This window comes from Rana temporaria, chromosome 5, assembly GCF_905171775.1.
Source record: "Rana temporaria chromosome 5, aRanTem1.1, whole genome shotgun sequence".
Lineage (NCBI taxonomy): Eukaryota > Metazoa > Chordata > Amphibia > Anura > Ranidae > Rana > Rana temporaria.
The window spans coordinates 393,875,208-393,938,725 of NC_053493.1; the positions used below are offsets into that span (position 1 = coordinate 393,875,208).

The 63,518-nt window shown below is 46.7% G+C and overlaps 1 protein-coding gene across 1 annotated transcript; it reads left to right on the top strand.

The window, feature by feature from the left end:
- The first annotated feature begins 43,581 nt into the window (after positions 1-43,581).
- On the top strand, positions 43,582-59,542 carry TRIB1 (tribbles pseudokinase 1). Its single transcript, XM_040354956.1, has 3 exons — positions 43,582-44,001; positions 51,485-51,777; positions 56,502-59,542. The coding sequence occupies exons 1-3, from the start codon at positions 43,711-43,713 to the stop codon at positions 56,968-56,970; spliced, it is 1,053 nt and encodes a 350-aa protein (XP_040210890.1). The 5' UTR covers positions 43,582-43,710; the 3' UTR covers positions 56,971-59,542.
- The last annotated feature ends 3,976 nt before the right edge of the window (positions 59,543-63,518 follow it).

Consider the following 63,518-nt stretch of genomic DNA (forward strand, 5'->3'; position numbering starts at 1 on the left):
TAATGAGCTAGTATTACCGCACATCCAGCAGGCATCCGAGCAGCTGACCCGGCGTATAAGACGATCCCTGCTTTTTGGCCAGTTTTTTTAAAGTGTAAAAGGTAGTCTTATACGCCAGCAAATACAGTAATGGGCGCATGTCGCAAAGACCAGAAAACATACATCACATGGGCCCAGGGCAAACATTTTTTTGGGCCCCCCTCCAGCTTTTTTTGGGCCTGGCTGGTTCACATGTATGTTTTGGCGGTCCTCATTTGTGCAGGTACAGCAGCCCATTGATTTGAATAGGCTGCCATGCCTTTGTTTCCTGCAGAAAAAAGGTGCATTCAGCATTTTAAAAATACAGTTGTCTTGAAATCCATTCTGCTTTTGCACCATGCTACTTACCTGCAGTTCCTGCACACACAAACGCACTGTGTTTTTAAAACCGTGACCTAAACGTCTAAAAATGCAGCAAGTTTGACAGTGCGGGAACTGCAGATAAGTCACAGCAGACAGCAGAATGGACAGACAGTGCTGCATTTCAGTGCTTGATGGGCATAGGTGTGCCGTGTGCGCAGCCTATTACATGAGGCATGTGCTTTTCTTTGAAGGAAACGCAGGCATGGCGGCCCATTCAAATGAATGGGCTGCTGTGCCTGCGCAAATGTGGGCTGCCAAAACACATACATGTGAACCAGCCAGGCCCAAAATAAGCCCATCAAGCAGTTAAATACAGACAGTAATGCCATGTGCTCTGAGGCCTTACTCAGCCTGGACTGCAGGTCTGGTCTGTGATTTAAAGAGTTCCTCTATTTTACACATGGCATGGCATGGGGTCCCATGGTGCTAAAGCAGAATGGACAGACGGTGCTGTGACCCCCATGCCATGCCATGTGTAAAATAGAGGAACTTTTTAAAACACTGACCAGACCTGCAGTGAATCATCAAATATTATAAAGACTTTGGGCACACTCTACAGAAAACTTCTATTTACAATATAGATTAGCAAACAGTGACATACCTTGAGGAGCAGGACATGAAGAAGTCAGCCTCGGGAAGAGCAAACTGGGGATGTTATAAAATCACATTCTAATTCACTTTTATATACAAGCAGCACCCAGTGGCAGGAAGGGAGAAGTGCATGTCTAAAGGGAAGCCAGGAGTGCTGTACATTTTAAAACACTGGGAAGGGAAGCAGTACTGTCACTGGCTGCGTGCCGCTGATGATTTTCAGCCTGATTTGTGGGCAGCACAGGGGCTTAACGGGTGGCAGGGCCGCCATCAGGAATTATGGGGCCACTTACACAGCTTCAGGCATGGGCCCCCTGGAGCAGAGAACCGGGATGGGGGGGGTGCTGCCGCCTGAAATTGCTAAATTGAGAAGCGGGGGGGGGAGGCTGCCGTGAATTTAGAAGCGGGGGGGCCCTTTACAAAAAAAGAAATAAAGAAAGAAATAAAGAAAAATATATATAAAAAAAGGTGTAGCCATCCGGGGCCCTGGGGACCTCTGGGCCCTTTAATAAAAAGAAATAAATATATATAAAAAATATATTTTAAAAAGGGGGTTGCCATCTGGGGACCTCTGGGCCCTTTAATAATTTGTTTTTAAAAAAAAAAAATTACAAAAAAAAGGGGGTTGCCATCCGGGACCTCTGGGCCCTTTATTAAAAAATAAAAAAATATATATAAAAAATAAACATTTATATATAAAAAAAGGGGGGGTTGCCATCCAGGGCCCTGGGGACCTATGGGCCCTTTAATAAAAGAAAATAAAAAAAAATATATAAACAAAAATAAAAAAATAAACATTTATAAAAAAAATAAAGGATGTTTGCCACATGGGGCCCTGTGGACCTCTGAGCCCTTTAATAAAAAAAATATATATATATATATATATATACATATAAGAAAAAAAAGAAATAAAATAATATATAAAAAAAATGTTTTTTATATAAAAAAAAGGGGGGGTTGCCATCTGGGGACCTCTGGGTCCTTTAATAATAATAATAACATTTATATTATAATATATATATATATATATATATATATATATATATAAATAAAAGAAAAAGAAATATATAAAAAAATATTTTTTTTTATAAAAAAGGGGGGTTGTCATCCGGGGCCCTGGGGAACTACGGGCCCCTGGGGGCCCCTAAAAAAATTATAAAAAAATATATAATTTTTTTTTAAATAAATAAAAAAAGGGGGGGTTGCCATCTGGGGCCCTGGGGACCCCTAAAAAAATTGTCCCTTTAATAAAAAATAGAAATATATATATAAAAAAAAAACAAAAAACATTTATTTAAAAAAAAAAAAAAAAAAAAGGGGGGGTTGCCATCTGGGGCCCTGTGGGGCCTCCGGACCCCTAAAAAAAAATGGGCATGGGCCAGGATACAATATATTGATGACAATAGGAGAGCTTGAAAATGCTGATTTTGATGACACATGTAAAAATGCATGAAACCACACGCCCAAAGGTCTTAATATAGACAATAGCGGTTGCATTAATGCGTTTGTTTGAATGGGTCATTGGTGAATTGGACCAAAAAAGTCCCTACTAGGGTGACCACATTTCCAATAGAACCTTTGGGCTGGGAGAGCATAGCAGAGTGAAGAATTCTGAAATGAGGGGCGGTAAAGATAAAAAATATATATATATATATATAATTAGGTAAAAGTAGACCACGCAGCCCATACCTTACTGGTAACCCAGGGGTATTTTAACCCTTTTCGGGTCACACAGGATGTATAGAAGAACGTCTCAGCATGAGGTGTCACCAGGATGTGTGTGAAATAGGCACGCTAGAAGCAGGAAGGAGGGAAGGAACAGACTGCGTAGAGCTGTATAGATATGACTGGCTCACTATAGAATAACATACACACCACTTCTTGTGGTCCCCATTCACCGCCCACTCGCAGTGTGAATTTCCAGTCGTAGGCCCGAGCTTCTTCTGTATATGAGACATGCACAGGGGTGGCTCTCTGCCAGGCACTGCTTTCTATGTAGTTCCAATATGCCAAAGGAGAATTGTCTGCTTTATCCACAACACATTCTCACTTTTATCCCCCTAAAATGAAGAATCTGATTAACCGCTTCAGCCCCGGAAGAATTTACCCCCTTCCTGACCAGAGCACTTTTTACAATTTGGCACTGCGTTGTTTTAATTGACAATTGCGCGGTTGTGCGACGTTGTACCCAAACAAAATTTGCCTCCTTTTTTCCTCACAAATAAAGCTTTCTTTTGGTGGTATTTGATCACCTCTGCGTTTTTTTTTTTTTTTGCGCTATAAACAAAAGAACAAAAGAATGGGCTAGATTCAGAAAGAGTTTACGTCGGCGTATGTATTGATATGCCGCGTAAATTCAAAGCTGCGCCGGCGTATCTTCTTTCTGTATTCAGAAAGCAAGATACGCCGAAATTAGGCTAAGATCCGACTGGCGTAAGTCTCTTACGCCGTCGTATCTTAGTTGCATATTTACACTGGCGGCTAGGTGGCGCTTCCGTCGATTTATGCAAGGAATATGCTAATTAGGTAGATACGCCGATTCAGAAACATACGTCCGCCCGGCGCATTTTTTTACGTCGTTTACGTTAGGCTTTTTCCGGCGTAAAGTTACCCCTGCTATATGAGGCGTATCCTATGTTAAGTATGGACGTCGGGCCAGCGTCTAAATTTTACGTCGATTACGTCGTTTGCGTAAGTCGTTCGCGAATAGGGCTGTACGTAAGTTACGTTAACGTCTAAAGCATTGACGATTTGCCGCGTAATTTCGAGCATGTGCACTGGGATTCTTTTACGGACGGCGCATGCGCCGTTCGTAAAAAACGTCAAATACATGGGGGTCACAATTAATTTGAAAAAAACACGCCCACATCATCCACATTTGAATTAGGCGGGCTTACGCCGGACCACATACGCTACGCCGCCGTAACTTAGGGCGCAGGTTCTTTATGAATACGGAACTTGCGCCCTAAGTTACGGCGGCGTAACGTATCTGAGATACGTTACGCCCGCAGAAAATTACGCTGGGCTATCTGAATCTAGCCCATTATCTTTTACTTTTTGCTATAATAAATATCCCAATTTTTTTAAAAAAAGGAATTTTTTTCCTCAGTTTAGGTCGATACGTATTCTACATGTTTATGGTAAAGAAAAATCGCAATGAGCGTATATTGATTGGTTTGCGCAAAAGTTATAGCGTCTACAAAATAGAAGATAGATTTATGGCATTTTTATTATTATTTTTTTACTAGTAATGGCGATCTGTGATTTTTATCGTGACTGCAATATTATGGCGGACACATCGGACACTTTTGACACATTTTTGGGGGCCATTGACAATTTTACAGCGATCAGTGCTATAAGGCTCCGTTCACACTAATGCTTTTTTTGATGCATTTTGCAGGAATGCAGGAACATTTTTTAACATGATTTCCTATGGAACATGTTCACATCGATGCTTTTTTGTGCCTCTGCGCTTTTGGAAAGGGTCAGGGACTTTTTTTCCTGCAAAAAGCAGTGTTTTGCATGCAATAGAATTCAATGCACCGCGATTTGCGCTTTTTTTTAACCTGTTTATAGCTGGTTGTTAAAGGAAATGTAAAAAAATAAAAATTACTGGCTAAAAAAAAGCGCAAAACACAAATCGCGGTAAAAACGCACGTCAAAAAACGCAGCAAGCACCGCAAAAAGCATTGCAAAAACGCTCAAAAGCAACATGCATAGGTTTGAATCGAGCCTAAAAATGCATTGATTACTATAAAAATGCCACTGGCAGGGAAGGGGTTAACACTAGGGGGCTGGGAAGGGGTTAAGTACGTTCCCTGGGTGTGTTCTAACTGAAGGGGGGTGAGACTGACATGGGGAAATGACTGATCGCTGTTCATACATTGTATGAACAGACGATCAGGCATTTCTCCCCCTGACAGGACACACACAGCTCCCGGTTCTTGCTCTGTAACGAGCGATCGCGGGTGCCCGGCGATTCACAACCGTACGCGCGCCCTGCGTACGCAGTTTACGTCGTTTGTGTACGTCGGGTTTTGCGTAAGGCTTCCTCTGCTATTAGCAGGCGCAGCCAATGCTACGTATACCCGTCGTTCCCGCGTCGCAAAATTTGAAAATTACGTTGTTTACGTAAGTGAATGGCGCTGGACGCCATTCACGTTCACTTTGAAGCAAATGACGTCCTTGCGACGTCATTTACCGCAATGCACGTTGGGAAAGTTTCCCGACGGAGCATGCGCACTACGTTCGGCGCGGGAACGCGCCTAATTTAAATGATCCACGCCCCCTACGGGATCATTTAAATTGCACGCTCTTACGCCGGGCATTTTTCAGCAGCGCCCACGAAATTTACGGAGCTACTGCTCCGTGAATCAAGCGTAGCGCAGGAAATTTACGGAGGCGCAGCGGCAAAACGGTGCGCTGCGCCTCCGTAATAAATGGGCAAATGTACCTGAATCTACCCCACTGTCTGCAAAAAGTTAGTGCACTTTGCACACATTATTGTTCTTTGCGCAGCTTCAATGGGCCTGAGGTGGGCTTTTTTTAACCCTCAACTGACCCCATTTTATTTCTCTTGCTGATTTCAGTGTTGGAAAAAAGCAGTTTGCAGATTCATAGTGAGAGTGAGCCGTATTTGAAGAGTTTAATATGTGTGTTGTGAACAGGAAAGGCTCGGCGTTCCCCAGTGCAGACATGTAGGAGGATTGTGAATGTGATTCTAGGGGAAGCGGGGGATGGAGGAGGTAGAAAGTGAGTCGGAAACATTTATTTAAGAATGAACAGGATGACTGTACTCTGTGCCTCTATATATATATATTATATCTGTGCCTCTATATATATATATTATATGTGCATTCAGGACTCCTTCCCACCACTTCTGTTTAACCACTTAAGCCCCGGACCAATATGCTGGCTAAAGACCCAAGGGGTTTTTACAATTCGGCACTGCGTCGCTTTAACTGACAATTGCGCGGTCGTGCGACGTGGCTCCCAAACAAAATTGGCGTCCTTTTTTCCCCACAAATAGAGCTTTCTTCTGGTGGTATTTGATCACCTCTGCGGTTTTTATTTTTGCGCTATAAACAAAAATAGAGCGACAATTTTGAAAAAAATGCAATATTTTTTACTTTTTGCTGTAATAAATATCCCCAAAAACATATATAAAAAATTTTTTTTCCTCAGTTTAGGCCGATACGTATTCTTCTACCTATTTTTGATAAAAAAAATCGCAATAATCGTTTATTGGTTGGTTTGCGCAAAATTTATAGCGTTTACAAAATAGGGGATAGTTTTTTTCATTTTTATTTTTTTTATTTTTTTTACTACTAATGGCGGCGATCAGCGATTTTTTTCGTGACTGCGACATTATGGCGGACACTTCGGACAATTTTGACACATTTTTGGGACCACTGTCATTTTCACAGCAAAAAATGCATTTAAATTGCATTGTTTATTGTGAAAATGACAGTTGCAGTTTGGGAGTTAAACACAGGGGGCGCTGTAACATTTAGGGATCACTGTGTATGTGTTTACTAGTGTAGGGGGGTGTGGCTGTAGGAATGACGTCATCGATCGAGTCTCCCCTATAAAGGGGATCACCCGATCGATGCGCCGCCACAGTGAAGAACGGGGAAGCCGGCTCTCCCCGTTCTTCAGCTCCGGGGAGCGATCGCGACGGAGCGGCTATAAACAAATAGCCGCGCCGTCATCCCGGATCGCTCCCCGAGCGGACCCGACCTCCGCATGTACCGGGGGGGGGTCCCGATCGGACCCCCCACCCACGTCTAGCAGAGGACGTACAGGTACATGATTGTGCCTGTCCGTGCCATTCTGCCGACGTAAATGTACATGAGGAGGTCGGGAAGTGGTTAATTGATTTAGATAGGTAGATAAATACATAGCTGTGCGCAGCCTATTGCATTAAGATGTGCACCCCTAAGGCTGCATTCACACCTGAGCGTTTTGTCGCCTGAAGCGCGACGCTCAAATACGCTAGAGGGGGAAAAAAATACACTATTCCCTATGGAGATGGTTCACATCTCCACGCCAAGACGCCTGACGCCGAACGCCTGAAGCTCAAACAAGTTCCAGACCATTTTTTGTCGCGTAACGGGCGGTTTGGTCGTTTTTGAGCGTTTCCATTTCCCATAGAAAGTAATGGAAATGCTTGATTCAAGCGACTAGCGCGACAACGAGCGTTTGCTACGGGCGTTTCGTCGCTTTAATCGATAGAACTTTTCACCCAGGCAGAAGATTAAAAAAATCTACCAACATAGCAACAAGTGATGAAAAGACGATCATTTTTCCTATTGGCTAAAATAAAAAACGTCGAAGGACGCTGTATGCAAACGCGCAAATAAGCATGAATACGCGCGGAAAAAAACGACCGATGCTCAGGTGTGAATGCAGCCTAAGTTCAAACACACGTGTGTGCATATATCTATATACACAGTATCTTACAAAAGTGAGTACACCCCTCACATTTTTGTAAATATTTTATTCTACCTTTTCATGTGACAACACTGAAGAAATTACACTTTGCTACAATGTAATGTAGTGAGTGTACAGATTGTATAACAGTGTACATTTTCTGTCCCCTCAAAATAACTCAACACACAGCCATTAATGTCTAAACCGCTGGCAACAAAAGTGAGTACACCCCTAAGTGAAAATGTCCAAATTGGGCCCAATTAGCCATTTTCCCTCCCCGGTGAGGGACTCGTTAGTGTCACTGCAGCAATCTATGCCTGGAAGTGGGAGCAAATACCTGTATTATACAGATATCTGCTCCCCCCTACCCCCTGAAAGGTGCCAAATGTGACACCGAAGGGGTGGAGGAAAGGCTGCTAAGGACATTTAACTCCATCTAGGTGTGGTCTGGTTTGTTGAGAAGTGAAGATATTAAAGGGGTTTTAAAGTCTCAAGGGTTTTCACCTTAACCACTTAAGACCCGGACCAAAATGCAGGTAAAGGACCCGGCCAGTTTTTGCGATTCGGCACTGCGTCGCTTTAACTGACAATTGCGCGGTCGTGAAACGTGGCTCCCAAACAAAATTGGCGTCCTTTTTTCCCCACAAATAGAGCTTTCTTTTGGTGGTATTTGATCACCTCTGCGGATTTTTTTTTTTTGCGCTATAAACAAAAATAAAGTGACAATTTTGAAAAAAAACCCAATATTTTTTACTTTTTGCTATAATAAATATCCTCAAAAAATATATAAAATGTTTTTATTTTTTTCTCAGTTTAGGCCGATACGTATTCTTCTACCTATTTTTGGTAAAAAAAATCGCAATAAGCGTTTATCGATTGGTTTGAGCAAAATGTATATACAAAATAGGAGATAGTTTTATTGCATTTTTATTAATATTTTTTTTTTTTTACTACTAATGGCGGCGATCAGCGATTTTTTTCGTGACCGCGACATTATGGCGGACACATCGGACAATTTTGACACATTTCTGGGACCATTGTCATTTTCACAGCAAAAAATGCTATAAAAATGCACTGATTACTGTGAAAATTACAATTGGAGTTTAGGAGTTAACCACTAGGGGACGCTGAAGGGGTTAAGTGTGACCTCATATGTGTTTCTAACTGTAGGGGGGTGGGGCTGGACGTGTGACGTCATTGATCGATGTTTCCCTATACCAGGGAACACACGATCAATGACAGCGACACAGTGGAGAACGGGGAAGGTGTGTTTACACACAGCTCTTCTCGTTCTTCAGCTCCGGAGGACCGCGGGTACGAAGCTTCGGACCGGGTCACGTGCACGTGCCGGCGCGACCCCACGGCTGGGCTTAAAGGGCAACATCCAGGTACGTGGATGTGCCCAGCTGTGACACTCTGCTGACGTATATCGGCGTGAAGGGGTCCTTAAGTGGTTAAAGGGGTTGTAAAGGTACAATTTTCCTAAATAGCTTCCTTTAACTTAGTGCAGTCCTCCTTCACTTACCTCATCCTTCCATTTTGCTTTTAAATGTCCTTATTTCTTCTGAGAAATCCTCACTTCCTGTTCTTCTGTCTGTAACTCCACTCCTGGTGTGGAGTGTCGTGCTCGCCCCCTCCCTTGGACTACAGGAGAGTCAGGACGCTCACTAACACACAGCTCCTTTCTCTATCTGCAACGTAGAGAGCGTCCTGACTTTCCTGTAGTCCAAGGGAGGGGGCGAGCACGACACTCCACACCAGGGAGAAAGCCTCGCATTACTGTGTAGAGTTACAGACAGAAGAACAGGAAGTGAGGATTTCTCAGAAGAAATAAGGACATTTAAAAGCAAAATGGAAGGATGAGGTAAGTGAAAAAAAAATGTTTTCCTTTACAACCCCTTTAATGCATTCTAGGCAAAAAACCTTCTGTGCTGCAGCTGCCCCCCGGAGCCCCTCTTTTTCTTATCTAAATCTGTTTGTTCCAGCGATGAGCACAAGCCCAGCGGCTCCAGCCTCTGTCCTCATTGGATAGATTTATAGCAGCAGGAGCCATTTGCTTTGGCTGCTGTCAATCAAATCCAGTAACACAAGAGTGGGGGGGCTGGGCCGAGTTCTGCGGTCTGTGTCAATGGATGCAGCAGCAGGACTCGTGAGCGTGCCCACACCAGTGCCCCCCATGGTAAACGGCTCTCCGTGGGGGCCTCCGATGAAGAGGAGGGGCTAGGAGCGCCGCTGGGGCACCCCAGAAGAAGAGGATAGGGGCTGCTCTGTGAAATACTCTTGCGCAGAGCAGGTAAGTATAACATGTTGGTTATTTAAAAAAACATAAAAAACGAACCTTTACAATCACTTGGGGTGGGGATCGGAATTATCCTAGTTACAGTAAATATCAATTCCACGGGCTAATATCACCTACTAAAGTATGCTGTGATTGTGGCTGTCACTGACAATGATGTTCTGTAGCACCGTGCACAGCTCTAGGGCATCTCCTAAACCTGTTATTGGCAGAATTTGTGTCATTTCCATGTCGGCCATTGACGCTGCATGAAAAAGATTCTATTGTACTTTTTTCTCATATTTTCTTTTTTCTTTTTACATAACAAATATATACAAATAAATAAAATGACCAAAATAAATAAATAAACAGAACCGGAAATTCCTTTTTTTCCCTTTTCCCCTCCGGTCCTTTCTCTCTTCCTCTCTCCTTTCCCCCTTGCTGTGAGTGACAGGTTATTTACATATCTCATGCACTAGCCTTATTTATTTTATTTTTCAATTCCCACCCCCCACTCCTTTTCTGAAGTCATGAGGTTACTTTTCAGGATTTTGACTGGATGTTAGTGATCATAGCAGAATTTAGTGTAAGGAATACACAGGAGAAAATGCATGTTGACAAGGGGAGTGTAGAGGTGGGCAGGGAGTTCACTGACATCACGACTCCACCCACAGAGCTCCAGACAACAGACCCGCCCACAGAATCTGCAGTTTTTCAGTTCTCATAACAGACAGAGGGGAGACATTTGACAGGTAAGGATACATGCAGGAGGCATCTATATCCTTATAGATCAGCACTATGGCAGTAGTTTAGAAAGGATGAGAGTGGCTTTACATCCACTTTAACTACTTGCCGACCAGCCGCCGTAGAACTCGGCTCCCCTGCGCAAGAGCCCGTAGCTCTACGTCGCCTTGCAAAGCGGCCACTAGGGGCGCACACAAGCACCCCAACACCCCCCCCCCGCTCATCCCTGATCCCGACGTGCGTGCCCGGCAGGTGCGATCGCGGCGTTACAGAGCGAGGACCGGGAGCTGTATAAACACACAGCTCCCGGTCCTGTCAGGGAAGAAATGCCTGACCATCTGTTCATACAATGTATGAACAGCGATCAGTGATTTCCCCTAGTGAGGCCACCCCCCCTACAGTTAGAACACACCCAGGGAACATACTTAACCCCTTCCTCGCCCCCTAGTGTTAACCCCTTCCCTGCCAGTGGCATTTTTATAGTAATCAATGCATTTTTATAGCACTGATCGCTATAAAAATGCCAATGGTCCCAAAAATGTGTCAAAAGTGTCCGATGTGTCCGCCATAATGTCGCAGTACCGAAAAAAAATCGCTGATCGCCGCCATTACTAGTAAAAAAAAAATATTAATAAAAATGCCATAAAACTAACCCCTATTTTGTAGACGCTATAACTTTTGCGCAAACCAATCAATAAACGCTTATTGCGATTTTTTTTTACGAAAAATAGGTAGAAGAATACGTATCGGCCTAAACTGAGGAAAACATTTTTTTTTATATATTTTTGGGGGATATTTATTATAGCAAAAAGGAAAAAATATTATTTTTTTTCAAAATTGTCGCTCTATTTTTGTTTATAGCGCAAAAACTAAAAAACGCAGAGGTGATCAAATACCACCAAAAGAAAGCTCTATTTGTGGGGAAAAAAGGACGCCAATTTTGTTTGGGAGCCACGTCGCATGACCGCACAATTGTCAGTTAAAGCGACGCAGTGCCGAATCGCAAAAAGTGCTATGGTCTTTGACCAGCAATATGGTCCGGGGGTTAAGTGGTTAAAGTAATCCTTCCACCAGGATTCACCAAACTTCCAGCAAGTCAAATGTTGATGAATTTGCAAAAGAAAAGATGAATGGCCTCTGATATTTTCATAGTTGCTATTGATGAGAACTGTGACTATGGAATAGAATTGCTTTTTCATATTCCTTTGCCTTTGCGTCACGTAACAAGACAGCTCATCACTAGCTCTGGTCTAACGTGTCATTATCACAGGGCATGTGTCACCTGTATTGTATATTTACTCTACAATTCACTGAATGGTGCTTGGAAAGGTTTTTGTTCATTATCTATTCTACACCCAACTCATGACAACAGCGTGACTCACTGCGCACTCCAGGGTCTCCTCTCTGCGCTCACACCCTGGCCCCGGGCTCCAGGCTCACCCTGTCAATGCAGGCAGGCCATAAAAGGCAGGTGATCGCTTCTGAATTGACTAACAGTGACGGGAGATATTCTGACATTTCACAAATGAGGCAGCTGTCACTGTGGTGCAGTACTGTGAGTCCAACTGAGGATCACACTCAGCTAATTTTTCTGTCAATTTACACGATTGAACAGTCAATGCATCAAAAAATAAAAATAAAAAAAACGAAAGCTTCTCTTTTAAGCCCAACCCTGATGCCGCGTACACACGATCATTTTTCAGCATGAAAAAAAAACGACGTTTTTCGACAAGTAGAAAAAAATACTTTTTTCCAACTTCATCATTAAAACGACCTTGCCCACACACCGTCGTTTTTAAAAAATGCTCTAGCAAAGCGCGGTGTCGTACAACACGTACAACGGCACTATAAAGGGGAAGTTCCATTCGGATGACGCCACCCTTGGGGCTTCTTTTAGCTGATTCCGTGTTAGTAAAAGACGATTCGCGCTTTTCTGTCTGTTACGGCGTGATGAATGTGCTTACTCCATTATGAACGGTAGTTTTACCAGAACGAGTGCTCCCGTCTCATAACTTGCTTCTGAGCATGCGCGGGCTTTTAACGTAGTTTTAGCCCACACACGATAATTTTTTACAACCTGAAAAACGACATTGTTTAAAACGTCGTTAAAAAATGCAGCATGTTCGAATTTTTTTTTTGTTGTTTTTCAGAACCTGAAAAATTATGTGAAGCCCACACACGATCATTTTAAATGATGTTTTTTAAAAACAATGTTTTTTTCATGCCGAAAAATTATCGTGTGTACGCGGCATGAGAGATCTAAAAATCATTGCAGCCATACTGTTATGATGCGTACACACGAGATTGTAGGACAGGACAGGTTGTATTGGAGGCAAGGGAAGGACAGGTTGGATCGGAGGCAAAGGGAGGGCAGGACAGGTTGGATTGGAGGCAAGGGAAGGACAGGTTGGATTGGAGGCAAGGGAATGACAGGGCAGGTTGGATTGAAGGCAAGGGAAGGACAGGTTGGATCGGAGGCAAAGGGGGGACAGGGCAGGTTGGATTGGAGGCAAGGGAAGGACAGGGCAGGTTGGATTGGAGGCAAGGGAAGGACAGGGCAGGTTGGATTGGAGGCAAGGGAAGGACAGGTTGGATCGGAGGTAAAGGGGGGACAGGACAGGTTTTAATTGGAGGCAAGGAAAGGACAGGTTGGATCGGAGGCAAAGGGGGGACAGGACAGGTTTTATTGGAGGCAAGGGAAGGACAGGTTGGATCGGAGGCAAAGGGGGGACAGGACAGGTTGGATTGGAGGCAAGGGAAGGACAGGTTGGATCGGAGGTAAAGGGGGGACAGGACAGGTTTTAATTGGAGGCAAGGAAAGGACAGGTTGGATCGGAGGCAAAGGGGGGACAGGACAGGTTGTATTGGAGGCAAGGGAAGGACAGGTTGGATCGGAGGCAAGGGAATGACAGGGCAGGTTGGATTGGAGGCAAGGGATGGACAGTTTGGATCGGAGGCAAAGGGGGAACAGGACAGGTTGGATCGGAGGCAAGGGAAGGACAGGACAGGTTGGATTGGAGGCGGGGGGGGGGGGGGGCAGGACAGGTTGAATTGGAGGCAAGGGGGGGACAGGTAGGATCGGAGGCAAGGGGGGGCAGGACAGGTTGCACTGGAGGCAAGGGAAGGACAGGTTGGATCGGAGGCAAGGGGAGGACAAGACTGGTTGGATCAAAGGCAAGACGGGGACAGGACTGGTTGGATTGGAGGCAAGGGGAGGACAAGACTGATTGGATCAAAGGCAAGACGGGGACAGGACTGGTTGGATCTGAGGCGAAGGGAAGGACAGGACAGGTTGGATCGGAAGCAAGGGGGGGGACAGGACAGGTTGGATCAGAGGCAAGAGAAGGACAGGACAGGTTGGATCGGAAGCAAGGGGGGGACAGGACAGGTTGGATTGGAGGCAAGGGAAGGACAGGTTGGATCGGAATCAAAGGGGGGACAGGACAGGTTGTATTGGAGGCAACGGAAGGACAGGTTGGATCGGAGGCAAGGGAATGACAGGGCAGGTTGGATTGGAGGCAAGGGAAGGACAGGTTGGATCGGAGGGAAAGGGGGGACAGGACAGGTTGGATCGGAGGCAAGGGAAGGACAGGGCAGGTTGGATTGGAGGCAAGGGAAGGACAGGTTGGATCGGAGGCAAAGGGGGGACAGGACAGGTTGGATTGGAGGCAAGGGAAGGACAGGTTGGTTCGGAGGCAAAGGGGGGACAGGACAGGTTTTAATTGGAGGCAAGGGAAGGACAGGTTGGATCGGAGGCAAAGGGGGGACAGGACAGGTTGTATTGGAGGCAAGGGAAGGACAGGTTGGATCGGAGGCAAGGGAATGACAGGGCAGGTTGGATTGGAGGCAAGGGATGGACAGGTTGGATCGGAGGCAAAGGGGGGACAGGACAGGTTGGATCGGAGGCAGGGGGGGGACAGGACAGGTTGGATTGGAGGCAAGGGAAGGACAGGACAGGTTGGATTGGAGGCAGGGGGGGGACAGGACAGGTTGGATTGGAGGCAAGGGGGGGACAGGTAGGATCAGAGGCAAGGGGAGGGGGCAGGACAGGTTGCACTGGAGGCAAGGGAAGGACAGGTTGGATCGGAGGCAAGGGGAGGACAAGACTGGTTGGATCAAAGGCAAGACGGGGACAGGACTGGTTGGATTGGAGGCAAGGGAAGGACAAGACTGGTTGGATCAAAGGCCAGACGGGGACAGGACTGGTTGGATCTGAGGCGAAGGGAAGGACAGGACAGGTTGGATCGGAAGCAAGGGGGGGGACAGGACAGGTTGGATCAGAGGCAAGAGAAGGACAGGACAAGTTGGATCGGAAGCAAGGGGGGGACAGGACAGGTTGGATTGGAGGCAAGGGAAGGACAGGTTGGATCGGAGACAAAGGGGGGACAGGACAGGTTGTATTGGAGGCAAGGGAAGGACAGGTTGGATCGGAGGCAAGGGAATGACAGGGCAGGTTGGATTGGAGGCAAGGGAAGGACAGGTTGGATCGGAGGCAAAGGGGGGACAGGACAGGTTGGATCGGAGGCAAGGGAAGGACAGGGCAGGTTTGATTGGAGGCAAGGGAAGGACAGGGCAGGTTGGATTGGAGGCAAGGGAAGGACAGGTTGGTTTGTAGGCAAAGGGGGGACAGGACAGGTTGGATCGGAGGCAAATGGGGGACAGGAAAGGTTTTAATTGGAGGCAAGGGAAGGACAGGTTGGATCGGAGGCAAAGGGGGGACAGGACAGGTTGTATTGGAGGCAAGGGAAGGACAGGTTGGATCGGAGGCAAGGGAATGACAGGGCAGGTTGGATTGGAGGCAAGGGATGGACAGGTTGGATCGGAGGCAAAGGGAGGGGGGACAGAACAGGTTGGATCGGAGGCAAGGGAAGGACAGGACAGGTTGGATTGGAGGCAGGGGGGGTACAGGACAGGTTGGATTGGAGGCAAGGGGGGGACAGGTAGGGTCAGAGGCAAGGGGGGGGCAGGACAGGTTGCACTGGAGGCAAGGGAAGGACAGGTTGGATCGGAGGCAAGGGGAGGACAAGACTGGTTGGATCTAAGGCAAGACGGGGACAGGACTGGTTGGATTGGAGGCAAGGGGAGGACAAGACTGGTTGGATCAAAGGCAAGACGGGGACAGGACTGGTTGGATCTGAGGCAAAGGGAAGGACAGGACAGGTTGGATCAGAAACAAGGGGGGGGGACAGGACAGGTTGGATCAGAGGCAGGAGAAGGACAGGTTGGATCGGAAGCAAGGGGGGGACAGGACAGGTTGGATCGGAAGCATGGGGGGACAGGACAGGTTGGATCTGAGGCAAGGGGGGACAGGAGAGGTTTGATTGGAGGCAAGGGAAGGACAGGTTGGATCTGAGACAAGGGGGGACAGGACAGGTTGGATCTGAGGCAAGAGAAGGACAGGACAGGTTGGATCTGAGGCAAGGGGGGACAGGACAGGTTGGATCTGAGGCAAGAGAAGGACAGGACAGGTTGGATCTGAGGCAAGGGGGGACAGGACAGATTGGATCGGATTAAAGGGGGACAAGACAGGTTGGATCGGAGGCAAGAGGGGTGACCGGACAGGGTATAAATACTTTTTCAAGGCACTGTATATGCACATATATTGTACATACACACAGACGTGTGTGTTTGAGCTTTGGGGTGCACACTCTAATGCAATAGGCTGTGCACACCTGTGCCAGGGATCTTGTGATACCGTGCAATGTGGTCACGCGCTATAAAATGTGCGTTATTGCAACGCAAAGGTCCAAATGGGCCTTAAATGTTTTTTTATAATCGCGCATTTTATGTTTCCCGACAAATGCAATCATTTCCAACAAGTTCCCTTTCTCTGTTCCTGGAAACATTTATAAAATTCCAGCAACCATAATAGCTTTACTGACAGTTCACTTCAGCTGTAAAGACAGTTTTATTCTTCACGTGTTTCGTGCAGCAAAGCATTTGGGATTTGTGGCGTGAAATGCCCAGCCTAGGCCGTGTTCTTGGTATGTTCAGGCACATTGCGTGCAAAGTTCTGTAAGGTTTCCTAGAAGAAAACTCTGCCTGGAGCTGAAGACTTTCAGTGAGCGGGCCTAGAGGCGAGCGTCGCTCCTCTACTCACTTAACCATCCGACTGCCAGAGACGTTGAGGCAATGGTTAAAAAAATAATAATAATACAAAAAAAAAAAAAGAAAAGTGGCCTGTGCTGCATTATCTCACTGGAGACCCCCAGGATGGAGCCAGGAAACTGATGCAATGTGTCTATGTAATGCAGAGTGAAGCCATTTAATTGTCTTTGGATAATGCTGCCGAGCCAGCAGGCCCGAATGATGTCACTGTGCTAACACAATGTGTGCGCTCACGCCATGTTCTGCTTGACAAATAGTATATTATTTGTTTTATTAGTAATGTGGCATTACAGAAACAGCTTACGCTTCAAAGGGGGAACACGTCAACCTTGAAATAAACACCACCAAGAAAAAATTTAGAACGTTCGCGTAAACAGCGCCGAGTTCTGAAAAAAAAAAATGGTGATTGACAAAAGAACCGTCACCCTAAATACCAGCCTGTGTTTTATCCATCTTACAGGCTGGTCTGCATACTGGAACCCGGGGGTTTTATTTGGTGCAGGAATTCTGGTGTCACATTTTTCAGTGCATTGTACATGAGACAATTTTTTTTCCCCTTTTTTATTTATTTTTCTTATTTGGGCATTGACACCTGTAGCACAATGCATATCTTCCAATTCACGAGATGAGAAAGAGGGACACCTTTTAGTACAACATATGCATGGAAAGTGATAGATCCCTGCCATGCACCGCCCGTCCCCCCCCCCCACCCCCCCGCTCTGGGTAAGAAGGATTACTACAGAAAAAATGATTGGCTAGGCCTAGGAGTGCTTCTTTCAGCATTATTAATAACACTCAAAATAATAACTGCAAGGTCAGGTTCACACCACAGAAACGCAGTCCGGATACATTTTGGATTGTGTGTTTTTGATGCATTCTTGTGCATTTTAGATGTTTTTTTTATGCATTCCTCTTTATTCTTTTATTTTTTTTACATCATTCTTAATTGTCCTTGTTTTTTGTGTGTAATGCATTCCGGTTGCATTCAGACGTGTTTTTTTCCTCCTTTTTATTACATTTTTTTACATTTTCCTATTTTTTTTTTTGTGTGTAATGTATTTTGGTGTGTTTTTTAAGCATTGTTGGTGCACTTTAGATGCGCTTTCTTTTTTTAAATTTTTCTTCATTTTCCTTGTTATTTTTTAAAGCATTTTTGGTGCACTTCAGATGCACTTTTTTCTTGTGCTTTTTATTATTTTTTTTTTTTTTCATTTTCCTTGTTATTTTTTAAAGCACCAAAAATGCACCAAAAATGCTTTAAAAAATAACAAGGAAAATTAAAAATAAATAATGCGCTTTTTTTTTTTTTTTTCATTTTCCTAGTTATTTTTTTAAGCATTTTTGGTGCACTTCAGATGCGCTTTTTTCTTGTGCTTTTTATTATTTATTCTTTTTCATTTTCCTTATTATTTTTTAAAGCATTTTTGGTGTACTTCAGATGCGCTTTTTTCTTCTTTTATTTTATTTTTTTTAATGTTTCTTCACTTTCCTTGTTGTTGTTTTTTTGTGTAATGCATTCTGGTGTGTTTTTTTAAGCATTTTTGATGCACTTCAGATGCGTTTTTTTTCTGCTAGTTTTTTTTCCCTTTTCTTTGGTCTTTATTTTATTTAATTTGTTTTGTTTTGTGTGTAATGTATTTTGGTGTGATTTTTTTAAGCATTTTTGGTGCACTTCAGATCCATTATTTTCTCCTTCTTTCAGTTTTTTTTATATATATATTTTTTTACATTTTTCTTCATTTTCCTTGTTATTTTTGAAAGCATTTTTGGTGCACTTCAGATGCGCTTTTTTCTTGTGCTTTTTATTATTTTATTATTTTTTTCATTTTCCTTGTTATTTTTTAAAGCATTTTTGGTGTACTTCAGATGCGCTTTTTTCTTCTGCTTTTTGTTTTTTTTTCTTGTTATTTTTTAAAGCATTTTTGGTGTATTTGAAATGTGCTTTTTTTTTTCTTTTTTTTAAATGTTTCTTCACTTTCCTTGTTGTTGTTTTTTTGTGTAATGCATTCTGGTGTGTTTTTTTTTACATTTTTGATGCACTTCAGATGCGTTTTTTTTTTGCTATTTTTTTTACATTTTTCTTGTTATTTATTTTATTTAATTTGTTTTGTGTGTAATGTATTTTGGTGTGATTTTTTTTAAGCATTTTTGGTGCACTTCAGATCCATTCTTTTCTCCTCCTTTCAGTTTTTTTTAATATATATATTTTTTTATTACATTTTTCTTTATTTTCCATCTTATTTTTTTAAAGCATTTTTAGTGCACTTCAGATGTGCTTTTTTTTTTCTTTTCTTTTCTTTTTTTTTTTAAAATGTTTCTTCTCTTTGCTTGTTGTTGTTTTTTTTTTTTTTTTTTTGTGTAATGCATTCTGGTTCTTTTTTTAAGCTTTTTTATGCACTTCAGATGCATTTTTTTTCTTTTTTTTAGTGCACTTTAGATGTGCTTTTTTTTTCTTTTTCTTCTTTTCTTACATGTTTTTAAATGTTTCTTCACTGCTTGGGGAAAAAAATAAGAGGGGAAATAACTAATTGAAACGCATTGCATCAAAAACACACCAGAACGCATCAGATGCGTCCGGACTGTGTTTCTGTGCTGTGAAATGGCCCTACAACTTTTGGTAGTAAATGTAAATGCAAAATAAAAAAGTTTGCATTCATTTTTAAACATATTTGCAACTTTCTTTCTGCTTTTGATATGCAAGTTGCAAATGAACCCGGTGATCCTGCTAGTCAATGAGCTCCGGCCCCCTCTTCCTGCTGCATTCTTTCAACATGGGAGGGCAGGTGACATCACAGGCTGACCCGCCCGTCACCCAAGCCACATCGCTTTGACAGGAGCACTTATGTGGTGACCTGCTGTCCGGCCATTGTATTCACACTAAACTTCAGTGTCTCAATGTAATATAATTCAGTCACCTCAGCGCTGCAGGTACCTGGGTGTTTTCCGGACTGCTGTAGGCAGGGAGTGTCAGAGATTGTCTATTGTCCCTGTATTCCTGCCTACAGCCCAAGAACCCGTCTGGGGTCTCCATGGAGCAAAAGAGCTCCTGTGACTGATTGTCTGGGGTCTACATGGAATGAAAGAGGGGTCTGTGACCAAATGTCTGGGGTCTCCATCGAGTGAAAGAGGGGTCTGTGACCAAATGTCTGGGGTCTCCATCGAGTGAAAAACCTCCTATGACCTGGGGCTGAATGTCTGGGGACTCCATGGAGTAAAAAACAACTCCAGGGATCGAATGTCTGGGACTTTCATAGAGCCAAAGAGATCCTGAGACCAGATGTCTGGGGTCTCCATGGAGAAAAAGAGCTCCTGCGACTGAACGTCTTGGGTATCCATAAAGCGGAAGAGCTTCTAGGATTTATGACTAAATGTCTGTGGTGTACTTGGAGAAAAGGAGGTCCATGGACCTCTGACCAAATGTCCGAAGTATCCATGGAGAAAAGGAGCTCCTTGGACCTGTGACCAAATGTCCGAAGTATCCATGGAGAAAAGGAGCTCCTTGGACCTGTGACCAAATGTCCGAAGTATCCATGGAGCAACGAAGCTCCTTGGACCTCTGACCAAATGTCCGAAGTATCCATGGAGCAAAAGAGCTCCTTAGACCTCTGACCAAATGTCCGAAGTATCCATGGAGAAAAGGAGCTCCTTGGACCTCTGACCAAATGTCCGAAGTATCCATGGAGCAAAAGAGCTCCTTAGACCTCTGACCAAATGTTCGAAGTATCCATGGAGAAAAGGAGCTCCTTGGACCTGTGACCAAATGTCCGAAGTATCCATGGAGAAAAGGAGCTCCTAGGACCTGTGACCAAATGTCCAAAGTATCCATGGAGCAAAGGAGCTCCTTGGACTGGTGACCAAATGTCCGAAGTACCCATGGAGAAAAGGAGCTACTTGGACCTGTGACCAAATGTCCAAAGTATCCATGGAGCAAAAGAGCTCCTTGGACCTGTGACCAAATGTTCGAAGTATCCATGGAGCAAAGGCGCTCCATGGACCTGTGACCAAATGTCAAAAGTATTCATGAAGCAAAGGAGCTCCTTGGACTTGTGACTAAATGTCCGAAGTATCCATGGAAAAAAGGAGCTCCTTGGACCTGTGACCAGATCCCAAGAGCTGCAAAGGAAGCTGATTCTGGAAGTCACAAATTGATGTGTCACAATAAAAACAACGGCCCAGATTCTTGTATATCGGCGTATCTATGCGGTGGCGTAACGTATCCGATTTACGTTACGCTGCCGCAACTTACACGGGCAAGTGCTGTATTCTCAAAGCACTTGCTCCGTAAGTTGCGGCGGCGTAGCGTAAATCACCCGGCGGAATTCAAATTCGGCGGGTAGGGGGCGTGTAGCATTTAAATCAAGCGCGTCCCCGCGCCGAACGAACTGCGCATGTGCCGTCCGTAAAATATCCCAGTGTGCATTGCTCCAAATGACGTCGCAAGGACGTCATTGGTTTCGACGTAAATGACGTCCAGCCCCATTCACGGACGACTTACGCAAACGACGTAACTTTTAAAAAATTTCGACGCGGGAACGACGGCCATACTTAACATTGTTGCGCCGCACTTATGCCACCATATAGCAGGGGCAACATTACGCTGGGAAAGGCCTAACGTAAACGTCGTAACTTTACTGCGTCGGCCGCGCGTACGTTCGGGAATTCACGTATCTAGCTAATTTGCATACTTGACGCGGAAATCGACGGAAGCGCCACCTAGCGGGCAAAAAAAAATTGCAGTTTAGATCCGACGGCGTAAGAGACTTACGCCTGTCGGATCTAATGAATATCTATGCGTAGATACGACGGGTCAGATTATGACTTAGGACGGCGTACATGGCGCTGCGCCATCGTAAGACCTTTGAGAATCTGGCCCAACATGCTTAAGGAACACCCACCTTTTACCATGCCCACCATTCAGTGGAACATCATTGCACACATTTACATGGTATGCTTTTTTTTTTCAGCTCACAGAAACCTATCCCTATAATGAAAGGAGCAGAGGGTGTGGTGCTGTGTTTGCCCACCCAGACCAAAGATACTAATCTAAGTCCTCCCCGGGGCATAATCAAAGCCTTATGGAGAGGCACATAAAAACAGAATGACACACCGGGAAGCCCCCTAGAGCCATCACATAGACCTAGCTGTAAGACTGGACAATGTTCATTAAAACCTGAGTATCCAGTTCAGGCGGATGGCAACCCTACTTCAGACACAAGTCTGGTCTTTCCATTATTTTAAACTGTTTAGTGTTGATAAGCGCTCAGAGGTTGCGTTTGAACTGCGTTGTGTTGTGTTGCAGCCTATTGGGATACATTCCTGCTACTTCAAAGGGACCTTGAATCTCAAAAGCACCCAAAACTTAGGAAACGCGCATGTTCAAGTGGCATTGCGCTCAAACACCACGTTTGAACACAAAGGGCCAGATTCACGTAGGAGCACGTAACTTTCTGCGGGCGTAGCGTATCCTATTTACGCTATGCCTCCGCAACTTGGACGGGCAAGTGCAGTATTCACAAAGCACTTGCTCCGTAAGTTGCGGCGGCGTAGCGTAAATTGGCCGGCGTAAGCCCGCGTAATTCAAATGTGGAAGAGGTGGGCGTGTTGCATGTAAATCAATCGTGACCCCACGTAAATGACGCGCCGATCGTACGGTGCATGCGCGCGCATGCTCAGTATCACGTCGAATTTACGCCCTAAGATACGCCAGGCCCAATGCCTGTGACGTGAACGTAGCCTACGCACAGCCCCATTCACGTACGACTTATGCAAACGACGTAAAAAGATACGCTTTCCGACGTCCATACTTTGCATTACCTACGCCTCATATAGCAGGGGTAACTTTACGCCGGACGTAAGCCTTACGTAAACGGCGTAGCAGCTGCAAGTACGTTCGTGAATCGGCGTATCTACCTAATTTACATATTCGATTCGTAAATCTACGAAAGCGCCCCTTGCGGCCAGCGTAAATATTGCACCCAAGATACGACGGCGTAGGAGACTTACGCCGCTCGTATCTTGGCCAAATCTATGCGTAACTGATTCTAAGAATCAGGCGCATAGATACGACGGCTCGGATTCGGACTTACGACGGCGTACGTGGAGATACGCCGTCGTAAGTCCATCGTGAATCTGGCCCAAAGTTCCTCTGCATTAACCATAAAACAGAAATAAAAAAAAAAATCAATTGGTTGGTAAATATTGATTTTGAAATTCTGGTTATAAAGTTCAGTGACCCTGCCATGGCTACAGTGTTCACATTCTTATTTTAGTGTTTGCAGCTAGGCTGTAGTCAGCGTGAGTTCTAAATTTGTATTGTTATTTGGGTTTTTCCTAAACCCAGGACATTGTTTGCATAAGGTATATACCAGTTATATATTAGAGCACATGAGGGACATTTTCACATTTATGGTAAGCAGCATCAGGGCCGCTGATAGGCCAGTACAACTGGCCCTGTTGTACCGGGCCCGGCCAGCAGGGGGGCCTGGGCAACCTGAACAGATAACAAATTAGTGTAAAAAATAAATAAAAAATTCAGCCATGACTGATCATAGTCCATAGTCCATTGGCGGCATTGGGTTGCACTGTCTGCAGCACAATATGGCATTGGCGGCATGGGTGGCACTGTTAGCAGGTAGCACATGCGTTATGGCATTAGCATCATGGGTGGAACTGTCTGCAGCACATTACGGCATTGGTGGCACTGTCAGCAGGTAGCACATGCGTTATGGCATTAGCGTCATGGGTGGCACTGTCTGCAGTACATTACGGCATTTGGCGGCATGGGTGGCACTGTCTGCAGGGAGCACACCTGCAGAGACAGTGCCACCCATGCCGCAATGTGCTGTAAACAGTGCCACCAATGCTGCCAATGCCATAATTGAAGGAGGGACCAGGGGCAGGACCAGGGGTGGGGCTGAAAGGGTTGATGATTTCTATCAGTGGCCCTGAGCAGCAGGAGCATAGATGCACATTTTGAGCACTGGTATTGAACATTTGGAGCAATTTTCTTCCCTTCAACCAGGAAAAAAAATTACTTGATTCCTCCATCAACACAGTCAGTGTTGATGGGGGAATCCCTCTCGTGGAGCTATTGTGTTCTCCCGGAGGGGGGACAGGGAGCCATCCCTGCCGAGAGAACACAGTGATTTTTGCTAGCAGCTATAGAATGAATCAGACAGGCTGGTTGTACTCAAGTTGATCGATTGATCTTTCTCCTCCTCTGGAGGACTCATGGATGTGCTGACCTGCTTCTGCTGTCCTCTCCTTGCTCCAGTGCCTCCAGGAAGGATTTCCTCTGTGTGTTGTAGAGGGTCCCTCTAGTAGGGTGACCACATTCCAAACTACCATTCAGGGACACCCCCCCCTTCCCAAAAATCAGATTGTGCTGTAACGAATCACAGCACAGTAGGTGGACACAAGAGGCGGGATTTATGATTTCCCCAATCACAAGGAGGGGGCGGGGATTGTGCTCTTCCAGGCATTCCTAGTCAGGGCAAGTACTGTCAGTGAGTAAAGCAGTGATGTGGCGGCCTTTTTTGGGGGCATCAGATTGGCCCAGGGGGGTAGCTGTGTCAGTTTCATTCCGGGACACTGTATTGTCCTGGAATGAATGTGCCCGGGACAGACCTGCAAAATGCGGGACTGTCCCGGACAATCCGGGACACGTGGTCACCCTACCCTCTAGAACTCGGGCCTCAGGCCCAAGGTCACCCTCCCACCCAGACTAGAGGGCACCCACAGGGGCCACCGACAGCCTTATCAGCACTCATTCTTCATCTTCCACCCAACTGCCTCTGCTGTCAGGACCCATGAGTACTTATGAGATAGCCTGCCCCTTGCCAGCCCATTTCACTGGAGATTGGCTGGGGCCCTCATGAATACTCCAAGCAGCTTCTCCTAGACTCCATCCTCTACTTCTGGAAGCTTCTCCAAGCTTCCAGAAAGCAGGGGGAGTCACCAGAGATGCTGCTTGCTGAGCCATTCAGCCTCCTTGAGTCATTCAGCCCTGACCCAGATTCAACCCAGGCTTGGCTCTCAGCCAAGCCCTATTTTCCTACTTTACAACTATCCTATTCTAGCCCACTACATACATTTTGCTAAATAGAACTGACAGAGTGCATGTCTGTGATTTGGTCACCACTGTTGGGTCCATGAGTGTTTTGGGGATCTGTGAGAAGGCTACTGGTTACTGTTGTTTTTTGTTTTTGTTGTTTTGTTTCAAATGCATTGACACACCTGCTTAGATGCAGTCTGTTTGGACAGCATGGTCACCTGTTGACTTGGCACATTCCACAGGCTGTTTAACTCTTCAATAAGACACAGAAGTTGAATACAACAGATTTTTACTTCACATAATTGCAGTACGGAGGATGTTTTTCCAGTCTTTTTAAGTGTAAGAAGATAATGACTCTCCTAAGCCCTCTCTGTATTATAACCTAACATTAGGGGCCAGATTCTCGTACAGCGGCGTATCTTTGCGGCGGCGTAAAGTATCCGATTTACGCTACGCCTCCGCAACTTAGACGGGCAAGTGCTGTATTCTCAAAGCACTTGCTTTGTAAGTTGCGGCGGCGTAGCGTAAATCGGCCGGCGTAAGCCCGCCTAATTAAAATTTGGAACAGGGGGGCGTGTGTTAAAATAACCATGACCCGACGTGATTGACGTTTTTCACGAACGGCGCATGCGCCCGTCCGTGGAAATCTCCCAGTGTGCATTGCTCCTAATACGCCGCAAGGACGTATTGGTTTTGACGTGAACGTAAATTACGTCCAGCCCCATTCACGGACGAGTTACGCAAACAACGTAAAATTTTCAAATTTCGTCGCGGGAACGACGGCCATACTTCACATTGGTACGCCGCACTTACGCCTCATATAGCAGGGGGTAACTTTACGCCGGGAAAAGCCTAACGTAAACGGCGTAACTGTACTGTGTCGGCCGGGCGTACATTCGTGAATTTGCGTATCTAGTTGATTTACATATTTTGACGCGTAAATCAGCGTACACGCCCCTAGCGGCCAGCGTAAATATGCAGTTACGATTCGACGGCGTAAGAGACTTACGCCTGTCGGATCTAAGGGAAATGTATGCGTAACTGATTCTAAGAATCAGGCGCATAGATACGACGGCGCAACTCAGAGATACGACGACGTATCTGGAGATACGTCGTCGTATCTCGTTTGTGAATCTGGGCCAAAGTGACCAGATTTTTTAAATGAAATCCGGGGACATATTTTTTTTTTATACTAGTAATGGCGGCAATCAGCGACTCTCTGCCCATTGCCGCCGCTGCCTCACAGCCTGTCAAGTCTTACTCTTCGGGTTCTTACTACTGGGTGAGGTGTGGAAGAAGATCACTCCACCAGGGAAGGCAAGGAGATAACCAGGCAGGCGGCTGGCCGGGACTTGAGCCAAGGCAGAAGAACATGCTAACGAAGCTTTAATGGACATGCACCCGAAACTGAAGAAATATTCCCTCCGCTCCGACCAGCACATGATCATCAGAAAGGGGCACAGATAATGAAAATGTTGGCTGTGCATGCTCTCAAACTGTCCGACAACAAATGTGTTCCGTCGGATTATCCGATTGTGTGTACACAAGTCTGTCGGACTAAAATCCAAAGTACAAACATGCATGTTCCGAACCAATGCTAAACATCAGACAACCAGCAGAAGTTGCCCAAAGGGTGGAGCTAAAGAGCAGAAAAAACACATTGGGCTAGATTCAGCATTGATTTACACCGGCGTATCTATAGATACGCCGCGTAAATTCAAAGCTGCGCCGGCGTATCTTCTTTCTGTATTCAGAAAGCAAGATCCGCAGACATTAGCCTAAGATCCGACTGGCGTAAGTGTCTTACGCCGTCGTATCTTAGGGTGCATATTTACGCTGGCCGCTAGGTGGCGCTTCCGTCGTTTTCGGCGTAGAATATGCAAATGACCTAGATACGCGAATTCACAAATTTAGGTACGCCCGGCACTATTTTTTTTACGTCGTTTACGTTAGGCTTTTTCGGCGTAAGGTTGCTCCTGCTATTATGAGGCGCAATGTTAAGTATGGACGTCGTTCCCGCGTCGAATTTTGAATTTTTTACGTCGTTTGCGAATAGGGCTGGACGTAATTTACGTTCACGTCGAAACCAATGACGTCCTTGTGGCGTACTTTGGAGCAATGCACACTGGGAAATTCCACGGACGGCGCATTCGCCGTTCGGGAAAAACGTCAATCACGTCGGGTCACCACTCATTTACATAAAACACTCCCCCCTCATACTCATTTGAATTAGGCGCGCTTACGCCGGCCCCATTTACGCTACGCCGCCGTAACTTAGGAGGCAAGTGCTTTGTGAATACTGCACTTGCCCGTGTAAGTTGCGGCGGCGTATCGTAAATAACATACGCTACGCCCGCACAAACTTACGGCGGGCTACTTGAATCTAGCCCATAGTTTTGTGAATGTTGGCTGAAAATGTTCTCTTGCCTGTATGCAGAACAAGTTTACAGACAACGCCCTTTCTGACAAAACTCCACGGAAAAGTCAGATGGAAGTCCGATCGTGTGTACGTAGCTTTAGACTGGGATGCCATTAAAGTTTCTGTGCGTGTAAAGGCAGGTGTCCCAATACTTTTGGTAATATAGTGTATTTAGCTGTTGGCATTCATTTGCTCATACAACATGTAATATATACAGGCCTGATTCCGGCGTTACCTTTACTAGTTCCTCTAAATTAGTCAAATTCTAGTAATGTTGCCTCAACAGTTGGAATCCCTATCCCCGTCTTCAGGGTTTCAGGGCTGAAAACAAATCATCTCTTTGTTTCTCCATCCAACCCCTGTTGTGCTGCAATGAAAAAACCCTATTTTCACAAGAAAGCAAATTCTGCCTGCGGACAAAAAAAAACTCTCTGCTTTTGACATCTGACTTTTTAAGTTCAGCGGCGTTGTCGGAGCGCGATGGGATGAGTCACCCAGCACAAGAGCTGCATGCGGATCTGGGAATACTCGGCACTATAGCTGAAGGCATATATGAAAAAAACAGAAGGATGATGATCGTCTGTTTGTAGGCTTGGGGTCTATGGCTCTTCAATCCCGCTCCCTCCCCGACTGGCGCTCACAGATCATTTTACCTGTGAAGGTTTTCTGCATCGTCCATTGAGAGCCTCCGCCGCGTAGGCAGGCCCCACTCTTTGACAAATCTTCAACACTTGTTGACCTGGAGCATAAAATATAATTTGCGTTTTGTAAAAGTTCTTTTGTGCAAGAAGCTATTGGGTTTCTTCACGCCACGCAGATCCCAAAATAACACGAGCGGGAGAAAAATATAGCATATAACTGTCATTTATCACCATGAGAGGTAGCCTGTCATTATAAGAAGTTCTCATCTAGCGTGAATGGATATCAGTGAACAAGTGAAAGCGAAATACAAAGATCCACTCCTAGGTTAAAGGATATTTTATACTTCAGTCCGCCGCCATGTTTGGAGGCGACATTTGCAAGAGATTAAAAAGTTGAAGTTCACAAAGGCTTTGGGGCCTGTATCATAAGACTAAGCCCCTGTGTGGGTGAGACACAACCTAATTAACCAGTGACTCCCCTAACCTCATAACCCAGGCATGTCCAAAGTCCGGCCCGCGGGCCAAATGCGGCCCCCCTGTTGATTTAATATGGCCCCCTTGGGGATTTGGATATATTTATTTTTTGTGGCCCCCAGGGCCACAAAAGATATATACCGTATTTATCGGTGCAGCCTTGGAGGGGACAGGGAGGGGGCAGGACGAGGGCCATCAGAATCTCCTGTTTACTCAGCAGCGTCTGTATTGGAAGTCCCGTCTCCTGGGATGCCATTGGACGACTGTTCTGTCTATTATAAGAGGTGGGACTTTGTATTAAAGAGGCCACGGTGAAAACAAGAGATTCTCCCATTTGTAATCTGTCGTCACTTGTCCGCCCCCCTCCCTCTGCCCTTCGAGGCTGCAGATGGCATCGATCAGGCTGCATTCATGGCACACGTGAGGCTGCATTGGTTGCAAAGGTAAGGTGGCAATGGTAAGGCTGCATTCACGGCAATGTGTGTTATCTGCCGATAAATACGGTATATCCAAATTACACACCCAAGCTCATCTTTAGTCTAGAGCAGCGCTCTGGGATTCATTGGGGCCACAAAAGAAATATATACAGTATATCTAAATAACACGCCCAAGCTGATCTCTTCACCACACACAGCCACAAAGGCAAGAGAATTCTTGTTGGGCAGTATATTAGTTGCTCGAACAAACACACTTATACCGAATTTTAATGGTTCAAAGAATGTCAGGCAAAATATTCGGCCCTCACACATGTTCACTTCATCAAATCTGGCCCTCTCTGAAAAAAGTTTGGACACCCCTGTCATAACCTAATCCACTAACTGCTGTACACACGATGGGTTTTGTTAAAGTGGAGCTAGCTTCCGATATATTTCTACATGCTAACTGCATTTATGTTGAATAATATGGAAGTGTAGCATTTCCATGAAAGAAGAAGCTTGAACTGCCTTCCAACATGTTTCACCCCACCTGCAGGGCGAGGGGTAAAACAGGGGAGGAATAGTCCCCCATCATTGGTATCTGAGGGAGGAAGAGTGCCCAGTCATTGATATCAGTGGGAGGAAGAATGCCCCATCAGTGGTATCGGTGGAATAGTGCCCCATCATTTGTATCTGTAGGAAGAATACTATCCCATCATTGGTACCTGTAGGAAGAATAGTGTCCCATCATTGGAATCAATAAGAATGAATAGTCCCAAATTATTGGTATCTGAGGGAGGAAGAGTGGCCGTCATTGATATCAGTGGGAGGAAGAATTCCCCCTCAGTGTTATCAGTGGAATAGTGCCCCATTATTGATATTTGTAGGAGGAATACTATCCCATCATTGGTACCTGTAGGAAGAATAATGTCCCATCATTGATATCAATGGGAGGAATAGTCCCCCATCATTGGTGTCTAAAGGAGGGATGGTTCTGCATCAGTGGTGCCAATGGGAGAAAAGGTGCCCCGTTACTTGTTTCAATGTGAAGAATAGTGCCCTTTGGTTGGTGTCAATGGCCCAGATTCAGGTAGATTTGCCCTTTAGTTACACCTGTGAAGAGCAGCTGATTTGCTCTGCGCTGGGGCAAATTGGAAAAATTGCCACCTGATTCAGGATTCCTTTTGTCTGCTAACTTGCTCCTTTGTAAGGCAAAAATCAGGGCCTAAGGCAGCGCAAGTGAAAGTGGGTGTGCCCTATGCAAATTATCTTTTTTCCACTCAGCAGTGGTTTGCGCCTATTTTCAGGGCAAATTCTGCCCAGCTGCTTGCACTGAGCAAATAAATAGGGGCAGACCTGCGCAGGTCCTGTGCAAAATTACATCCTGCTTTTCCCACCCCCCCCTGAGCAAGGTAATTTTGCCCTTTGCTGCAAGATGGCACCTCCCGGCCAAAAAAAAAAAGAGGAAGGCTAATTTTGTGGCAGCGGAGATGGAGATCATGCTGGAGGCACTGACGCGCCATACTGCTGTTCTGTATGGCGCTGAATGCCAAAATACTACCGTAGGCCAAAGGAGGGCAATATTTGAGGCGATAACCTTAGACATCAATGCCCTGGGCTTTGAGGACCAAACTTGGATGGACATCCAGAAAAAGTTCACGGACATGCGGCGTCGCGTCCGGGACAAAATTGTCCTCATTAAAAAGCACAGCAGGGGCACCGGAGGAGGACCAGCCTGTTCTGTGCGACTCAATCCGGAGGAGGAGGTCATCTCTCAGAGTCTAGCGCTGGAGCAGGTGGAGGGACTGCCAGGCTATGACTCCACTGTTGGGGACTTGGGGACTGGTAAGTTTTTTGTTTCTCATATTCGCTGTGTATCATGGGAGGGGGTAGAAGGGAACATGTAACAAGTTTTTGTTTCTCATATCTGCTGTGTATCATGGGAGGGGGTAGAAGGGAACATATGATAAGTGTGTTGCTCCAGCAACATTTTTGTTTTGTGTCATCCACAGATGTTGATGATGAGGCTGGGCTGTCGTCGGCTGTAGGGCGACCCACGCCATCCCCAGAACATCATGGGGTGCAGTCAGGCCCCCTGCAGATCCTGGGCATGTTGGTGGAGGAGGATATCGGCCAGAGTCCATCTAGGGAGGAGGAAGTGGTGGAGGAGGCCGTTATCCTCAATCTGGAGGAAGCAGTGTCCCTCCAGGAGGATGGATCCCACCATCCCTGACCGACCCACCACCCCCCCCGACCATAACATCATCCCCCTCCAGTGTCCCTCCCTCCAGTGTCCCTCCCTCCAGTGTCCCTCCCTCCAGTGTCCCTCCCTCCAGTGTCCCCCCCTCCAGTGTCACTCCCTCCTGTGTAACCCCCTCCCCTTCTGCTCCCTCAGTTCGTGCCCCAGCCTCTCCTCCAAGGAAGGCTCTTTCTAAAACTAGGGGTGTACCCTCCAGCCTCCGTGAGGGTCTGCAGGAGGAGCAGGCCCGGCAGACCCACCATATAGGGGAGATGGTGGGAGACCTGAGGCGGGTGGCGAACAGCCTGGCATCCTCCTCCTCCTCTGTCCAGCAGGCCCTCACCCACCATGCTGACCGGGGGGACCGACAGAATGAGACCCTGGAGGATGTTAGTGGCAACTGCGCAGCCATTGTGACCTGTCTGGTTGAACAGCAGGATGCCACTGCATTATTAACTTCGGAGGTGAGCAGGTTGGCAGGTGCGGTGGAGGCCAACGCTGCTGCTGTGCGGGAGGAGGGGAGACTTACCCGACGGCAATTGAGTATAACCACCACATGGCAGATGAGGATGTTGGGACAGACCAACACCGTCCTCAACCGCCTGGCCAACGCCACCACCTGCTAGGAGAGATGAAGTAGGGGTTGATGCCCCCACCCCATGCTCCACCACGGCGTCTGAGGAGCCAGAGCCGGGGCACCCTTGGGCCAAGGATGTCCAAAAGACATGGTGGCTCAGATTATGAGCTTGTTTTTTGGTTATGCTCAGATTTTTTTTTTTTTTTTTTATTGATGCTCAGATTATGAGCTTTTTTTTATTTTGTAGCTGCCCCTGGCATGTTGGCACACAGATGTGAGATCCAGAAAGTGTGGGTGCTCTGCTTGTTCAGCTCGTCCGTCTTGGTGCTGCTGTAGTTGCTCTCCAGCTGACCTGTGGCCATCTGTTGCTAACTTGCCCCTGCTTTTATAAAGTACAAATTTGCCCCGGCCAAACAGCTTGCGCGCTTTGGGAGCAAAATGCTCCTCACACGCGCAAGTTTATGAATCAGTGGCAGTTCCTCATTTGCATATTTGCTGAGGGAAAACCATGAGAGCGCAAGTTGCTCCCTGAGCAAAATTGCCCCTTAATTGCGCCGGGGCAGAGAAACTGCCTCCGTGCAAAAATGGCACATTTCAGGCTTAGCTTGCTTTCTGGGTCACCCGCAAATTTGCCTGGGAGCAAATCCGTACTTGCGCGGCGCAAATCACACTTGCTCCCGCGCAAGTCGTACCTGAATCTGGGCCAGTGGATGTAATGGTTCCCAAGGGCAAAATAAAGGTAAGCAAAGGGCCGCATCTGGCCCACGGGCTGCAGTTTGAAGACTATTGTTCTAGACTTAGGCCGCGTACACACGATCGGTTAAACCGATGAAAATGGTCTGATGGACCGTTTTCATCGGTCCAAACCGATCGTGCGTGGGCGCCATCGGTTATTAATCCATCGGTTAAAAAAAAGCCAACTTGTTTTAAATGTAACCGATGGATTCCTAACCGATAGAAAAAAAAACGATCGTTCGTAGGCACGACCATCGGTTAAAAATCCACGCATGCTCAGAATCAAGTCAACGCATGCTTGGAAGCATTGAACTTAGTTTTTTTTCAGCAAGTCGTTGTGTTTTACGTCACCGCGTTCTGACACGATCGTTTTTTTAACCGATGGTGTGTAGGCACATCGGTTAACTGATGAAAACGGTCCATCAGACCGTTCTCATCGGATGGACCGATCGTGTGTACAGGGCTTAAAAGTGGTGCACACTGCATGAATGAGAGCTAAAACAATTCTCCTTTTATTTAAGAGTAGCAGCAGAGGACTGCGACCCCTCAGAGACAGGCTCGTAAGGACGAGAGCGACTCAGAATCAGACAGAATCTCAAAGGCTGAGGACTCAGAGTCTGCCAAGGCCTTGGGTAGATCGGATACAGAGGGCCAGATTCTCATAGAATCGGCGGCGGCGTAGTGTAAGCCATTTACACCACGCAACCGCAACTTACTGGAGCAAGTGCCGTATTCTCCAAGCACTTGCTCCGTAATTTGCGGCGGCGTAGTGTAAATGGCCCTGCGTATGGCCGCGTAATTCAAAGGGGGCGGCTTGTATTCTAATTAAGCGTGCCCCCGCGCCGATCGAACTGCGCATGCGCCGGGCGGAAAAATAGCCCAGTGTGCATGCTCCAGCTCACGACGGAAAACGTCAATGACGCCGACGTGAGCGTCATTGACGTAAAGTCGTATTCGCGAACGAGTTAGTAAAACGACGTAACCGACGGAAAAAGACGACGCTGACCCGACGCCATACTTAACATGGCATACGTGGGACTGGCGTAAGGTTACCCCTCATATAGCAGGGGTAACCTTACGCTTACGCAAACGACGTAAGCGACGGTTACGCGACGCGATTTCGTTCGTGAATCGGCGTATCGGGCTCATTTGCATAAACAAATGAGACCTGAACGTAAACGCCACCTAGCGGCCGGCGGTGAATTACATTTAAGATCCGACAGTGTAAGTGACTTACACATGTCGGATCTTCAGCGTATCTATGCGAAAATGATTCTAGGAATCACTCGCATAGATACGCGGGTCAAAAAAGAGAGATACGACGGAGTTTCCTGAGATACTCCGTCGTAACTCTTCTGAGAATATGGCCCTGAATCTCAAAGGCTGAGAGCCTGCCAAGGCCTTGGGTAGATCGGATACAGAATCTGCAGGAGAAGGTGCAGAAGCGAGCTGGTGGCCTCTGCCATCAGAGTCAGCAAATAACTGGGCAGTCCAGTAGGGTTGCCCAGAACACAAAACTGGCTACACTGATTTACAAATCCTCAAACAGACAGCATATGAAAATGCAAGTCGCCTGGCGGTTATGCAACTGACATTTTCAGAGGTCAGCAACAGAAGCCTCCACATTTCTCTCATGAGGTTCTGTTCTGCGTCATTGATACATGTTTGGTGTATGGACTGAGCTGAGAAATCTGCAGCTGATCAGCTTTAGGGCAAAGGCTTATTGTGCCTCCTGATCATCAGGCCACTTCTCCCTAAGAGGATCCCAACCACCAGACAACGAGCTCCAATGTGACCCACACCGTGCCGAAAATCTATGACTGCCGCCAGCGAGTTTTGAGTTTACTCCCTTCTGAAAATCCATGTATTACTGGGAACAATCACCTATTGTTTATCTTAGCCGGAGACGCATGATGCAACTTAGAATTTCAAATAATGAGTTTAAATTATAGTGTCGGGTTTATCTTTATCTTGCTTGCAGTTTTTTTCGCTCTCACAGCCGGGCTGCTGTGTAAGTGGAGCAGGATGTAATTGAAGTTTGCTGCGGCTGGGGAGCCACTGATGTAATCGGCGGATCGCAGTGTCTGAAATGTCAGCAGGTAGGAAGGTATCGGGCGTAGGGCGGCTTTCTGCAGCATTCGGTAACTTCAGTTGTTTGGTATAAGATTCCAGTCCTTTCCGACAACTGGTTACATCACAACATCATAACTGAATCAACAGTCAATTATTAAAGAATAGGTACCGTATTTATCGGCGTATACCGTGCACTTATTTGCCCTGAAAATCAGGGCAAAATCGTGGGTGCGCGGTATACGCCGATACCCACTTTCCCGCGCTGAGTTTGAATACTGCGCCGACATATACCGAGCGCAGTACACTCGTGTATTGTCGGGCAGTCTCGCGTCCTCTCGCGCTGACGTCCTGTACGTACAGGACGTCAGCGCGAGAGTTGCCGAGCCTGCCTGACGATACACGAGTGTACTGCGCTCTGTATATGGTGGCGCAGTATTCAAACTCGGCGCGGGAAACGAGCGGGGAGGACGCCGCAGAAGGACGCCGGACCCGACGAAGAGGACACCCGAAGCCGCAGACGGACGCCGGACACGACGAGGCCGCCGCGCAAGACACCAAAACTGTAAGTACAAAAAAACTTTTTTCCACAGGAATTCGGGGCAACTTTAGGGGTGCGCGCTATACGCGGGAGCGCGCTATACCCCGATAAATATGGTAAATCCATTCACTAAATGATTATATAAGCTTCGACATGCTCATGTGTTATAAAAATACATTTTCAATCGTTATGAATTTGCATCTTTCATTAAAAGTACCTGGAGATCCTGCCATAAAGGTCAATGTTTGGGCACTGTTCTAGGGTGATAGCGCCGCCCCTGTCTTTGCTAGGCATACTAAAAAAGGCCTGTCTGGGAAAGGTCAAAAGCATCCTTCAGATCCTGGAAGGACCGCAAGGTTCTGGTTCTGGTATCCACCAATTGACCGTAGCGAAATAAGGCCCTGTCTATCCAGAAGTGGGACATCTGCAAGGTCAGGCTGTCAGAAAGATGGGAGGTCCACCACGCTACGGTACCCAGAAGATCTTCAGTTCTTTTGCAGAGACTTGGACATTCCTGTAGTACCTACTCCCTGCCCGGGACATTGGGTGTGAACAGAAATGAGGTGACCAGGGAGGCAGTAGAGGTGTAGGTTCGGGAGGGAGACATGAGGTTGCGTAAGTGTAAGCAGAACATCGTCCCCAAATAAGGAAATATTAAAATCCCTAGTATGGAATGGGAATGCCATGGATGTTTGGGCTCTGTCTGATATGGGCTGCTAGGGGCTCAATACATAGGGCATAGAGAAGAGGGGACAGTGGGCAGCTCTGTCGGTTCTACGGTGTGTGTGTGTTTTTTTTACAACTATTTACACTTCCTTCGCGAAATGGTAGGGGTACAATGTACCCCATTACCAATTCACATAGGGGGGGGCAGGATCTGGGGGTCCCCTTTGTTAAAGGGGTATTCCAGATTCTAATAAGCCCCCCGCCCGCAGACCCCCACAACCACCGGCCAGGGTTGTGGGGATGAGGCCCTTGTCCCCATCAACATGGGGACATCCTCCCCATGTTGAGGGCATGTGGCCTGGTACGGTTCAGGAGAGGGGGGGCGCTCTCTGTCCCCCCCTCTTTTCTGTGGCCGGCCAGGTTACATGCTCGGATAAGGGGTCTGGTGTGGATTTTTGGGGGAACTCCACGCCATTTTTTTTTTAAATTGACGGCGGGGTTCCCCTTAATATCCATACCAGACCTGAAGGGCCTGGTAATTAAATTTGGGGGGACCCCACGCTTTTTTTTTTTTTTTATGAATGAATTCTCTCTGAATTGCTGGGAGCCGACAATTCATTATTAAATTCACTGCTCCCGGAAAAACTTCAGTTTTAGGACAATAACTTGCATATTAGCCTTTAAAATGAGCACTTTAGATTTCTCCCATAGACTTTAACAGGGTGTTCCGCGGCTTTTCGAATTTGCCGCGAACACCCCAAATTGTTTGTTGTTCACCGAACAGGCAATGTTCGACTCGAACTCGAAACTCATCCCTACTTGGGAGTGGGTGGACATGGCCTTCTGGCTTAGTTCGCCTGCTCTCATGGGGTCTCCCTTCGGGGGAGCCCCACCTAGTACTTGGGTGGGTTCTGTTTCGGCAGACCCTCCAAAGAATAGGTTCCGTGTCAGCTTCGGCTGCTCGGACCATGTGAAGTACCTCAGTCCCCGTCTGGAGCCTAATGCCCCGGGGGATCAGGGTCATGTCCTTCTTTATGGAGGTTAGACGTAGCACCCGTTGCACGTTTTTGTGTTTCACTCTTGATGTGTGTGCACATTTTTTTGGCACCGGGTGTAGTTTTTGGGTGTGTTTTGCACGCCATAGGCTTTTCAAAAAAAAAGTGCACATGTTACACACTTTTCTTATGATTTCCTCTTTGAGGGTGTAGTTGTGTACCCTGCATATCACGTCCCAGGGTCTAGACTCTAGACACTGGCCCGGCAGGGCAGAGGGCACGATGAGCCCGGTCCAATTTGACTTTTTGGTTTTCTGGGCAGCCTAGTACATTGTGCAAGATAGCTTGTAGGGTAGAGGGTAGATCTTCGTCCTGGGTCGCCTCTGGGAGGCCTCAGACCCTGATGTTGTTGCACCTGCCCCTATTGTCCAAGTCCTCAAGATGGCGTTGAAAATCCCAGAGAGTGGAAGCTTGTGAGGCGAGGCGGATGTGAATTTGTGTGATTTCGTGCTTGGTATCACAGACATCTTTCTCTAGGGATGTAACTTTAGTAGAGAAGGTCTTGCGCACCTCTTGGATGATCATACGGAAGTCCTGTTTTGTAGGCATGCAGTGGACATAGTCTCGCCAGGAGGTATATGCCTCAGGATCAGTGTCAGAGTCTGTCACAGTGTGATCATAGGCGCCAATTGCTGGGGCTGTATAGGATGCAGGTAAGGGGTAGCCTCCCTCGGGTGGTTGGTAGGGTGTAGGAGCCTTTGCGAACACCCTGTATGAGAATGAGCCCCCGGGTGCTCTGATGGTTGTGAGGCTTGGGGGAGTGCCTGAGTGTGGGATGATTCCCTCTGGTGTGGGGAGAGTAAGGGTGCTCTTTCCCTATGTGCCTGGGATCACTGTGGGAGGGATTGCGGGTCCCATTCAGGGATAGAGGAGTCCCAGGATGAGGATGGTCAGGCGGCATGAACAGGAGTGGATGGCGGGAGCTCCACGAGGCACTGAGGGAATTGCTGTGAGAAGCTTTCCAGCAGGTGAAATTGGAAAGAGAAAACATTGGGACTTTAATTAAAACAGAACACTAGGGTAGAGTGAATCAATCAATATGATAAAAAGTGTAGAGTATTTATTAACCACTTCCCGACCTCCTCATGTACATATACTTCAGCAGAATGGCACGGACAGGCACATGTACGTACCCGTACGTCCTCTGCTAGACGTGGGTGGGGGTCCGATCGGGACCCCCCCCGGTACATGCGGAGGTCGGGTCCCCTTGGGGAGCGATCCGGGACGACGGCGCGGCTATTTGTTTTTAGCCGCTCTGTCGCGATCGCTCCCCAGAGCTGAAGAACGGGGAGAGCCGTGTGTAAACACGGCTTCCCCGTGCTTCACTGTGTCGGCGCATCGATCGGGTGATCCCCTTTATAGGGGAGATCCGATCGATGATGTCATTCCTACAGCCACACCCCCCTACACTAGTAAACACACACACAGTGATCCCTAAATGTTACAGCGCCCCCTGTGTTTAACTCCCAAACTGCAACTGTCATTTTCACAATAAAGAATGCAATTTAAATGCATTTTTTGCTGTGAAAATGACAATGGTCCCAAAAATGTGTCAAAATTGTCCGAAGTGTCCGCCATAATGTCGCAGTCACGAAAAAAATCGCTGATCGCCGCCATTAGTAGTAAAAAAAAATAAAAAAAATAAAAATGCAAAAAAAACTATCCCCTATTTTGTAAACGCTATAAATTTTGCGCAAACCAACCGATAAACGATTATTGCGATTTTTTTTACCAAAAATAGGTAGAAGAATACGTATCGGCCTAAACTGAGGAAAAAAAAATGTATATATGTTTTTGGGGGATATTTATTACAGCAAAAAGTAAAAAATATTGCATTTTTTTCAAAATTGTCGCTCTATTTTTGTTTATAGCGCAAAAAATAAAAACCGCAGAGGTGATCAAATACCACCAAAAGAAAGCTCTATTTGTGGGGAAAAAAGGACGCCAATTTTGTTTGGGAGCCACGTCGCACGACCGCGCAATTGTCTGTTAAAGCGACGCAGTCCCGAACTGTAAAAACCCCTTGGGTCTTTAGGCAGCAATATGGTCCGGGGCTTAAGTGGTTAATGGCATGCTAAGGCACAATACAATGTAGGTAAACAAGGTAGATCAATAGATGAGTTACAATGTATAATAGAAGCATGATTGGTAAATCATATAGCATTCTAATAGTAATATAGTAAACATAGTAACACATGATAAACAATGAAACCAGCAATATGACCAAGAATGACATATAACCATGATAAATAGTAATAAACATATCCACTGTGACATGACAGCTATATTGTATGTTCGTATGCTTGATGCGTTTCGTGGAATAACTCCACTCATCAGGAGCGACTAGGGACTGGGGTAACCTATGGGTATTTGGTAAAACAATGTAAGCAGCCGCCGCTTTGCAGCCACTTCAGCTCCTGGGGATATGATCTCTCGGCCCCCAAATGCCTCCCATCAGCTTTGCTACTGCCTACATTGTTTTACCAAATACCCATAGTTTACACCAGTCCATAGTCACTCCTGATCAGTGACTATGGACTATTCCACAAAACAGCAGTTCGGGGACGATTTGTGCGGGTTCCTGCACAGATGTCTATTAAAATCGCCCCCAAAGCTGCCAAAAGTAGTGCAGAAACTACTTTTGTGAATCGGTGCGGCGCCGCACAGTTTTGGATGGTGCCATTGCCAGCAATGGGCTCTGATTTGGCATGCGATTTGACGTATCAAATTGGCCCAATGTGGGTTTAGCCCCCTTTCACATTGGCGCAACTTGACAGGTCAAATCGCATGTCAAATCATTGCCAATTGGAGCCTCACAATTGGTGTGACGCCGACTTTTCCAAAAATAGTTTCTGCACTACTTTTGGCGACTTTGGGGCGATTTCAATAGACATCTGTGCATGAACTCATACAAATGTCTTAAATCGCCCCCGAACTCGCACTGAAATGCCAGTTTGAAATGATGCGAGTTCAGCTGAACGCGTATGCAGAAATGCACCCGAAACGTATCTGGAGTGCGTTTTTGTGGTGTAAACCAGCACTCAGTGTAAAAAGGGGGGGGGGTCTTATTGTACTAGCTCAAGTTAGAACCTGATTGACTACCATGCACAGCGGCACCAGATTTTGCTCTCTCCAGTTAACCCGTTGCCGACCTGGAGACGTTTTTATGTGACAGCAGGGTGGCACGGCTGCGCAAACCACCATAGGTGTACGTCGACCGCTTTAAGAACTGTAGGAGCCGATGCCGGCTCAGCTGGCAACCCGCGATTGTGGAAAAGAGAACCAGAACGGGGATCTGTCAATGTAAACAGACAGATCCCTGTTCTGACAGGGGAGGAGAGAGAAATGCTGTTAGGAAGTGATTAGGAACAGTGATATCTCTCTTCCTCCAGTCAGTCCCCTTCCCCCACAGTTAGAAACGCCTCCCAGGGAACACATTTAACCCCTTGATCGCCCCCTAGAGTTAACCCCTACCCTGCCAGTGACATTTATAAAGTAATCAGTGCATTGTTATAGCACTGATCGCTGTAGAAATGTGAAAAGTCCCAATAATGTGTCAAAAGTGTCCAATGTGTCCGCCACAATGTCGCAGTCCCGCTCAAAATCGAAGATCACCGGCATTACTAGTAAAAAATAATAATAATAAAAAATGCCATAAATCTATCCCCTATCTTGTACACGCTATAACTTTTGCACAAACCAACCAATATACGCTTGTTGCGTTTTTTTTTTTTTTTTACCTAGTGGCCTAAACTGATGAAAAAATTCGTTTTTTTTTGTGTTTTTATATTTATTATAGCAAAAAGTAAAAAATATATATTTTTTTTCTAAATTGTCAGTCTTCTTTTTGTTTATAGCCCCCCCCCCCCCCCAAAAAAAACACAGAGGGGATCAAATACAACTAAAAGAAAGCTCTATTTGTGGGGAAAAATTGCGTTGATTTTGTTTGGGTATAGCGTCGCACGACCGTGCAATTGTCAGTTAAATTAACGCAGTGCCATATCGCAAAAAGGGGCCTGGTCATTAAGAGGGACAATGTTCCAGGGCTGAAGTGGTTAAAGTAAATCTCCCCCCCTATGTATGTGTATAAAGTTATATGTACACATGTCTATGTGTAGATAAAACATTATAAGGATACATTGTTGCATAATATAGACAGCAGTGTTCTATGTGGAGATAATATATAAGGATACATTGTTTCATATAATATACAGTGTCGGGGAGTTGGGAGGTATAGATGATTCCATTGGTGGTGCGTCCATAAGGGCACCGCACCCTCTTTCCAGCCGCCCCCTCTATCACCAATGGTTAGATTCGTGCATTGCATGGCCGCCGCTGCCACCCCCCTATTTAGGTGCCTGAATTACAGCGACAGGGGGGCGGGGGTGTTGGGGAAGGATGTTTTTGAAGCACCTGATTAGAGCCATAGGCGCTAATAGGCGTCAAAAAAGGCCATGCTTGGCTCTCGCAGTCCACCCAGGTGTGTTAGGAAAGGGAATATTCTTTATTTTTTCTAACACTGAACCCCCTCTCCACCAATCAGGTGCTCAGGTCTGTTACCCATCACCTGGTTGGCTGAAACGACATGCGCTGTGATTGGACGCCTGACGGGAGGAGAGGAGACACATGGAGGATATCGCTCGCCGTCACCCTGCTGCCCCAACGAGACAGGGAAATTATTGGGCAGACGGCCAAGGGGTCACAGTGGTGACGTTTGATGGGCACAGTGCTTGCATTTGATGGGCACAGTGGCTGCATTTGATGGGCAGATGTCGAGTGGGTCACAGTGGCTGCTTTTGGTGGGCACAGTGGCTGCTTTTGGTGGGCACAGTGGCTGCTTTTGGTGGGCACAGTGGCTGCTTTTGATGGGCGCAGTGGCGGTGTTTGGTAGGCTCAGTGGCTGCATTTGATGAGCAGACGGCAAGCGGGCGGGGGTCACAGTGGCTGCATTTGATGGGCACAGTGGCGGCGTTTGATGGGCACAGTGGCTGCATTTGATGGGCAGATGTCGAGTGGGTCACAGTGGCGGCATTCATTGGGCACAGTGGCTGCTTTTGATGGGCGCAGTGGCGGTGTTTGGTAGGCTCAGTGGCTGCATTTGATGGGAAGACGGGGGGGAGGGGTCACAGTGGCGGCGTTTGATGGGCACAGTGGCGGCGTTTGATGGGCACAGTGGCTTCATTTGATGGGCAGACGGCGAGCGGTGGGGGTCACAGTGGCAGCGTTTGATGGGCACAGTGGCTGCATTTGATGGGCAGACGGCAAACGGGCGGGGGGGGGGGGTCACAGTGGCTGCATTTGATGGGCACAGTGGTGGCGTTTGATGGGCACAGTGGCTGCATTTGATGGGCAGATGGCGAGCGGGCAGGCGGGGGGGGGGGGGTCACAGTGGCGGCGTTTGGTGGGCACAGTGGCGGCGTTTGGTGGGCACAGTGGCTGCATTTGATGGGCACAGTGGCAGCGTTTGCAGGGCAGACGGCCAGCGGGCGGGGGTGGTCACAGTGACTGCATTCAATGGGCACAGTGGTGGCGTTTGGTGGGCACAGTGGTGGCGTTTGGTGGGCACAGTGGTGGCATTTGGTGGGCACAGTACCTGCTTTTGATGTTTTTTTCCCCCCAATATTTTTCAGTTTGTTTGCGCCCCCCCCCAAACTGGATGATACATTGTTACCTATAATATATAGTGTCTGGGAGGTGCAGATGGTACATTTGGGGGTTATTTACGAAAGGCAAATCCACTTTGCACTTTATAAGTAGGTGATACATTGTCACATATAATACACAGTGTGGAGGTGATACAATGTTACATATAATGCACAGTGGCCCAGATTCAAAGAGCAATTGCGCCTGCGTAACCATAGTTACGCAGCGCAATTGCTTACTTGCCCCGGCGTAACGAATGCTCCTGATTCAGGAACCTCGTTACGCCGACTGCAGCCTAAGATCTGCGCGGCATAAGGCTCTTATGCCCTCATATCTTAGGCTGCATTCTTGTGATGGCCGCTAGGTGGCGTTCCCGTTGTGCTCAGCGTATAGTATGCAAATTGCATACTAACGCCGATTCACAACGTTACGCGAGCCCTGCGTACGCAGTTTACGTCGTTTGCGTACGTCGGGTTTCGCGTAAGGCTGCACATGCTAAAAGCAGGGGCAGCCAATGCTTAGGATCCCCGTCGCGAAATTTGAAATTTACGTAAGTGAATCGTGAATGGCGCTGGACGCCATTCACGTTCACTTTGAAGCAAATGACTTCCTTGCGACGTCATTTACCGCAATGCACGTCGGGAAAGTTTCCTGACGGAGCATGCGCTCCATGATCGGCGCGGGAACGCGCCTAATTTAAATGATTCCCGCCCCCTACGGGATCATTTACATTAGGCGCCCTTACGCAGGGCATTTTTGAGGAGCGCCCACGCAAATTACGTGGCTACTGCTCCATGAATGAAGCGTAGCGCAAATAATTTGCGTAGGCGCAGGGTAAAAAGGGTACACTGCGCCTCCGTAAGGAGCGCGCAGCTGTACCTGAATCTACCCCAGTGTGATTACTCTGGGACGTGTAGGTGATACAATGTCACACATAATACACAGTGTGGACGTGTAGGTGATACATTGTCACACATAATACACAGTGTGGACGTGTAGGTGACACATGGAGATACATTGTTACATATAATACACAGTGTGATTACTCTGGGACGTGTAGGTGATACATTGTCACACATAATACACAGTGTGGACGTGTAGGTGATACATTGTCACACATAATACACAGTGTGGACGTGTAGGTGACACATGGAGATACATTGTTGCAGACTTCTCCAGTGGCGGCTCTCGGCTCCCTCTAGCGGACAGTAGCGGTCATTACACGGATGGTGTCGGTCGGTGTAATCGGTATTTCTATGGCTGTAGAGATGGATGGTAATCAGAGACATACAATGGTGCAGAGCCCGGCACGGAGGGTCCCATTGGCTGCACGGAATGATGACAGCCCGGAGGGGGGGAGGGGAGGAGGTGATGCAACGAGAGGAATGAGACTCTGGCGGAGGGATGGAGGGGGCGGGGCGCTCCGTATTGCACAGTAGTGGGCGGGGTCGGCGTGTGAGTAGTGGGCGGGGCCGGGCTCTGGTTGTGCTCGGTCCCCGGGCTCCGCACACACAGATGCAGGCAGGATCCTGTACACTCCGTATCTCCGCTGTGTGATCGGGGCACCGGGGACACGTGGATGCCGCTCCGGGACTGCTGAAGCCCCTCCTCCTCCCTTTACATCAAACTATGTTTACCAACGTGCAGAGCCGGCCGGGGGCCCCCCGAAGGGCCCATCACCCCAAGAGGCTGCTGGAGACCGACGAGCCCCCCGCCAAGTGCGCCCGGCTCAGCGAGGTGCCCCCCGATGGCGGCCTCCTACCTTCCCCGGGATCCCCCCTCCCGCCGGCTCTGCACAGCGCTGACCCCCAGCACACCGGACCTACCTGTATAGGGAGCTACCTACTGCTACCCACCGGGGACCGGGACAACGTGGCCAGAGCCCTCCACCTGCACACCGGACAGGAGCTACAGTGCAAGGTGAGCCCCACCGGACCCGACCCTCCTGGAGGACTGTCATGGGGTGTCTATGGAAGTCCAAGGCAAGGGGCCACCTGGGAGACTCAAGGGTGACCCCAAGACTAGAGGAAAGACCCCAGTCTGTAGGGTCTTCATAGATCATGGGACCCCAGCCTGGTGTCTGGAGGGTCTATGGGGGCACCAGGATTGGAAGGACCTTTGTCTGTCTGTAGGGTCTTCATATATATGGGGGCACCAGGATTGGAAGGACCTTTGTCTGTCTGTAGGGTCCCCATATATATGGGGGCACCAGGATTGGAAGGACCTTTGTCTGTCTGTAGGGTCTTCATATATATGGGGGCACCAGGATTGGAAGGACCTTTGTCTGTCTGTAGGGTCTTCATATATATGGGGGCACCAGGATTGGAAGGACCTTTGTCTGTCTGTAGGGTCTTCATATATATGGGGGCACCAGGATTGGAAGGACCTTTGTCTGTCTGTAGGGTCTTCATATATATAGGGGCACCAGGATTGGAAGGACCCCCAGTCTATAGTCTGCAGGGTCTTCATAGACGGGACCACAGCCTGATATCTGGAGGGTCTATGGGGACACCAGGATTGGAAGGACCTTTGTCTATAGTCTGGGTATTCATAGATATGACCCCAAGGTCTATGGAACCACCAGTATTGGCATGAGTCTTTGGGGGTCTTCGTAGATCTGGGAACACCAGGATTGGCATGGCCCTAGTCTTTGGGGGTCTTAATAGATTTGGGAACTCCAGGATTGGCCTGACCCTAACCTGTTGGGTCTTCATAGATCTGGGAACATCAGGATTGGCATGACCCAGGTCTATAGTCTGCAGGGTATATGGGAACATACCGGGTATGCATGTCCCTAGTCTGCAGGATCTTCAAAGACATGACTACAGTCTTTCACCTGCAGGGTCTATGGGAACACCAGGGCTGGCATGACCCCCAGTCTATAGTCTGCTGGGTCTTCATAGACAGGACCACAGCCTGATATCTGGGGGGTCTATGGGGACACCAGTATTGGAAGGACCTTTGTCTGTAGTCTGCTGGGTATTCATAGACATGTCTACAGGGGTTATGGAAACCCCAGGATTGGCATGACCCTAGTTTTTGGGGTCTTCATAGATCTGGGAACACCAGGCTTGGAATAACCCTAGTCTATAGTCTGCTGGGTCTTCATATACGTGAACACAGTCTTTTATTTGCAGGGTCTATGTGAACACCGGGATTGGCATGACCCTAGTCCTTTGTCTGCAGGGTCTTAGGCTGAGCTCATGTCTTCCCATCTGCAGGATCTATGGGAACATCAGGATTCCTAGTCTACAGCCTGCAAAATCTTGGGGAGCTCCATGATTGCCAAGACCTTAGGCTGGATTCACACCTATGGCATTTTTAGTGCATTTTGCAGATTTGCTCTACACAACGTGTTCCATAGGAAACCATTGTAAATGGACTGTAGTACAAATATGCAAAAAGCACTAAAAATGCATAGGTGCAAGTCCAGCCTAAGTCCATAGTCTGCTGGCTCTTGGAAAGGCTTGGCTCCAGTTATCTGCATGGTCTGTGGGAGCCCCCAGAATCGACAGGACCCTAGTTTGCATGGTCTGTGGGAGCCCCAGAATCGGCAGGACCCTAGTTTGCATGGTCTTCCATAGATGTGATCCCAGCCTTTTATCTGCAGGGGATCCCCGGTATTGGGAAAATAATAGTCTGAAGGGTTTTGGGAAGACATGACTCCAGTAGATTATCTGCAGGGTCTTAGGGAGCCCCTGGGGGGGGGGGGGGTAGTCGCAACCCCAGCCTTTTGTCTGCTGGGTCTTGATTAGTTCTAGTGTAGACATGACCCCAGCCATTTGTCTGCTGGGTCTTTGTTGGTGATGCCCCCCCAACCTTTTGTCTGCAGAATCTGGGGGGCAGGTAGAAATGACCCCTAGCCTGTTTGAGTTGTTGGCAGAACCCCAGGGTAGAGACGACCTCGTTTTGAGGGGTTGGCACGACCCCAGGGTAGCGATGACCTTATCTTGCTGTTTGTAGGATCTTTAGGGTCCCCAAACCTGCAGTGATCCCATGTAGTTTGCAGGCTTGTCGGACCCCGGTGTTCCCTCGGCACTATATAAGGGAACCCTGGTTCCAAGGATGGCATGTTGTCTGTAGTCTCTACATGTTGGCATATTTTCCCTGATTTTTGTGGTCTTTGTTGCTCCCAGGAGATCTGGTGAGCAGTGTCTGTCGGTGTTGTAGAGTGTGCCGTCTATGTAGCCTTCAATAACCTCAGTCTTTTGTCTGCAATGCCTGACCTCCGTGTGCTCTCATGGGGGGGGGGGGGGACCCGGGGGACCCCTATAGCTGCAGACAAGACCCATTTCCTTAGCCCCGTATGTACTGGTGGGCTGAGATCCGTCTCTGTCTACGGTGGAGATATCTCTGCCAGGAAGATGCCAATCTATTGTCCCTAAAGTTTCCTTCCATAGAACTGCAGCACATTGCTATCCTTGTCCTGGGGACACCTAGGCAAGGCTTACCCTTCTTTTGTTTGCTTTGTTACTTTGGGAGACCAAGGACCCCCCCCCCCCAGGCCTTTGTCTGCGGTCTCGGAAGCAGAGGAGGGGGTAACGGAGACCCCATTCTGTGTTGTATAGCAGAAGGCACCAGGAGAAAGCGGCATTGTCTGTAGTGTTTCTCGAGTTTTCACCGATGGGGGGGTCAGACAGACCCGTTTATGGTTATTGTGTGTTTAAAGCCAGTTCTATTGTTACGTTTTAGTCTGATGCTTCATGGTCTCCAGGGCCCCCATTCCGCTTCCTGTCTTGCCCTAAGGGCCCCCTCTGTATTATATTGCATGTGGTTTCTCAGGAGACCTAGCTTCCCGCATGATCCCCAGAGCTCTCTGTTTGAACACTTCCAGCTAAGTGATTGCTTCCCTAAGGGCATCAGCTCCATTCAATGAATTCTTAAACTGGCACCAGTCACCCCCCCTTCCCAGTACGGGCAGAGGGACTAAAAGTCCTATGAAGTCCTTGGCACACTTTGCCAAGATCCAATTTTTCAATGCAATTGCATCGTACTAGAAAGACTTGCATGACGTTGCAGCAGACGGAGCTGTTACCTTGTATGCCCCACAGCTTAGCGAAGACGTAGCCTATTTACGCAGTGAATGAAACCGGATGGACAGATTGAACGCCAAACTTGATAAACGGGAGAGCTCTATTGGCCAAGATTAGAAGGGTTTTGGGGCTTATTTGATTGGTCATCATAGTTCAGTAACTCAGCACGATCGGATGTTGTATTTCGGGGCTTGGAAACGACGCCTGCTTTTCAAAGGTCTCATTGCCTTTGCAAATCAATGGGGGTTATTTACGAACGGCAAATCCACTTGGAGGTGCAGTCGCTGTAAATCTGAGGGTTAGATCTGAATTGAAGGGAAGCTCTGCTGATTTTATCATCCAATCATGTGCAAGCTAAAATGCTGTTTATTTTCCTTGCATGTCCCCCTCGGATCTACAGCGACTGCACTTCCAAGTTCACTTGCAGAGCAAAGTGGATTTGCCTTTCGTAAATAACCCCCAAATGTATCATCTGCACCTCTCAGACACTGTATATTATATGTAACCATGTATCATCCAGTTTGGGGGGGTGCAAACAAACTGAAAAATATTGGGGGGGGGGGGGAAAACATCAAAAGCAGGTACTGTGCCCACCAAATGCCACCACTGTGCCCATTGAATGCAGTCACTGTGACCACCCCCCCGCCCGCTCGCACTTTGCACTTGTAGTGCAAAGTGAATTTACCCTCTATAACAGGGATATGCAATTAGTGGACCTCCAGCTGTTGCCAAACTACAAGTCCCATCATGCCTTTGCCTCTGGGTGTCATGCTTGTAGCTGTCAGTCTTGCTATGCCTCATGGGACTTGTAGTTCTGCAACAGCTGGAGGTCCGCTAATTGCAAATCCCTGCTCTATAAATTGCCCCCAATGGGCTGGATTCAGCTAGAATTGCGCTTTTTTTACGGAGGCGCAGGGCAACGATTTTGCCCTGCGCCCCCGCAAAATTACTGCGCTGCCCTTCATTCACGGAGCAGTAGCTCCGTAAATTGCGTGGGCGCGCCGGCCAAATGCCCGGCGTAAGCGCGCGCACTTTAAATGATCCCGTAGGGGGCGGGAATCATTTAAATTAGGCGCGTTCCCGCGCCGATCGTAGAGCGCATGCTCCGTCGGGAAACTTTCCCGACGTGCATTGCGGCAAATGACGTCGCAAGGACGTCATTTGCTTCAAAGTGAACGGCGTCCAGCGCCATTCACGAATCACTTACGCAAAGTACGTAAATTTCAAATTTCGCGACGCGGGAACGACGGGTATACGTAACATTGGCTGCCCCTGCTAATAGCAGGGGCAGCCTTGCGCGAAAACCGCCGTACGGAAACAACGTAAATTGCGTACGCAGGGCTCGCGTAACGTTGTGAATCGGCGTTGGTATGCAATTTGCATACTATACGATGAGCACAACGGGAACGCCACCTAGCGGCCATCGCAAGAATGCAGCCTAAGATATGCGGGCATAAGAGCCTTATGCCGCGCATATCTTAGGCTGCAGTCGGCGTAACGAGGTTCCTGAATCGGGAGCATTCGTTACGCCGGGGCAAGTAAGCAATTGCGCTGTGTAACTTATGGTTACACAGGCGCAATTGCTTCTTGAATCCAGGCCAATGTTCTTTGCAATGGGGTTAATTTACTAAAACTGGAGGGTGCAAAATCTGGTGCAGCGCTGCATAGAAAGCTTTCAGGTTTTTTTGCCAAAGCTTGAACAAGTGGAAGTTAGAAGCTGGCTACCATGCACAGATGCATCAGATTTTGCACTCTTTGGTTTTATTAAATCGCCCCCCCCCCCCCTGCTTTTGTAGACCAAGTAAACAAAGTTAGATGATGCAGTTACCCATGGCAGCCAATCGGAAATTATTTCCTACTATTATAACCACTATAAGCCAATGCCAGATGGACATGTATGGGGCTGTCTGCAATGTGTTCATTCCCTTCGCTGAACATATAGTTAGATTGAACCTGCTACGCTCCACAGCCGTGAGATGTGAACATATTGCAATGCTATGTCAGTGAGTCGGGTAATAATTGCGCTGACAGTTCATCGGTTCCTGTAATTTAATTTCCACCCTCCCTTTCCTATTGCATTAGAACTGACATGATCGCATTCTTTAACAAATGTCTCATTTTGCTGATTTTTAATTGGACTAGACGGGTTACGTCAATGCTGAGCTCTCCCTTGTAACCTTAATACGGCTTTGTGTATTTGCTGCTGCCCTCTGCTGCTAGTCAGCGACGGGAAAATGAATTGATGGCCGTTCCAACAGGCATAAAGAAGCCACAGAAATGAGAGCTTACGGCGCCTGAATAAGGCGACGTAAAAATAGGACACAGTTTTGCTAGGTCTGGTGTAGTGCGGTTGTTTTTTTCTTTGCACATAATCTCTTAGCATATGGTTTGCATGTCCTAGTTTAGCCTAGCACTGACCTATTTAGCCTGTAGAGCTCCATCTGTGGTGGGAATACAAGGCCATCAAACACACTGGGAGTTGTAGTACCGCCACAGTTGACGAGCCACAAGTTGTGCACTTATTTATTTCATTTAGATTGATAATCAGGGGTGAAGGGTAAGCCACCCAAGTCAGATTGGTCCTTGTGCTACATTGGTGTTTCTCAACCAGTCAATGGAACCCTAAAGTTCCTCTAGGGCAGTGATGGTGAACCTTGGCGCCCCAGATGTTTTGAAACTCCATTTACCACGATGCTCAACTACACTGCAGAGTGCATGAGCATCATGGGAAATGTAGTTCCCAAACATCTGGGGTGCCAAGGTTCACCATCACTGCCCTAGAGGAACCTTAGGGTTCCATTGACTGGTCCTTATGATACATCAGGGTTTCTCAACCAGTCAATGGAACCCTAAGGTTCCTCTAGGGCAGTGATGGTGAACCTTGGTGCCCCAGATGTTTTGAAACTCCATTTACCACGATGCTCAACTACACTGCAGCGTGCATGAGCATTATGGGAAATGTAGTCCCAAACATCTGGGGTGCCAAGGTTCACCATCACTGCCCTAGAGGAACCTTAGGGTTCCATTGACTGGTTGGTCCTTATGATACATCAGGGTTTCTCAGCCAGTCAATGAAACCCTAAGGTTCCTCTAGGGCAGTGATGGTGAACCTTGGCGCCCCAGATGTTTTGAAACTCCATTTACCACGATGCTCAACTACACTGCAGAGTGCATGAGCATCATGGAAAATGTAGTTCCAAAACATCTGGGGTTCCAAGGTTCACCATCACTGCCCTAGAGGAACCTTGGGGTTCCATTGACTGGTTGAGAAGCCCTGATGTATCATAAGGACCAGTCTAAGGTTCCTCTAGGGCAGTGATGGTGAACCTTGGCGCCCCAGATGTTTTGAAACTACATTTCCCACGATGCTCAACTACACTGCAGTGCATGAGCATCATGGGAAATGTAGTTCCAAAACATCTGGGGTGCCAAGGTTCACCATCGCTGCCCTAGAGGAACCTTAGGGTTCCATTGACTGGTTGAGAAACCCTGATGTATCATAAGGACCAATCTAAGGTTCCACGTTTCCCATGATGCTCATGCACTCTGCAGTGTAGTTGAGCATCGTGGGAAATGTGGTTTCAAAACATCTGGGGCACCAAGGTTCACCATCACTGCCCTAGAGGAACCTTAGATTAGTCCTTATGATACATCAGGGTTTCTCAACCAGTCAATGGAACCCTAAGGTTCCTCTAGGGCAGTGATGGTGAACCTTGGCGCCCCAGATGTTTTGAAACTACATTTCCCACGATGCTCAACTACACTGCAGAGTGCATGAGCATCATGGGAAATGTAGTTCCAAAACATCTTGGGTGCCAAGGTTCACCATCACTGCTCTAGGGGTTCCTTGAGCAATGAGCAAGTTCTGCCTCTCGGATAAGTTCCCACTGACACCATTAATCTTTTTAGCTATCTAAGGGGAATTCTTCCCAATGTCCACAAGTGTAAGGAGCATTCCTCCCACTGACCACCACTAATGTATCATGAGTTGTCATTTTTATCGGGGGTTCCCTGAGACTGGGGAGTTATTTCAAGGGTTCCTCTGTGTTGAAAAGGTTGCGAGGCTGTGCTACGTAGTTGTTGGTCAACCAAAGAATATTGTCAGAATGTAACAGTCTGTTAGTTCAGTGGTCATCAACCCTGTCCTGCAGGGCTCACTAACAGGCCAGGTTTGCAAGATAACTGAAATACATCATAGCTGATATAATTTGCTGCTCAGTGATTGCAGTATTCTAGACTGCATCTCCCCAAGGTAATACATAAAACCTGGCCTGTTAGTGGGCCCTGCAGGACAGGGTTGATGACCACTGTGTTAGTTCACAAAGGATTTGGCATTTGAATTAAATTTTTTCTTCTTGCATCCTTTGCAGGTTTTCCCCTTGAAGGACTATCAGAATAAGATCCAGCCTTACATCCACCTCCCCTGGCATCGAAACGTTACTGGGACTGTAGAAGTCATCCAAGGGGAGAGCAAGGTCTACGTGTTTTTTGAAAAGGAGTTCGGTGACATGCACTCTTACGTGCGCAGCTGCAAGAGGCTGAGCGAAGAGCAGGCCGCCAAACTCTTCAAGCAAATCATCACCTCCGTGTCCCACTGTCATCAGTCTAATATTGTTCTGGGTGACCTGAAGCTGAGGAAGTTCGTGTTTTCTGACAAAGAAAGGTGAGGAAGCAATCTTGAGTTAGAAACAAAGACTTAATGCGTGATGGATCTTATTATTATTATTATACAGCTTTTCTATAGCGCCAACAGTTTGCGCAACGTTTGCCAAAATAAAGGCAGACATTACAGTTGCATTACAATTTGGTACAAGAGAAATCGGAGGGCCCTGCTCATTAGAGCTTACAATCTAAAAAAGGAAGAGGGTTAATTGATACAAAAGGTAGTAGCTGTGGGGGATGAGCTGATGGAGGAAGTAAAACCGTGTTACTTAGAACAGGGCTCGACGAATCCCGGGCGCCAGGTCGCCATGGCGACTAGAAATGGGGTCCTGGCGACTTGGCTTGGAAGGGGGGCACCATCTGGTGGTGAGCCGTTGTTATTGCCACCAGATGTGTAAGCTGGTGCCATCTGGTGGTGGCTGTTGTTATTACAAGTTAAGCATTACAAGTTAAACAGCAATTCTAATGTAATTTCACTATTTTCACTGCCATTTTCTTCCTTCTAATTAGAACCCCCAAACATTATATATATATATATATATATATATATATATATATATATATATTTTTTATCCTAACACCCTAGAGAAAAAAATGGCGATTGTTGCAATACTTTCTGTCATGCCGTATTTGCACAGCGGTCTTACAAGCGCACTTTTTTTTGGAAAAAAATTACACTTTTTTTAATTAAAAAATAAGACAACAGTAAAGTTATCCCCATTTTTTTTTTTTTTTTTTAATATTATGAAAGATAATGTTACGCCGAGTAAATTCATACCCAACATGTCACACTTCAAAATTGCGTCCGCTCGTGGAATGCCGACAAACTTTTACCCTTTAAAATCTTCATAGGCGACGTTTAAAAAAATCTACAGGTTGCATGTTTTGAGTTAGAGGAGGTCTAGGGCTAGAATTATTGCTCTCGCTCTACCAATCGCGGCGATACCTCACATGTGTGGTTTGAACACCGTTTACATATGCGGGCGCTGCTCACGTATGTGTTCGCTTCTGCGCGCAGGCTCGTCGGGACGGGGCACCTTTTCTGGTTCCTAACTTTTTTAGCTGGCTCCTAGATTCCGAGCAAAATTGTCAAACCCTGACTTAGAAGCAGGATAGGCTTCGTTAAAGAGAAGAGTTTTCATGGATCGTCTAAATATGGATAGTTTAGGGGACATTCGGACAGATTAGGGTAGGAAGTTAAAGGATGGGAGAGGCTCTGGAGAAATCCTGGAGGTGACAAGGGGGCTAGAGAGCCAGAGGTCTTGGGAGGACCAAAGAGAGTGGCTTGGTTGGTATTTTGGGACTAGGTTAGGGATGTAGCTGGGGGCCGAGTTGTGGTTGGCTTTGTAAGTTGTTAGTACTTTGAATTTTTTATTCGTTGGGTGAGTGGAAGCCAGTGGAGGGATTGGCAGAGAAGGGTGGAGGACACTGAATGGTTGGTAAGGTGGATGAGTCTTGCAGCGGCATTCATGATGGACTGAAGGGGTGATGGTCTATGTAGAGGTAATCCAATGAGGAGGGAGTTGCAGTAGTCGAGGCGAGAGATAACCAGGGAGCGAACTAGAAGATTGGTGGTGTCATTGGTTAAAAAGGGGGGGGAAATCTGGAAATGTTGAGGCGGCATTATTTGGACAGAGGTTGGATGTGGGCCTGAAAGGACAGTTCAGAGTCTAATGTTACCCCTAGAACCCTGGCATGTGCATATTATTTAATAATAGGTGTAAATCGGTGAGGAGGACATCATTAGGTCAGGGGAGGAACTGAGACAGCGCTTTGGCTCAGACATGGAGAATACCGGCGAGGGCTTTTCATTCTCTGGGAACTGGTGACATCACTTCTGGGAACTGGTGACATCACTTAGTCATGGGTTGGCCATTTCTGTTGCTTTGTTGTCTAAATTCATAGACCTATTTATATCCGCTTACAAAACGACCCATTATAAGGTGATATACATGTCCTCAGCACATGTTGAGGTATAAACAGTCCTACTGTTGTGCAAGGTGGCGTTACGAAAATATGAAGTAAACAGTTAATGTTCAACCAGCCGGACACTTCTGACCTCAGAGCTGTCACATACAGCCACATCTAGGCCCAGATTCAACCCTCCACCCCATAGTCTTGCCTCCCAAATATTGATATTTCCATTAGCCCGTGTTTGTTTTGCGTGTTTACAGTCGCAATGCTCGCAGCAGATAGGACCAGAGCTGACTGGCCCCCTGCCCAGTCCATACAATACAAACTGAAGCCAAGCAGCTGCGGTTGTTGACGGAAAACTGTAGGATAGCGCCAATGCTGAAATATGAAAGTTGTGTACACATGACATTGTATAAAGTTTGTAGTGGGTTGTATCGGTGATGTACGTAGTTGACCTCTGTTCAGCTGATCTTGACGAAAAAAGAACTAGAGGAACTTGAGAAATGGAAATTGGCCTGGACTTTAATGGGTTGGTACACCAAATAAGCTATTTTGTTGTTTTTGCAACCCTTTCAGCACAGAGACCATTGAAACAACTTTCTGCTCCAAAGGATCTCCTGCTAAAAATGACTGATACATTAGTGTGATGGTCAGTGGGAGAAATGCTCCTTATACTTGTGAACATTGGGGAGAATTACCAACAGCTAAAAAGACTAATGGCGTCCATGAGAACTTTATTTAAGAGGCAGAAATTGCTCAAGGATCCCTTAAAAACCCCTGGAGGAACCCTGGTTGGGAAACCCAGTTGTCGACCAAATTAGGCCCCATGATGGAGATTTGTTTTTAAAGTGGAGTTCCGCCGAATTTTTTATATATATATATATATATATATATATATATATATATATATATATATATATATATATATATATATATATATATATATATATATATATATATATATATATATATATATATATATATATATATATTGTAGTATGGTCAGTCATCTTTCTTTGGTGCAGGAATATATTTATGGCAAGGCAATCTCATTGCCAAAGTCCATAAGGAATATAGGAGGCATACTGAGATGCTGTGATGCACCTACAATTGAAAAGCTGGTTTGGGATGACTCCAGTCTTTAAAGGCTCATGCACATGGGTGGTTTGGCTTGTATAGCTTTTATAAAAATGGGCGACTATGTAGCAATGCACATAGGATCAATGAAGAGATTAAATATGCTTTGGCTTATGGTACCATAAGCCAAAGCTGACAAGATGGAATGCATACAGGGAGCTATGGCTAGAGCAGGCGAGGGCAAACTCGGCCCTTCAGCTGTTTTGAAACTACAAGTCCCATGAGACATTGCAAGACCCTGACAATCACAGGCATGACTCCTAGAGGCAGAGGCATGATGGGATTTGCAGTTTCACCACAGCTGGAGGGCTGAGATTGCCCACCCCTGGGCTAGAGCGTGGACTTTCTGCCTTCGGGACATACCTCCTTGAATGCATATGGCCCTGCACACAGGCACCAATTGGAACCGTGTACAACTGCTGCATATTTCAGCCAGTCATTGATTTTGACGGGCTGCTGACAGTGGGGTTTATGCTGCTCTGGTGGGTCCAAACCGCCGGTGTATATGAAGCCTTAAGGGCGCTTTGGTCTGAGCATATTAATATCTGCTTGACAGAATCCCAAAAATCTCCTGCGTTTACTTCAATCTTTCAGTCCTGGCAGATGCCCACCCAACATACTGAGGACAAAACTAATAGAGTAGCTGATAGTGCTTCAAACTGGCCCTCAGCCACTTAATGTATGCGGGTCATTTTGTAGACCTTATAATCGATGATATATGGTATTACATTCTTGGCCGAAAAACCCCTGCTAGCTCTGAAATTCTGATCGTGCTGTTCCATCTGGGATATTTACAAACGTCACGTCACTGGAATGTTCACTGATGGAAGGGAAAGAGGAGCCAAGAGCGGTAGAGGAGGGGGGGTGGGCGGTACGAGGCTGCGGTCGCGGCCGGGAGTTCAGAGCTTGGTTTTGGACTCGGTGCCAAATGGATATTTAAATGCCACTTTTTTATAGCCAAGCAAAGTGCAGTGTCCTGGTGGGCCCTTTAAGGCAGGTACACGCAGCAGGAGAGGACGGATTATGGAGAATGCAAAGAATTTAAATCTTGAATTGCACAAAAGTGTTAATGTAACAATATTCTGAACCTCTATGGAGGCTCCAAAATCCTTTAGGAAAGGTTGTACTTCAATGTCTTCCCTATGGATGTACATTCAGGTTGTTTTGTTTTGCATAATGGAAAACGTAAATTTACATTTTTGGGAAATCTCGAGTTTCAGGCAGCTGTGTGAGCGCGTCCGTCCTGTGCGTCAGGAGTTGATGAGCAGGGGGTTAAGCGATATGTGGCAGGCACAGGTGCGAAGTTTTTACTGTGACACCAGCCGGTTGCTGCCAGACGGTAGAGTGGCTTGAGTCGCTTTTTCCGTCCTCTGTACCACAGCTACTTTGCATTACAAGAGTTCATGTTGAGGACAGAAAAGGGAACGCGTTATATCCCTCGCGGCCTGAGAGTGAAAAAAAAAATCTCGTGCTATGTAGGCCTTCAATCTCTTCTGGCTTTTAACAAAAATTATATTTTTATTCGCTGGGATAATGTTCAGTTTAGGCCTGCTGGTAGTTATTTCAGGAAAGCGCATACTAAGGCTTTTTTTTTTATTTTTTATAGCAGATGATGATTTAATTTTGTTGTTGGAAGCTCAATATTAACCTGTGTTTTGTTTTTTCCTTTCTTAGGACTCAACTGCGGTTGGAAAGCTTAGAAGACGCTCACATTATGAAAGGGAAGGATGATGCTTTGTCAGACAAACACGGGTGCCCGGCTTACGTCAGCCCAGAGATCCTGAACACCACAGGGACTTATTCTGGGAGATCGGCTGACGTCTGGAGCTTGGGTGTCATGCTTTTCACCCTCCTGGTCGGACGTTATCCTTTTCACGATTCGGACCCCAGCTCGCTTTTCTCCAAAATCCGGCGCGGACAGTTTTGCATCCCTGACCACGTCTCCCCCAAAGCTAGGTGCCTTATCCGAAGCCTACTGAGACGGGAGCCCTCCGAGAGACTCACAGCAGAGGAAATTTTATTACATCCCTGGTTTGAAGCTGCCTCTCACCCCGGCTTAGCCGATCAGGAACCAAGCAACACTGACCAGCTTGTACCTGATGTCCCACAGACTTGTGATGACCTTGATTCCTTCTTCTGCTAGCTCCTCTCAACCTACAGACTATTGTCTTTTTATAATGACCAGATCTGGGACTTGCAGGAAGCCTGTGAGCCCTGGCAGCTGTGGTGTGGACAATCTCGTATGTGATAGCAACATACCATATTGAGTTTGCCAACAATTATTATATTGCAAAAGCTTTTGCCTTGGTGGTCTAGGATCACTCTTTGGTCCACGTAGGTGCATTCTGTAAGACAGTGCAAAGGGCGGTTGGTTCTGGGTCACTGTACTTTGCCCAATCAGAACTAATTTATGATCTTACTGAAATATGATTGCAGAGGGGCTCATGGAATTTGACATCCCTTGCACTGCCTTCTCAAATAACCCCAACGTGTTTCGTCCAGAGGGAATGTAATGTATGTTTGAAGGACTCTACAACTCGCAAAATCATTTCACCCTTCTAAATCTGGGCCTTCAGTTTAAACTGGACGATTTTAGTCCTGTATCTTAATTCTTCTAGGATTTATTGGGGGACATGGGATCAATCAGTAACTATTGAAACAATGAGCTCCCATCAGTGACGGACAAGTCAGCAAAGGGCTCCTGTGGAGAAATTGTTGTGCCCCCAGAACCCTTAAAGACCCCTGTGCTCGGGGTTCACAGCTGATCTATCTTCCACTGGCTCCCAGAATACCAGGACCATTACCACCTGAGCAATTTGAGGCAATTCAAGGCTCAACATCAAGATTCCCATTCTATTCAGTGATGCCCATTCCCACCTGCTTATCTCATGAAAAAGTACAATGAGCCTGTTTGGGGCAGAGTTGTGTGTTTTGGCCTCTATGGACGTCAGTGGAAGCGCCAGAAAATCCACTTTTTCTAATTGCTCCTCCTAAAAATTGGCTTTCTGGTAACTACGAAAATGTGCTCAAGCTTAAAAATGCATGTACAAACACAGTTAAACTCAACTCTCCTGAAACCGCTTATGATCGAGTATGAATGGGGTCAAACTGCACCACTGGGAGCCCATAAGCAAGCATTCATGGCTTCACCCCCCATAAAACCCAGGGTTTTTTTTTTTTTTTAATTGCACCATTGGCTGGCTAAAAAATGTTCAACAGCTGTAGTTTCTTCATGGCTCCATTTTGTTATACCCAAACCCAACACGGCCTTCGTTGGACCGATTTTGGCTTTTCTTGTTGATAATATAGCATTAAAGGGGTTAAGCGAGAAGAGTGGGAAGGCCCAGTTAACCTCGACAGCACAATTTTTTTTTTTTTTTTTTTTTTTTTTTTTTTTTTACAGCACTTGAGAAAAAAGAGTCGCACTTGTATTTTTCTGTATTACCTCGACCATTTTAGGTCACCTTAAATGGCACCTAAAGGGAGAGTGTTGCATTGTGGGGTCCCCCCCCCCCCCTCCCATTTCCTGCGCAGAATTTAGACATTTTGTCCCTTGCGTTGACACTGAAATATAGGTGGACAGCAATGTCCCACACCACAGTCTGGAGAGACCAATTACTCCGACGCAAGATAATTCCACCTTTAGTCGGGTCTTCTAAGGGCTGGACCTCAGCAAGCCTTCACTCTATTGAAAAGCACATATACCTCATTGCATTGTTGTATTTTATTTTTGTTTTTGGCCCACAGAGCCTTGCATTTCATATTTTCAGTAGTAAGTTAAACACTTTTTTTTTTTTTTTTCTTGAGACAGACCGTTTTTTTTTTTGTATTGACCTTTACGAAAGCCAAAACATTTTATTTTGGTTAAAGTGCGAAAGGGTTAAAGCCCTTGTCAAATTGGGGAGATTTTCCCTCGCTTCCTTTTGTGGTTCTAGGACGGGAAGTGAAGGAAAATCTTTCCAAAGTGAGGGAAGTCCCTGGGTGCCACCAGAACTTATGTCCCTGGTCAACGGGGACCCAGACATCAATGAAAACATGAGATTTTCTAATCCCTCTCCACTCTATTCAAACCTAAACAAAAAGTTTTGCCTTTAGTTGTCATTTTAAGTATGCAGAATACTGACGCGTTGCACACCCTAGTTCCAATCAGAAGTCTTCTTTTTCTTTTTCTCTCCAGTGACAGGAGTAAAATCTGATCTCTGATTGGGTCATGGGTTAACAGCTGTTTAGGCTCTGCCGCATTACTTTCTTAAACAAGTCCATTATAAGCTGGTGCTTCACATCCCCGCCGCCGTGACGCCGTGTGCGAATACAGACACCTACGCATGCCAGGCTCTGTTGGCAGTGAAGCCTTTTTTTTTTTTTTTTTTTTTTCTATTTTCAACCTTGAAAACTGAAGATAAAATAAAATCCCAATGTTAATTAGCAATTGTAATGTGAATAACTGTTGGCAAAAGCACCTGTCAAAAGAGAAAGGAAAATCGCGAGAAGACATAGGGGCGCCAGAGCCTTCATTGCACTAACTGACTCGCGGTTGTTAAACTTGTATCTGTGATACGTTTTGTATATAAATAGACTGTAAATACCGACAGTAAGCGTTTGCTGAAAACCGTTTTCGGGGGAATAAAAACACTATGTTGTGTAAATATGTGGAAGAAAAAAGTAAATTCTGTAAAATTTGTACAGTATATTGTAATAAATATTTTTCTTTTTTATATATTCTCGTGTCAACTTTGTTGGGTGAAGGTCCAGTTTTTTTTTTTTGGGGGGGGTTCTCGGGGGAACCCTTTGCCAAGAAAAGTAGGGGGGCTGCTATGGTTGGTGTCCCCTTCTGAAAATACTAGTTGCAGGCTGATCTGGTTGCCAGGCTGATCTAACAAGTCAAATTTCTGCAAACCTGATCCATATGCAGACAAAAAGTTCAATCTCCAATGGCTGCATGCTTATTCTGGGTTAATGAAGGTATTGATTTGTTAGTGGGCCCCTGTCCTCGGGGCCCACTAATAGGCCAGGTTTGCAAGATAACAAATACCGTATTTATCGGCGTATACCGCACACTTTTTTTGCTCTGAAAATCAGGGCAAAATCGTGGGTGCGCGGTATACGCCGATACCCGCGCCGAGTTTGAATACTGCGCCGACATATGCCGAGCGCAGTAGTCGGGCAGTCTCGGCTCCTTCCGCGCTCACGTTCCTGGACGTCAGCGCGAGAGTTGCCGAGCCTGCCCGACAATACACGAGTGTACTGCACTCTGTATATGTCGGCGCAGTATTCAAACTCGGCTCGGGAAACGAGCGGCGAGGATGCCGCAGAAGGACGCCGGACCCGACGAAGAGGACACCCGAAGCCGCAGATGGACGCCGGACCCGACGAGGCCGCCGCACAAGACACCAAAACTGTGTACAAAAAAACTTTTTTCCACAGGAATACGCTGCAACTTTAGGGGTGCGCGCTACACGCGGGAGCGCACTATACCCCAATAAATACGGTACATCACAGTTGCTGCTCAGTGATTGCAGTATTCTAGTCTGCATCTCCCCAAGGTAATACATAAAACCTGGCCTGTTTAGTGGGCCCTGAGGACAGGGTTGGTGACCACTGGTGTCCAACCTGTATCCCAGGGCAGTGTTTCTCAACTCCAGTCCTCGAGGCGCCCCAACAGGTCATGTTTTCAGGCTTTCCATCATTTTGCACAGGTGATTTGATCAGTTTCACTGCCTTAGTAATTAACACAGCCAATTTATCTGAGGGAAATCCTGAAAACATGACCTGTTGGGGCGCCTTGAGGACTGGAGTTGAGAAACACTGTCCCAGGGCCACTTCCTGCCCTTTTGGTATTTAAATTGGTTTTAAGGCATTTAATTGTGAAGGGACTTTTTTTTTTTTTTTTTTATAGGTTTAAAAAGTTTTGGGTTTAAAAATAAAATAAAAATAACTTGCCTAGGTGGATGTAGCATTGGTCTGATGCTGCATCTGTCCCCCGCTACCTCTACACTGAGCAAACAAAGACCTCTAAAGTTCCATGGGTGGTGAACTGGTGGTCCTCCCAACTGTTTCAGAACTACAAGTCCCATCATACCTCTGCCTTTGGGAGTCATGCTTGTAACGGTCAGCCTTGCAATGCCTCATGGGACTTGAAGTTTTGCAAAAGCTGGAGGGCAACAGGTTGAGCACCCATACGCTAAGCCAGTGGTCATCAACCCTGTCCTCAGGACCCACTAACAGGCCAGATTTTATGTACTACCTTGGAGAGATGCAGACTAGAATACTGCAATCACTGAGCGGCAAATTATATCACCTGTGATGTGTTACAGTGGAACCTTGGATTGCGGTTAACGAGCGTTTTGCAATACAAGCACTGTATTTTGAAAAATCCTAACAAACTCTGTGAGTAGTGTTTCGCAAAACGAGCAGGATTCAGGCCAAAGCGGTGTGCAGTACCATGTTTTGCCTGAGGTGGAGTGCGCTGGAGCCGAATGGCGCCGATCGCAGTTGTTCGAAAAGGCCCGGGGACAGCTTGACTGACCTCTGCAAACCTCGAACGGAGTCTTTCCAAGGTCAGCTGAGGTGTACTCGGGCCTTTCCGAGGCTCTCTGATGCCCCCCCACCCCTGGCCGCATGCAATATTGCATGCCATTGAAGTCAATGCGGAACAAATTATTTTCGTTTCCATTGACTTCAATGGGGAAACTCGCTTTTGATATGCGAGTGCTTTTGGATTACGAGCATTTTCCTGGAACGGGTTATGCTCGTAATACGAGGTTCCACTGTATCTTGCAAACCTGGCCTGTTGGTGGGCCCTTAGGACAGGGTTGATGACCACTGCGCTAAGTGATCAGTTCTCCCTTCTGCTTTGAGCAGAGAGCCGTGACTGCACTCTACTCTGCCCCTTCAGCGCTCACTGGAGCGAGTGGTCGGGAGAGAGGCCAGGCCAAGCTTCTGGGTGGATCCTGACTTTACGATCCTGCGCCTAATCTCCCTGAGTGACGTCAGCGGATGGCCGACTTTAGCCCGCTGTTTGGATAAGAACCGGACACAGGAGTGCAGAACAAACTCCTGTTTTGCATAGGAGTAAGGCCAAAATGGCTTTGACCCTACTTCTCGATTTAATAGAAGATTTTCACGAATGCAAAATGTGACAAGTATAGTGTTATAACAATACCACGCCAACTATACAGAAATCATTGTAGAGACACAATTTCGAATGCATAATAAAAAAATAAAAAAAAGAAGAATCTATAAAACCATATAGTGAAGCTGTTAGATTCCCCAGCAAAAGACATCCAAAAATGTATACCCTATAATCTGTTAGTTTTAAAGGGACAGCGCTACTAAAGGAAAATGTATACAAAGGTGCAAAACGTACTCAATAATTCTTGCTTACCCTACTACACAAACTAATATCAATGCTAGCAGTGCAAAAAATAAAGTGCAGTGCAATCACAAATAACGTATATACTCGAGGATAAGCCGAGTTTTTCAGCACATTTTTTTAGTGTGCTGAAAATGCCCCCTTGGCTTATACTCGCATCACTTTTTTGTGCCTGATCTCCCGGACTTTGGGTACCTGGTGCCGGCCGTAGGTCTCCTGGACCCCAAACTTGGCACACATGTAGCCACACTCTTCCTCTACAAGTGTGCAAAGTTTGTTTTCCGGAGGACCTACGGCCGGGGAGCACCGATTTTTTTTTTTCTTCTTCCCCAAGGCCAGGCACCCCTTCCATAGACTCCGATGTTAAATGGTAGACCTTGGCACATATCTAGCCCCATTTCTCCTCTACAAGTGTGCAAAGTTTGTTGTCTGGGGGACCTACGGCTGGGGAGCGCCGATTTTTCAAAGCCGGGCACCCCTTTCCATAGACCCCAATGTTAAATGTTAGTCTAGGCATGCGGATGGACACCCTAGGCTTATACTCCAGTCAATAAGTTTTCCCAGTTTTGTTGTGGAAAAATTAGGTGCATCGGCTTATACTGTACTCGAGTATATACGGTACGTGATTTTTCATTAAAAAAAAGTTAATCAGTGTATGTACAAAAATTGTGCCAAAAATCAAGAAATGATGCAAAGTTTATATAAATATGTCCCATGATCTCCACCATGAATGTGTACTTCTTAAATATTCACCAAAAGTGTTCTCCACCACCGTGAGTACAAGGTAACTCACCAGAGCCCAATGCTGGTAAAATTATAAACCGGCAACAAGTGCACACAGGGTAGAAATGGCTGTGCACACAGGGTAGAAATGGCTGTGCACACAGGGTAGAAATGGCTGTGCACACAGGGTAGAAATGGCTGTGCACACAGGGTAGAAATGGCTGTGCACACAGGGTAGAAATGGCTGTGCACACAGGGTAGAAATGGCTAGCCACAGCTTCCAGGAATCACTCTGGGAAAGTATGACATATCAGTTATTGGCTTGGAAAGAGAGAAGAGGCTCTTGTAGTTTGAACCTGTCTTTAAAAAAATAAACATAGTGCCTATTAGAGCAATAGGCTTCCTGATTAGTGCCTGTGGGCTCTAAAATGCTTCCAAATTGTTAAACAGCTGCTGTGCATTCGCTGCTTACATAGTATTGTGTTAGGGAATCGCTTCCCTAACACTGACCCACCTCTCAGCCAATCAGGCGCACCGGGTCTGGTTACGGTCACCTGATTGGCTTAAGCGTCCAATCATAGCATCTTTGACATGAA

What these genes read in the sequence shown, in the direction of transcription:
- TRIB1 (XM_040354956.1), top strand. Translation starts at nt 43,711, where the DNA reads ATGTTTACCAACGTGCAGAGCCGGCCGGGGGCCCCCCGAAGGGCCCAT. An exon ending in GACAGGAGCTACAGTGCAAG is followed by an intron (nt 44,002 to 51,484) that starts GTGAGCCCCACC and finishes CATCCTTTGCAG; the next exon opens with GTTTTCCCCTTGAAGGACTA. An exon ending in GTGTTTTCTGACAAAGAAAG is followed by an intron (nt 51,778 to 56,501) that starts GTGAGGAAGCAA and finishes TTCCTTTCTTAG; the next exon opens with GACTCAACTGCGGTTGGAAA.